The following is a 72,089-nucleotide window of genomic DNA, read 5'->3' as shown; positions in this document are numbered from 1 at the left end:
GGTTGATATGAGTACCTAGGGGAACTTAGATACACAAACCCTAGGACCACAACCATATATGTAAGCTAGACAATAGGTTGTTCCAACGAATGTGCATCTGTTTAGCTGCTTGTAAGGAAGGGTTAAGAGATGGGTACAAGCCAATTACCAGCCTTGATGGCTGTTTCTTAAAGGGTTACTATGGAGGCCATCTGTTGTCTGCAGGTGGGATTGATGCAAATGATTGCATTTATCCCACCCCATTGCATATGCAGCAGTAGAGAGTGAAAACCAGTCATCATGGTTCTTGTTCCTTGAACTATTTGCAAATAACTTGGACATTCAGAACAACCATTAGACATTTATGACTGACAGACAAAAGATATTTGTATTACTTTACTATTAACTATTTTTTATTTGTTTATTCCTAACTGATAGTGGAAATGACATGTCTAAACACGTCCTTGTGGAATCCATTGCTGGGCTATTCCCTAATGCAAATCACAAGACATGTGTTAGAAAATTGTACACTAACTTCAAGAATAGCCACAAGGGTAAGGCATTAAAAGATACCTTATAAAAAGCTACCAGATCAACATATGGAAGAGAGCTTGTTGAAGTAATGGTAGAAATGAAGAATTTGTTAAATGCAACATATCAATGGTTGGCTCAGAAACACCCAGCTTAGTGGTCAAACGCTCATTTCTCCACCAGATTCAAATCTAACATGTTGTCAAACAATCTATCAGAGTATTTTAGTAAGGTAAGTTGACTCCTAACCCCATTTTTTATGTCTTTTAAATTTATTTCTTCACTAATTTGCATACCACTAACAATTTTATTGTTTATGTCTACAAGTTTATTCTAGGTGCTAAGGATAAGCTCATCCTAACTTGCGTGGATACCATTATGACCAAAATTATACAAAGGATTGCTCAAAAGAAAGAAGAAGCTGAGAAAGTCATCCAAAGATTCAGAAGAAGTTGGACACCATGACTGAGCTGTGCAATAGGTGAATCGTTCCAACTCATTTTAAGTTCTTAAATAAATACTGTTTGGCTAGTATTTTATAAGTGTTGTTTTGGTTAAGTTTTGGTTTGCGATATGTTCTTACTTATATAATGATTTGCTACTGTTTTTCATATGTTCTTAAATATCTAATGTTTTACTACTATTTTTAAGTGTAGTTTTGGTTATATGTTGGTTTTCCATATGCCCTTACTTATATAATGATTTGCTACCATTTTAAATATGTTTTAAAGTGTAACATATGCCAAAATTTTCACATGTTCTTAAATATCTAATATTTTGCTATTGTTTTTAAGTCTTGTTTTGGTTAAGTGTTAGTTTTTCATATGTTCTTAAATATCTACTTTTTGGCTACTGTTTGTAAACTGTTGTTTTGGTTAAGTGTTGGTTTGCTATATGTTCTTACTTATATAATGATTTGCTACTGTTTTTAATATGTTTTAAAGTGTAACATATGTCAAAATTTTCTTATGTTCTCAAATATCTAATGTTTTGCTACTGTTTTTAAGTCTTGTTTTAGTTAAGTGTTGGTTTGCCATATGTTCTTAAATATCTAAGATTTTGCTACTGTTTTTAGGTGTAACATACTTTTGTTAATAGGTGTTGGCCAATGCATGTTGGTGGGCTTATGTACCATGTTGCATGTGGTCCATTCCACAACATTTGGTTAACTTGGATGACCGTACTTGTAAATAAATAAAATAGGATCTAACCTGTAATTTATGATGTTGAAACACGTGGATAAACAATAATTTCTAACTAATTTTTTTTTCCTTGAAAGGAATTCCATTAATGTATTAACTATCATGATGATGTTGCAAGAGAGGCTAGAAAGTTGTGCGAACCCTCGTTACCCCAAGACCACATACATTTCAATTTACTCACATTTGATCAAACCAATCAGAGGTGCAAATCAGTGGAGTCAAGTTCAAAGTATAGAGCGAATACAACCTCTAGTGCTTAGAAGGCCACCAGGCAAACCCCGTAAAGCAAGGAAAAAGGCAGTAGATGAAGCTCAACTACTGGTGAAAGATGGTCGAGGAGGGCATGCAAATGAACAGCATGAAATGTGGTGGTCAATCAGGCCACAATGTCAGAACATGTAAGGGAAGGTTTGAGGTAACAACATGAAGAAAAAAAACTACGCATCAATCTCAGAGAAAGAAAAAAGTCAATTGGATTTCAAGCTGCTGGTGCTACACCTCAACCAGCAACTTCAACACCGCCAACTTACACTAAAACCTACAACCCGAGGACCTGTAACTGCACGTAATACTACAAGGTTTAAGGAAAAACTTCTTGTGTCCATTTAAACTAAATTGTCTAATTTCAATAACTCCAACTATCCACCAAGCTTATTTAATAATTAAAAAAATCATTGTTACTCGTATAGTTTAAGAGAGCTCCTACAAGAACTCTACAACACCCTCCAATCAACCAAACTCCAATTGTCACCGTTGTGAGAAGGGTGCCAAGGATAACTAATTCAGGAATAATGTTAATTTAGCTAACGCAAGAAAATGAAGAAAGCATTGTGGTCGATTTTTGTACAAAGGAGAAAGAGCCAACAAAAGGGCGAAGACTTTTGGAATATTGTTTTTTAATCAATGTTTGAATGTTTGGTTAATGACTTTTTTGGCAGATTACTAGAAGGTTTTATTTGGAGCCTATTTGACTTTGTTAACATTGTCTAGTCTCACCTAATTTTGCTGTTCATTTGGGTACATGGGTGAGTCACGGCTCGCAAATTAAAGTTTGTGAACATTTTATGAACGTTAATTGATTAGATGATGCTTATTCGATTCACTTGAATTAACTTGATTTGTGGAATATATGTAAAAATTTATTTACTTGCAGTTTTGGTGGCCTAGTGAAGCAATTTAAGGTTGACAAATATCATATACGGATATACTAAAGTATTTCAAAAAAATTATCATATGTTATATTTTATTCTACAAACAACTTTAAAAAATTTCATGCATCTTTTTTTAAAATATTTATTACCCCATAAAATATTTGTCAACTTCTTCACTTTGCTTGTAGAGTTTAAAAACTCCCAGTATAATTAAAAAATAGGAGGAGTATTTACTATTTATTTTATTTATATTTTTGAAAAATAATTACCCACTAAAATAACATTGCCACTTAAAAACTTAGGGCTAAACAGGGTGTGTTTAGCTTCAGGAAATAAGAGTCTGTTTTCATTTTCATTTATTAGAAAATGAAAAATAATGAACTATTTGGTTAAAAATTTTGAAAATATTTTTTGAAAAATGAAATGAAAATTTTAAAAGCGGAGCATAACAAAAAAAATGTTTTCTTTTTAATAATAATTTTTTTGAAAAATGAAAAAGTTGAAAACAATGAATTTTTTAAAGTTTCATTTTATGCTTTAAATTTACTTTATATGAAGTCCTTTTAGAAGTTACTTTTTATTTTTATAACCTTTAAACTTTTTTTTAATTTAATTGCATTTTATTTCACTATTGGAATAAGGATATTATTAGTTAAGTAAAAAATACTCTGCAAGCGGGCATGGGTTGATATAATTTATTTTTAGGTATAAAATAATAATTAAACATTAGTTCAGAATTTGGTACATTTATAGTTTCCTTTTCTTTTTATTTATTTATTGAAAATTTGACAAGTGTCACTTATTATTATTTTATTGTATTTCATAGGACACTTGTCAATCCCCTAATTATATTTGTAGAGTCTAAAAACTCTATTAATAGTACACCAAATAATTTCCATTAGATAATTAAAAAAGATACTTGGCGTTATCTTAGACTCGTTTGTGAATTTCTTTTTATTTCACTGGCTATGGACAAAATAATTACCCTTTTAATAAGTTGTACTTTAATTTAAGAGAAATTATTTGGTACACTACCAGTAAAGTTTTTAGACTCCACAAAATTACCTCATAGGATATAGTGAAATATTAAAAAAAAAATTTTAAAAAAAGAGACGAATGTGTTGTGGAATAAAAAAAGTGAATCATCAATTTATTAGATACTCACTCTTAATCTAATTATTTACTTATTTTTTTCATTTGGAGTTTGAAAAATATATACCAAACACGTTTTTACTATTTTCATTATTGGAAATAAATTTCTATTTTTATTTACGAAACATATTTCAATTTTAGAAGAATAAAAAATAAAAACGAAGGATGTTCTCGGAAATCAAACGCACCCATACTTTCCTATTTTTAAATTTCAAAATATTTTTATTTGAAAACATAAATTTTTTGAAAATTAAATTAATCAAATTTAAAAAATTTGTCATCATCTATATTAATCCTTATTTGTATAAAATCTTTAAATTAACTCTAACACCATTAAAAATATATATATATATATAAATTGTGATTTAAATTTGTTACACACTTATAAGAATATTAATTCAACTAAATATTCAAAATAACTTCTCATCGTTTAAAAGAATTTCTGAATTACTTTTCAAAATCTAATATAAAGAAAATATTCTTATCACCCAAAATTTTTTTTCAAAACTTACAGTGTAAGCTTTTTTTTTGGTTAAAAATTAAAAATTAAGTTATCCTATTTTTTTTATTTAAAAATTTCAATCTAATTATTAAAATAGTCGATATTTTAGATCGAAATTTATCAATTTTAAATTTATAATTAACAAAAAAAACATAATTTTGAAAGAAATATTAAAATGAAAAAGTGAAGGATTGAAATATAAAATTGCAAGGAGAAGAAATCAGAATTAAATAGAGTGAAGGGAGTAAGAGCAAATTTTAAGGCATTTGATTATGAAATGTAATTTCAGGCGTCTTGAAAATCTAAGTATATATTTGTACATATTTACTTAGCATTCTCCATCTTTTACTGAGTCCTTTTTTTGGCAATCCAACAAATCCGCTGATATCAGACCTGTTCAGCTCAATTTGCTACCCTTTTCAGTTTCATCTTTCAACAATAATCTCTCTCTCTAATCCCCTTTTCTTCTTCTTCTTCTTCTTCTTCATTCTTTTTTTTCTGTTTTTGTTCTTCCTTTCATCATCAATTTATCTGACCATTTCATTGATTCCTCAACACACACACACACTTTAAATGCAACCATGACCCTCAAGGGTGGCGCCACCAGTGCCTGCGCCGCATGCAAGTACCAACGCCGTAAGTGCATCCCTGAATGTCTTCTTGCCCCTTATTTCCCCGCCGATCAAACCAAAGTCTTTCAAAACGCTCATAAATTGTTCGGCGTTAGCAATATTGTTAAGATACTAAGAAGCTTAGATCCTTCCCAACATGCCGAAGCAATGCGTTCCATCAAATATCAAGCCAATGTCCGTGATCGCTTCCCGGTTTACGGTTGTTTAGGTGTCATTCGTCAGCTTTATTATCAAATTCAGATGTTGGAAGAGGAAATGCATACCGTACTTACACAACTCGAGATGTATAGACAACACCATCATCACCAACAACAACAACATCAGCACCAGCACCAAATTTCATCAATGGCGGACGATGTCATTTCTCAGTTAGAACTCGGCATGGCACCGTCTAACAATGCTCTTCCTCTCTTTAATCAAGTTACTCATCAACCCTACACTATGCAAAACACTTACTCCTCCTCAGACATCGATTCTCCTCCTAAAGACAATGTAGAAAACAATTCTTTGTGGATCCAACATCTTTTTCTCGACACTAATAATCACGGTACTAGCAACAATGATAGTCCCATTGCCATTCAATCTCAGTTATTGGTCCCTAACTCCGAACCCTTAGCCGATACCCAACACCAAGTGGTTCAAGATTACGATGAAATTCATCCCTTTTTCGATTCCATCGACGACAGACAATCTTATATTGATACCAAAGATGCCGAAGACTCCAGCAGGTAACAACAACCACCACCTAATTTCCTTAAACATTCAAACAAAACCGATATTTTTTTATTCATAATTTATGATTGGAGAAATAAATATAGAGCAAAATGCAGTTCCGAAGAATCACTCAAAGAGACAACGCAATTAATGGTGGGGAATGTTGGAAGCAAAGATTTGAAAAATGCAGCTGCTTGTTTCAGTCTCACCAGTGTCAACTGATCAGCTGCTACCCAAAAAAACTAGTACTGCAACTCCCATTCCTTTCTTCTGTTTCTTTTTTTCTTAATCAGATCTTATATAGTGCACATCCCACAATTTTGAGTTTTTTTTTTATTGTAAAGTTTTAATATATATTATTTACATATATATATATATTTGGTAATTTTGGTAAATGATTTTACATTCAGTATTCACACTGCTGAAATAAGTGTTAATTCTTTTTTCACTAGATAATAATAAACTTCCTTTTTCCCAAGTTTAGATGATTATAGCCATTTACATCATCCTTTTTTTTAAGTATTTGTGTTGCATATTGGATAGGGATACTTTGATATTGGGTTAAATTTAATTCATTAATTTTATTTTATCCATTACTTTTTAATTTATGAATCATCACTATTCATAGCTTGGTTCATGAATATAATTCTCCAAAAACTCTCTAAATAAATAATTATAATAATTTTTTATTAAGTTCTTGCAAATTCATATATATTATTATTTTTGGATATTTTGTCACTTGAATCTAATTTAATTTGGTGTGAATAGTATTGCATATTTGAATTCAGATATCTGAATATGATATTTCTTTTCTGGAATTCTTGCTTAATTTTAGTTTTATCTTTAAATAAATTTGATTTAACAAGTTTCATTCTTTAAAAGATTTGAATCTTCACTAAAATATTATGCATATTTATTGAAAAAAACTATAAAATCAATTTGACATGTTATTTAAATTTTAAATACTAAATATAATTAATTTGTTTGAAAAATATAAATTTTAAATTATAAAAATTTATATTTTATATTTCTCATTTTCAAAGTTTCAAATATGTTTGGATATAAATTTGCTTTTGAATAATCATTGAGTACTGTCTAATGTCTAATTGTGTTCACCATATGTGTGCAATGTCAAAATTTGTGTGATGAGATTTAAGATAAAATTAAAAATTTTGTACTAAAATTATTTTTTAATTTTTTAGAAGAAAAAAATTTATCAAGCTAAAAAGAATTAAATTGAATTAATAAGATTTCAAAGGACCAAGTAGGAATTATATAATTTAATGGAGTGAGCCTAAATATAAATATATAATATTGAAACAAACCTTAATTGTTGAAAAACATAAATTCAAAATTCAAATATTAAACTAGAAATAAAAAATTATAACTTGTAATTGATAGTTTACTTTTGGGAGAAAATTTATTGAATAAAAATTGATTAAATAGATATGTAATTAGATTTGATTATGGATTGGATTAATCGTCCAAGCTAGAGATAATTGATATTGTTCTTATCTTCATTTTCTTCAGTATTTTTTCTTGTATAGCTTTGTGAAGAGTGAGAACTCCATTTCAGTTTCATCTAATTTTCATGCTATTTCAGTATCTGGTGATAGTTTTGGCGCTAGTTCAGTAATTGCTGATATGTTGGTATTTCCTTATGTGAACAATATGGAAAGTCATTTAGCATTTGAAGCTTTTAAGAGACCTGGTGACTATGGCTTTAAGTTATCAGCTGTATCTTGTAATCCTCTATTGAGAGCTTTGGTAAAGGAGGATAAGATTGTAGATGTGGAGTATGTGTATACAGAGATTATTAGAAGGAGAATTAAAGTTAATGCAATAACTTTTAATACTGTGAACAGTAGACTGTGTAAAGTTGGGAAATTGAATAAGGCTAGTGATGTTTATTCAGGACATGAAAGCATGGGGGGTCTTGCCAGATGTAATTACCTATAATGCTCTTTATCTCTGGTTATTGCAAGAAAGGTAGGATTGGGAAAATGTATAAAGCTGATGCGATTTTGAAGCGGCTAAAGCCTTTCTTTGTAAAGGAATTTTCTTTTTGTTTACTCTTTTTGTTGTTGAGGATGAAGACAGTGTTGAGATCCTATACTTTAATGGCGTATAATCTAAGCAAAAACTTGATATTTGTTAGCAATCTGAAAATATATTTTCATTAATAATTAATTCATGAACACCAACTTCTTTTTCCCTCAATTCTAGCATTGCTATTATAAACTTACCATTTTCCGAGACTTCATTATTTCATAGTTGTTTTGTTGCAATTTTACCGTTATTTGACTATTATAACGTTACTTGGAATATTTACAATCTCTATTTATAGGCATAAGAACTATAAATGAAGTAGAAATTTACTTCTAATGACTATTAGAATTTAAAATATATCAAAACTTATCTAGATCTTGATGGATATCCACTTAATAAGATATTCATAACACTCTCCATTAGATGTCCATTGGTAGATAATGTGTCTCGTTAAGATACAAACCTTGTGGGAAAAAAAACTCCTAATAAAAGGAAAAAAAAGTACACATATCTATAATATGTATAATATGCTGTCTCATTAAAAATCTTACCAAGAAAACCCATTAGGGCAAAACCCATCATGAAAATATCACATACTTTCTCATATTCTACGTATTCAATCTTGAATACTAGTTTTTCAAATGATTATTTGAATGTATTTGCTAAGCATTTATATCACCATTATTTTGAAAGCCATGAGTGAGGGAAACTTTCAGGGAAATATATTTTGATCTCATCAGAAGTTTCAACAATAATCATAACAATATTTAATCATGATTTTTCTATAAAAACACAAATAATTATTTTTTATCATTTTATAATCCTCTTTCAACTACTATTCACTATGTCAAATTTACCACATATGTTCAAATTATTTCAATTCATATAAATGAACATTTTCCTAAGAACTTCAATATGCTTCTGGCATTCTAAATCTTTTAAGGATTTTAATATAAACTTTACTATATAGTGATTCATAAAAGGTTGTAACAACAACCATTAGACGCAAGTTAAATCTTTTATGAATTGTCAATTTAATAATATATCTAAAACTTATTGCATCTACCATAAAAGAATATTATATCTTTCATAATCAATGCTAGGACTTAGCAAAAAAATTCATATTTTTATGCCGTTTTTGTAAAAATACTTCATTTGGACCCTCACTGGCTTTATACCTTTAGATATTTGGACTGCTAGTCCAAAAACTCCACGAATTTGAGTTGCATCTTTCTATTTTGACCAATCTATTCCATATCTACATTTCTCAATAAATTTATTCAAGATCCTCCTTTTATTTCATTATTTCAACGACAATATTGCATGCAAAACAATTATCGACCACTTTTATTATTCGGTTCCACATTTTCTTGAATTGGCATAATTTGTCGAGATCTCTTATTTTCACTACTTTAATCTTCAGTTTCAAGTACCTGAATCTCTATTGGAGTTTTAGTTATGTCTTAGGTTTCTTCTGGAGTACCCGCCTCCACTATATAACCATCTAGAAGAAATATTTCTCAAACCATTATGCGCATAAATAATAAACTTTTACAAAAGTTTTTCAAACTCAATCAATAAAAAACTAAGATATAAACTTATTAGTATTAGCAAAATGAATTGTCTTAATTGCATGATCTGAAATTAATTATTTAAACAAGTAATCTTGCAAACGACAGGTTGTAAGTCGGTAACACATATGTGATTAGTTTATAGATGCATCTACCAAAATCATATAATATCAAAACCATCCACATGGTGTATGAATGGGCCCATATTCATTTCAGAAAGGCAAGACATTAAATCTCAACTTTAGCTTGTGAGTTTCTAACAATCAATTTTCATGGAAAACAAACAACAAATGAGAATTCTTTAAATTAAAGAATCTTCTTGTTCTTTAATGAATGTCTATATGAATTCTCAATTAATTTTCACATCATATATGATCCAGGATGGTCTAACTGGTTACATCAAGTAGTAAATGTATTTGTATCGGTAAAACTTCTGGTTTACTTTAACATGCATTTCAATTGTCCTAATAATGTCAATATAAGTTGTGACAAATTGATAATTTTACTATCATTCCTTTTACTTTGTTTCTGCATATAAGTATTATGTGACATTTACTTTTGGAAATGTCTAAATTAATGTGAAGTCTAAATCACTATTTTCCAGGTGTACAACTGGTACATAACTAATGACTTTTCATGCATAAGTTTTCTCTTTTACAAGTTCTCAACATTAATATTTTTCCATGTAATTTTAATAGAGAACTTATTCTGAATACTGTAGAGTTATACTCATTGGTTTTTTTTTTAAAAAAAAAACTTACAACTTCAGGTACATCCAACCATAATGAGCTTTAGATAGAATTACCATATTCTATTGCTCATAAGTAGATCTTTCACAATAAAATATTTTGCTTTTAATCCCTTTATGGGGATAATGACAAAATAAGATCACAAAGATAGTCACAGTCAATTCAATTTAATAACAAGAGTAATCAATAACTCAATCCTTCTTCTTCTTCTTCTTTTTTCATCATTTTAGAATAAATATTTATAGCAATAGTGATTCATATGAAACATAATCTTTTCTTCATTCACAATCTCAATATGAGATCCATTAAAAATATATTTTAAAACCAATGGATTAACCATCACAAGATATTGATATAATAGCTCTTCTGGAGCTTTCGACTAGTTTTGTACTACCAAATATTGGAGTAATATTGGTTTATATTTTCTTTTGTATTCACATCAGGGAATGCAATAGTTTTACTAGGATGAACTTAAAAACGTCCCAAACAAATTCTTTATTTTATAATCGCCATCGTAAACATGCTTGAATTTCAAATAAAAATCTATCTATTCATGTTGTCATGATTAGTCTCCAATTATAATAAACATTATATAATAAATAAATCATAGTAAAATATACATGAGATTCTTTAATATCATTGTTATCACCCTAGTTAAGTGGTTAAAGGCTCTAATGATTACCCATAATGCGCATGCCTCAATTGAAATAGCAGCAACTCTAGGAAGCAATCGACACTAACAAAATTTGAAATATTTTTTTTGACTTATGGAGAAAAATAATTTCATTACAACCTGACCTAGCCCAATCTATAATTAAGTTTATATGTAATAAATGTAAAATTTAAGATAATATAATCTTAAAAAGCAAAAATTCGTTTAATGATGTAACTCATCGTTTACTTATTATATTTATTTAAAAAAATTATCCCATAATTTTCATTACATATTATCAATCATATTTAAAAAAAATTAAATTAATTAAAATTTTAAGTTTCACTTGTTGAATTTGTTCAAATGTCCATGGATCTATATATTGGATGCAAATTCAATTAGTAACATATTTAATATCATATAAATTATGTTTAATTGTAAATTTTATCTTTTTATTTTACAAAGCTAAAAAGTTAATCCATTTCATTTGCTAGAATTTAACCATTGTACCTACTAAAACAAGGAAATTAATCCAATTAAATAATTTTGTTAAACTTTATCATTAAATCATTAACATAAAGTTAAATAATTCCATAATTTATGTGCAAGAAATTGCAAAACTTAGAACAAGTCATCAAAAACTAAGGTTTAAGTTAATGTGTTTACTAAACATTGGATGAAATTTTTTATTTTTCATAAACTACAAACACCAAATTATAATAAATTCAATCATGATATTTTAAGAATTATGAATATTCTACATGTTTCCATCTTTATATACAGGCCACATCTCAACATTTTTTGGACCTTCCTTTTTTCACATGCAATGATGCTCTCTTTCTCTTTTTTACATTTTAGAAAAACGATTAATTTTAGTTTTGATATTTTTATTATAGATATTTAAGTTTTATATTTTAATTTTTAATATAATTTTATCTCTATAATTTATAATTCTATTAATTAATCTAAATAGTTAATATTATTAACTTTTCAATTAAAATATTGTATTATATATAATTTGAATGCTTAAGAGTTTTAGAAACTGACACACAACTTTCCATTTCTTTTAGGTTTACATTACTTTTATTTACATTATAAGACAATTGTCAAATTTCAATTTTGAGCCCTATACTGGGACTTAAGATTTAATTTATATACTTTAATTTTTTTTACATAATTTAGTCCCTCTACTTTTATAATGTCATTTGTTAGTTTAAATAGTTAATATTGTTAATATTTCAATAAAAACACTGACATCAATTTTTTTAAAAAACACTACTCCAACAAAAAAATTTACTTTATCATGATCAATTTGAATGAGTGTTTTTAAGAAATATTATAATCAGTATTTTCAATATTATTTTTATTATTAAAGACTTCCAAGTAAATATTTTTTAATTTCAAAATGTCAAACTAGATAATTTAATGGAAGAATTTTAATGGTGGTAACAACTAGATCTAAAGTTTTAAAGCTAAAAAAGTAAAAGGACTAATTTCTAAAAATAAAACTAGAGGGATTAAATTTCAAATGTATGAAGTGTATATGAACTTCAAGCATATTTTAACTTTCAAATTTTTACTCTATAATTTGACATAAACAAATTATAATTAACTCTTGGTTTAAGATGACAACTATAGTAAAAACTCTTAAAATGAGAACCATGATAACCAAATTAGTTTTAGCCCTTAGATCAAAATGAATAAATCTAACTCTTCTATTTAAGATTTAATCTATCTCACTAAAATAAAGAGCACAACACCTACACCATGTCTGGTTGGGGGGTATTACTGTCCAATTCAACGAGTCTACCACCAAACCATTGTTTGGTTGGGGGGGAATACGCTATTACGACCCGTGTTGAATATGAGCTTATTCTAGGTAAACGGCGACACATCATTCGGTGCTCTCCCAACTGAATCCCTTTTCTCACCATTCCCCTTTTTCTCACATCTAAAATCCTTGATTGGATCTTTCCCTTTTTTCCATGCTTCTTGCCTCCATTGTAATCATCAACAAATCCCCAACTTCATCTATTCTTCATTTAACCCTGAAATAAAATACCTGAGCCTATTTGTGGTATCGATTTGACCTCTTTATTCAATCAGACGGCCCTCAGTCCCTTGGCTTGCTTGGTCCACCCACAGTTGAGCCACTGATGTCGATTTAACTACAGGTTCTTCTTCTTCTCTCTCTCTCTCTCTCTCTTGTTTTGGTTTTTTTTTTCATTTTTCAAAAAATTTTTGAGTTGGTTTTCTGCCATTTCTAGGTTTTGAATCAGTTTTCTGCCAAATATATATATATTACAATTTTTTTATTATTTGTAATGTGCTAAACTACTAATTAAATTTATTAACTTCAGGGTTCATTTGGAGTACTATGCTGTATCTGATTTTGGTCATCATAACTACTGTTGAAACTTTTTTTGAAATCAACTTATATTTTGAAAATGAAAATGAGAGTCGCCATCAATCTTTTTTATGAGGTGTGATCAGATCACCTCGTAATTTGATTGTTTTAATAAAAGGCTTGATTTACTAAAACAATGATTTTTGGTCTTCAAAATCCAGAAAATGGGTTCGGGAGTCGGTTACGCACGAGGAAGGATTAGCACCCTCGTCACACCCAAAATTTGTACCTAATTGATTACTCGATATCTTAGAATCAAAAATTAAAAATTTGAAGAGAATTTAAAATGCGATCCCACTTTGCATAATGTTATTTTAAATTAAAATCACTTGAATAAATCAAAATGTATGTAAAAGGCTCCCTTATCTCGAGGTAACAAAAGGCCATATCTCGTAAGTTAGGACACGACATCTCAAATCCTCGAGAATAAGATTACTCTTTATTTTAATTACTATTTAAATCTTATGTGTTTTAATTTTAAAAGGAATGTTCGGTTATCTAGGTTCAAAAAGAAAGTCAACCTTGTAAGTTAGGGCACGACTTTTCGAATCTCCAAATACGAAACATTGCCTTAATTTTAAAAATTTTCTTTTTATGCATGGAGTAAAAAAATTTATGTAACACTTAAAATGGTATATATATTTAGTTTATTCGGGCATCATATGAAAAACGGACAAATGTGTTTAAACATAGCTTATAATACAATGATAATGAAATAATGCGAAGTGACTATGTGGGTAGAATACTAAAATAATAAATAATAAATAAAGGAATAATATAATAATAAAATTATAATAATAGTAAAATACCAAATAATAACAATGGCAATAAGCCTATTAATTACTATTCTAATACTAATTAAATAATAAAAGAAAGATAAACAATAGTAATAATAATAATAATATGTGCAGATAAAGGAATAAATGACAATACAAATTTTAAATACAAATTTTAAATACAAAAAAAAGTAAAGAAATAAATAAATGAATAAATATATAAATAAATAAATAAAACAATACATAACAATACATATAAAAAACTATAAAAGGTTGAAATTAAATGAATAAAGGACTAAATTGAAATATAAAATGAAATTTAGAGCCTAAATTGTAATAAAATAAATGAATAAATGGAATTTAGAGCCTAAATTGGAATTTATATGGAATTTAGGGGGCCTAAATTGTAAAAAAAACTAATAAAACATAATAAATGACCAAAATGAAATGTGCAAAACGAAATAAGGACTAAATGGGAAAATGTCCCAAAAACTATTAAACGCATCGTTTTTTTGGCAAATCAGGGGACTAAATTGAAAACAAAATAAAATTAAATGGTGCAATCTAAAAGAAAAAAAATTAAAGGAATTAGGACCAAATTGAAAAATAAGAAAAAAGCAGAAGGGCCAAAGTGGCAATTAGACCCCCTTTTAAAAAACACCCAGATCCTGCTAGGTTATTGGGTCAGATCGGGTTTGGGTCCCAAACGACATCGTTTTGGTGTCTGAAGCATAAGCCCAAAACGACGCCGTTTTGGGGCTTATATAAGTGAAAAAAAAGTTTTCAAAAAATCATTTTAAACTTTTTTTTTAAAAAAAAAGAACTTTCTTTTCTCTCTTCTTTCTCTGAAAAGCAGTCCTAGAATCCAGCCAAGGGAGCCACCGTGCTTCGCCGACAACCACCGATCGCCTACCAGAAATCGCTAAAATTTTTTAAGGAGTCCCTTTTTTCGCGTAAAACTCCGATCTGGAGTCGGAATCACCGAAAGTCTTGCCGAAAATCTCCAAAAGGGAGAAGAATCTTTCAACTTCTACCCCTTCAACGACAGCGCAACAGGTAAAAAAACTTCTTTTTTTTATTTTCTATTTATTTCAAAAAGTAAACAAACAAACAAATAAATAAATAAAATCACCACTTATATTTGATTTTTTTGTATTTCTGATTGCTCTTTTTGTGTTTTTTTTTATTTTCAAAAAAAATCAATCCCCTTTACAACCTGTTCTTTTAGGCTTTTTATAGCCGAATGTTACACTGTCCTTTTGCTATTCATTTCTACTATTTCTTACTATTGTTTCTTTGCTGTTGTGTGTTCATATTTACTGTCTTTTTTCTTTGTCCTTTCTTGCTAGCATTGGCGCGTGGTCAATGGTGGTGGTAGAGGGGTGTTAGACGGCACGGGCGGCACACATGAGATTAGGGTTTCAATTTTTACTAAAATTGAGTTTAGTTTTTGGGCCAATGGGCCGCCTAAGGTTTTTAGTTTTTGGGTTTGTAAATTGGGCTTTTTGGGTTTAATGCATATTGGGCTACATTTGTCGTAAATGGACTGTGAATTATTATTTTTATATTTTTATTTTGTTTGTTTTGGTTTTTTTGGTTGGGCTCGGGCAAAATTGGGCTTCTACAACTACATTTAGGTTAGTTGACTATCATGAAGTCTGTTAAGTTAGCTCCCCATACATTTTTATGTGTTGTAATTCTTTTCTTTGTTTCAAGGAATTATATTCAGCTAAGCTATAGATATTTATTTTTTGACTTTTCTAATTAGCAATAAATATAAATTTTCTTGATTTTAAATTGAGTTGAAACAAATTATGCATATTTACTATTGAACTATGTTGTGTTACTTGATTTTGCACTTATATTGCAGCATACTGGCATGGTCTCTTTCTTATTTTTGTTTATAATACAAGGATTACAAGTTTGCCTCTTCATGCATGGATGTTAATTTCGTGGTTTGAGTTAGTGTTTCAACTCCAACATATATTGTAGTTCAAAATGAGATTAACTTGTCATGATGTTAATATATATATTTCAAATGCCTTTTCCTACCTGGATTTTTATTTGCATATACGATTATGCTTACCTATCAGTGTTTTTAACTTTTCAGTCACTGCTCAGAGGTAGACTCTTACGAAATGAAAAACCTATTAAATGTACCGTCCAATTCCTACCTAGGAGAAAATGTAATGAACGTAGCTCAGCCATCGAACTGTTAATAGTCCACCTGTCAACAGAGATTCCACTAGAAGAGCATTGTCTCATTCCAACTTAACCTTTTTAATGTTTTTTCTCATGCTAAGTGAAAACCCTCTAAAACAGCTCTAAGGTGTCTCCTTATCCACTGCCATAAAAAAACCACATACCTAATTAACATTAGCATCTTGTGTCTCGTGTCACTTATCCTATCGACATAGACATACCATTCCTCAACAAAACTGCATTGGTGTTAAGTTTCATCCATCCTCTCTCCAGTAACGACAAATGGGACTTCATAACTGATGGATTCAGAGCAACCAATTTTGAACCAATTTGATTATAACTTCTTTCCCAAGTAAACCTTGTATCCACTAGTGTCATGGGCCAGAGTTCAAAGCCCGTGACCATCGAACCAAATGCATCCGATGGAGGTTTATTACTTAGATGGGGATCATTTGGCCCACGAAAGTTGGCTCGATTCAAGGATCTATTGGAGAAGCCTATCAGATTGAAGCCTGGTTAGCCCGATAGCGAAGATATGGCAACTTAGGCAACAATGGTAACTAATCTTAAAGATAGAGGGAATCATATCTTGTAAGATTAGATAGGATTTGATATGGCAATATCTTGTAAATCCCTTAAATCATGGGATATGGTTAATCTCGTCCGTCGATGTAAATGTATCTTGACCGTCGGTTTTAGGGGAGCTCAAATATAAATAGAGAGCCTCCCCCTTATTTGTATTCATTCTATTCATTGTTTCATTATTCTTTGTGTATAAGAGAATAGAGAGCATTTACTCAAACACTTTGCGAGCGTCCCTTTCTGTTGTTCTTTATAAGCTTATTTTGGCATAAGTTTGCTTCCGCTGTACGAGTTGGTGCCTTGGAGGAGTTCTTAAGGAATCCTCATTCGAGTAAAGGCTAACTTGGGCGGGTTTGGACGAGTGAATCGCCGAAGTTCACATGGATTACGAGATAAAAGGTCTAGCCCCGTGATAAGTGGTATCCGAGCTATTGGTTCGAAGGCACTGTTGGGATGTCGAAAGAAGAGTTCGAACAAAGGTGGGCAAGAAAAGGTTTGAGGGAGATGCTGTCGGCAGTAGACGAACGTGTGGGTAAACTCAAAGGATCCATAGAGGATGTAAATAAGGCACTCGATGGGTTCGATGGTCACATAGACAACTGGAATGAACAGTCCAGAGATTATGTAAAGATGTCTCTTAATTCGAACATAGATAAGGTAAACGAGTTGTTTGATTCACATAAAGATAAACTGTCGACAAGAACGATGCTCTTAAGGCCATGTTGATGGCTTTGAAGGAGGAAACAATAGCCACGACACTGGCTTTAAGCACAAGAATAGAGGAACTCGAGGGAGAGCTAGCCTTGTGTCGAGTAGCGGTGGGGGAAGGAGTGTCAAGTGTAGCACTCAGTAACGAGTATGTCCCGAAGCTGAAAGAGTTTTTGGGGACAAGGTTTGCATGTGATGTGGATAATTTCTTGTGGAGGATGGAAAACTACTTCTGTGCCAAAGGCATCATAGATTATGTGGATAAGGTAAACACTGCTTCATTATTTCTTACTGATATTGTGCTTTTATGGTGACGAGGTAGGACCATGGATAAAAGGCAAGGTAAGATTGGAATGTGGCAAGAGTTCCAATGTGAGTTGAAGGGACAGTTTTACTCAGAGTTTGCCGAGGAAGAAGTTCGGGCAAAGTTGCAAGGGATAACGCAACGGGGCACAGTGGGTGAGTATGTTCGTGACTTCAAGGAACTCATGCTCCAAGTTTCAGATGTGACCGAGAGATAAGTAATGCTTGGTTTTCAAGAGGGATTGAAGTCGTGGGTTAGATAGGAGGTGGAACAAAGAGGTGTCCAAAATCTGTTGGAAGCCATGACGGTGGCAGAATCCGTGGTTAAGCTTCGTCTAGGGAAAGACAAGCTTGGATCTTCTAAGTCCGAGGAAAGGGGCATATGTGAAAGGAATCACAAGGAAGATACAGATGAGTATGGCAATGGCAATGGCAATAATAGTGGTAATGGAAAACCACGAGTTGGGAAGAAGAAACCCAAGAGGAAAAGGGACAAGCTGAAATGCTTTCTCTGCGACGGTCCACATATGTTAAAGAAATGTCTGACGAAATCCGTGCTTAAGAAGAAGCCGGTGGATAAGGCCTTGGGACTTGGTTCGAGCACAAGGGGTGTCGAAGCCAAGGAGGCCGAAAGCGAGAAGAAGCCAGTGGAGTGCTTCTTGTATCATGGTCCAAATCGGTTGCGGAAGTGTCCGAGGAAGTCTGTTATCGATGGAAACGATGGAGCAGACACGGAGCCCAAGAAGCTTGGTTAGAGCAAGGGAAAAGCCGAAGCCAAGAGGGTAAAGAGGAGAAAGTTTATCATCGAAGGGAACGATGGAGCAGACAAGGAGCCCAAGAAGCTTGGTTCGAGCAAGAGAAAAGCCGAAGCCAAGAGGGCTAAGAGGAGCAAAAAGAAGTGAGTAAAGTACTTCTTGTGCTGTGGTCTGCATGAGTTGCGGAACTATCCAAAGCAAGCGTAGTCAAAGGAAAGGCAACGTCCGAGTATGGTGAGTCGTCGGAGGGGCTTCCACCCAAGGAAGATGTGAGTTTGTCATCAAACTTAGAGGAAGAAGTTGCGATGAAAACAGTGAAGCTGGGACCAATGAGGCCCAAATCGAGTGAAGCGTCAGAGTTGGCTGAGTCATCGACAAGGCTTCCACCTATAGGAGAGGTGGGTAGTGCATCGGACTTCAAGAAAAAAGAAGTGATGCATGTGGGACAGTTGACTCGAGTAAATGCAAAGGTACATTCGGAACACTCTGATAGTGTGTTGCATTCTAACTTTTGTACTTGGCGAGAACGTAGGGGCCCTTTCGAAATTCTTGAGCAAGGAGGCCGAAAGACTGCGGGTAAAGTGAAGTCAAGTGTTGTGAATCGAGAAGATTCTATTCAAGGGAAGTTAGAATGTGGGTAAGGGAGTGACATAACTCCTTGTCGTCGAGATGTACAAATAAGTAGGACGGCTCGAGTTAAGAAGCGACGGAAGCCGAAGTAGAAGTCCCGAAAGAAGGGAAGGGCCAAGGCAACGAGTAGGATCCGAGGTGAATCAAGTCAGTGCCATTTGGGAGTCACAACGAGGACGTTGCGAGAATGGGTGGAGGAGAATGTCACGGGCCAGAGTTTAAAACCCGTGCCCATCGAACCAAATGCATCCGATGGAGGTCTATTACTTAGATGGGGATCATTTGGCCCATGAGAGCTGGCCTGATTCAAAGAACTATTGGAGAAGCCTATTGGATTGAAGCCTGGTTGGCCCGATAGCGAAGATATGACAACTTAGGCAACAATGGTAACTAATCTTAAAGATAGTGGGAATCATATCTTATCTTGTAAGATTAGATAGGATTTGATATAGCAATATCTTGTAAATCCCTTAAATCATGGGATATTGTTAATCTCGTCCGTCGATGTAAATGTATTTTGACCGTCGATTTTGGGGGAGCTCAAGTATAAATAGAGAGCCTCCCCCTCATTTGTACTCACTCCATTCATTGTTTCATTATTCTTTGTGAATAAGAGAATAGAGAGCATTTACTCAAACACTTTGCGAGCGTCCTTTTCTGTTGTTCTTTATAAGCTTATTTTGGCATAAGTTTGCTTCCGCTGTATGAGTTGGTGCCTTGGAGGAGTTTTTAAGGAATCCTCATTCGAGTAAAGGCTGACTTAGGCGGGTTTGGACAAGCGAATCACCTAAAGCCGCACGGATTACTAGACGAAAGGTCTAGCCCCATGACACTAGGTCTTGCATATAGTTATTACTATTACAAAATACAAAAAGGTTACAATTTTTCCATAGTAACTAATAAAAAATGGAGAACAAAGTTTGCCGAGTAAGATCATTTCTACCACATTTCCCCTCATCTTGCATATTCCAAACCAACCATTCTTGAAGTGACATAGAGAAAAACAAACCACGCGCATAGTATAGGAGTACTTTTTGCCAAATAAATTTGGACAAAGAACAATCCTGAATGGCATGCAAACTCGATTCCAAAACATTGTGCACCTCATGCAATGTCTCTCGTTAGTATTCTTCATTTCCCTCTTCTTATTTGCCATTAATCTGTTCTGTTATAGAAGCCATATAAGGACCTGCACCTTTTGAGAAGCTTTAGACTTCCAAATCAAGCTCTAGATTTTAGAATATTCATTTCCCTCAAAATGATGAAGATTCTTGTAAGTCTCAAAACTAGAAAAATTATCTTTTGTTGTCCATTTCCAAGCTAATTGATCTGATCTGGCTTCAACAGATAATGGTAAGATAGATGCAATATGTGCGAGGTACCATTGAAACACCACTTATCTGTCCCAATTTTTAGCCCCATAATCCTATTTTGTTTCCTTCTTGCCATCGTACAACTGTAGAATATTTAATATTCCAATCCCTATTACAAAACCACTAAGACTTAAATTTCTGGAACCATAATAGTTTCTCATGCTTAAGAACCTCATTTATATCTTGACGTAATTCCAACCCCCACTTACGCAGTTTCAAAAAGGGCCTTAAGTCTAATTTTTTTTTGCACAAGAGCTAACTCAAAGATTAAATGTCATTTGTGCACAAAAATGTTTCTATATACCCTTTTGTTCCAGTTAATAACTATCTCTTCAAATTTCTCCAATTCATTCTCACCTCCACCTCATTATTCCAATTCTCACCAACAAGAGCTTTGAATTCAGCATAAAATAACCACCTTAAAATAAAATGAAAAGGTCTTATGCCTCTTTGATTCTCTGGATTAAGGGGTACCAATAATGGTCTATTATCTGACTTAAGCAGGTGAAGATTAAGAACCGAACAATGAGGCACAAATGAATCTTAAGCTGAATTGCTAATTGCCCTATCTAATCTTTGAGATAAATTGCCTCTACTCCATGTAAATTTTGGGCTGCAAGCACCCAAATCATGTAACCCACCATTAAAAAAAAGGATTGAGATGATTTGAAACCATGACATATAGAAATCGTCCTCCCCAATCCTCGCAAGAGAATTCAAAACATGCCAAAGTTCCTGTCACACTGCTACTTGTGGGCTAGCATAAACAAACGAGCACAAGAAACTGGCCAAGCCTTGCCCATTATTGGCTTTGAAATGCACCAACTGCAAATGACACTTCAAAATATCAACCAAAATCGAGTCACTCCAGAGCACCCAGGGACTCCTAGAAAAACCATTAGCCTCTATCGGGAAAGAGTTAGGGAACCCGAGCTTCGAAATGATTCCATCTACTCTAGAGCCACTTACACGAGTTTCACAAAAATAAAAAATATCACGTCTGAATTCTTTCCAATACTCAGCTACGATTTTATGAAACCGAGGATGTTCGGTTCCTTGACAATTCCACAGAAATAATTTTATGTCTATAAGTAAATGAGAAAAAACCAACAGTCCTCGCATGATACACTAATCTAACAACTTATCGTAGTATTATCATCAATTATGGCACTCATCGCCTCCTCTTAAACTAGGACATCATCCTCCATGAGGGCTATATCCAGATGTCCCCAATCCAACTCCCTGACAATACTTTGAACCGCCTTCACCAATTCCATTGATTGAGATAATTCTTCCATTAAGCCATCTAGAGGCTTTTTCTTCCGAATAATTCCCTTTGAAATTTCTTGAAGCCCTTGCTCGACAATATTTTCGCTCCTTTCCCACCAAAAGAAAAATATTTTTCTCCTTACCCAAAACTAACCTATTCTAACAACCCGTATTGCAACATGTTTTTCTTTATTTATTTCGGTTGAGACCATAACGGGCTGCGCACCTACCTTATTTCCTTCTACTACACCAAATTTACCACCCATTTTAGACACATCTTCAAATCCATCATGCCTTATATTAGCTGATGGCCCAACACTTGAATTAATAGGCCTTAAAATTTTCACATTATTTCTCAGCCCAGCTACAAACATTTTCTTCTTCCCTTTACTTTTTTTATGCCGATTACTTGCTACCTTTATCATCATTTGTAGCCACCTTCCCCTAATTTGCTACCTTTATCATCATTTGCTTTCTTAATTGTTGTCAATCATGACCCGTCTCTGAACCATATCCATCGCCCCATTAATCACAGTAAGAACGGCATCCTGACACCTGTTAAGAGCCACAAATCGTGAGCCCCCTAATTTCACGTCATGATTTTTGCCCTTGCCAATCCCTCACTCCTACCTCGCCCTCACTGCTGCCGCTCCACCAGTATGCAAAGGCTGAAATCCTCCTCTTCTGTAGGCTTTGAAATCACCAATTTATCCACCACGTTTCTGTCAACCACCAGTTTACCCTCCAACAATGGAGCTTTTTTCCCCAAACAGAAGTCCGTGTTATGTCCATACATGCCACACTGAAAAACAAACGATAGGCAAAGATTTATATTTTATCCTTTGTATCCTCCCATTTATTTTGATTTTTGACACCAGAGGTGTAATGCCCCGTACCCGAGACCGTCGCCGGAGTCGAACACGAGGTGTTAACAGACTTAATTCATTACTTAAACAGCTCAAACAATTTATTTTTAAAATTTCCAGTCAAGCTAGCAATCTGTGTCACAGTCGCTTAAAAATTCATATCTCGAGTTTCGAAACTCGAAATCCAATTCTGTAAATTTTCCCTGAAACTAGACTCATATATATATTTAATAATTTTTTTCTAGAATTTTTTGTCAATTCAATTAATACAGTTTATTAGTTAAAGTCTCCCCTGTTTCAGGGTTCAACTGCTCTGACCTCTGTATATTACGAATAAGATATCTCTCTGTACAGAATTTTAATGACTATGAAGTTTGTTTCTCTTAAACCTAGACTCAATAAGGAATCTTTACATATAAAGCATCACTTATAATTATTTTTTTACAATTTATGATGAATTTTTAAAGTCTTAACAGGGGATCTAGAAATCACTCTGGCCCTGTTTCAAAAAAATTCAAATATCTCATAAAATATAATTTATATACATGTTTTGTTCAATCCATATAAAAATAGACTAATTAAGCTTCAATTTCATAACTTACTCATCATTTAATTCCATTTCTAATATTTTTAGTGATTTTTAAAATTAACATCACTGCTCCTGTCAGATTTTGTTTTATGGCAAATTTCACTTTACTAAGGATTTTCATGGACTACATAGCATTTTAAACATACATAACATCAAATATGACTTAGATTGGCCATTCCAATGGCTAATAATTTACAAACCCTTTTCTTACCAAACCATAGCCATATCATAAGATCAATTACACAAAGTGAGTGTTTTGCCATACATGCCATATTCAAAATACACAAGCCATTTTACCAATTTAAGCCTTCGGATAGTGTGAACGAGTCTTCGACCTATCCCGATTCTCAAGCCGGCTTGTCAAAACTACAATGAAAGAAAAGGAGGGAGTAAGCACAAATGCTTAGTAAGTTCACATGCAAATAGCAAGTAACATAATCACACAATCTCACATAAAACATCATTTGCATAAACAACACCAAGACATTCATGTTTCATTTACATTTAATATCTTTCTACGATTTCATCATACCAAGTTTTCAACCCGAAGGTTTAAGCACATACCTGTTAAATTTTCTCATTTACCACACCTACCAACATGTCACCTTCGTTTTAGGCCTTCTTCTTATTCACTTAATATTCACCCGTTGAACACATCGGAATATAATTCGAATACACGGATTTCATGAACATAAGAGCCATACCCGCAACTAGACAAACTTAATAGCCTGCGGAACTTATGTAGCCAAGCTACCATGTAACCCGCCCATAAGTGAACTCGGACTCAACTCAACAAGCTCGGGCGTTCGCATCCATAAGTGAACTCGGACTTAACTCAACGAGCTCGGATGCCTAGTTACATCTCAAGAACTCGGACTCAACTCAACGAGTTCGGAACTCAACCATCCTAGTGACATGTCACTTGTATTCTAATCTATTCCCAAGGTTCAAACGGGAGTTTTCCTCGATCACACATCTTTGCCGTCTTCCACGGAATATCGAGATCGATACTTCGGTGATAGTTCATACTCATCAAATAATTCACATAATTACATATTATTCAACAATAACCACAAAGCATAATATTTCATGATAATAATCAGCATCATATCATATAAAAAACATTAAATTGCTTAAAATGACAATTATGTTACTACATTTACACATGAACTTACCTCAGTACAAAATTATTAGCAATCGAGCCTATTCTTCGTAAACTTTGTTTTTCCCTCGATCGCGACTTGAATCTCGTTTCTCTTTATCTATAATGCCAAATTAATCTTATTTAATACATACATTCATCAAAACAGCATTTAATACGAACTTTGGCAAAATTACATTTTTGCCCCTAAACTTTTACATAATTACACTTTTGCCCTTAGGCTCGGGAATTAAACTTCATCCCTTATTCTTATGTTTTATGACATCTGATCATTTTTCCCTTCTATGGCAACATCAAATTCACACTCTAACATGTACCTATGACTATTAGGTATTTTTACCGATTAAGCCATTTTACTCGTTTTCGCTTAAAACCGAGTAGTACAAGTTGTCTAACATAATTTAAAACCTCATATTCTATCATAAAACACCAAAATACACAAATTTCACCTATGGGTATTTTTCCAAATATGAACCCTAGGTTGAATTATTGATAACATAAGCTTAATCGAGCTACCGGGATTCCAAAAACGTAAAAAACATTAAAAACGAGGCTTGGAATCACTTACTATAGAGCTTGGAAGCTTGAAACAAACCTAACTATGGAGAACCCTTGAAATTTTGGCCTAATGAAGAAGATGGACAAAAATTGACTTTTAATTTTGTTTTTAATTCATTTTAATAACTAAATGACCAAAATGCCCTTACTACTAAACTTTCCAAAAATTCCATCCATGTCCAATTTTTGTCCATAGACTTAGAAATTGGTCAAATTGCTATTTAAGACCTTCTCATTAATATTCCAAAACAATTTCATACTAAAAACTCCTAGAATGCAAGTTTTACAAATTATTCGATTTAGTCCCTAATTTCAATTTAAGCACTTTAGGCATAGGATTTCATCACGAAATTTTCACACAATCATGCAATCATATCATAAACATCAAAATAATTATAAAATAATTATTTCTATCTCGAATTTGTGGTCACGAAACCACTATTCCGATTAGGCCCTAATTCGGTATATTACAAGAGGTTTTTTCAAATCTATAAGCACTACTAGCCTCGAAAATCTCCCTCTTCGCGCATTATTGGTGTAAGCATCTAGTTTCACCACCGGTCCAAGCAGTTGGCCAATGGCCCGGATAAGGAAATTAGAATAAAAGCCCTCAGGTAATCCAAGTAATCTCATCCAAACTAATTGAGTATCAACTTATGATTGATTGGTTGAAAAATCTGTTGACCACAGAGAGACAGTCAAATATTGTCCAAAAATTACCCATGGACCACCGAATACAACTTTATTGTAGTCATTTTCACTATCGAACCTGATTAAGTAGTAGTCATTCTCAAGATCCATGAGTTGAATAGGGCTTCTAGGACACCACAGAGAAGTAATCTTCTTGAGCAAAACATTAAACCATATACTTCTCCCCAACAGTTTCATAATAATCGTTTTCGCCATCCTGCGTTCAATATACTTATGCACTTGATAAAAAAATATAGTTGTTGGAATACCATGAACCACTTCCGTAACCACATCACTGTCCTTCAGTTCAAATTCCTCCTCCATGTTCACATATTGCATAGGACTCATAGACAACCCAATAAATTAGACTTATAAGAAGCCTTCGTCATGCCTGGATTTGGAACTAGCTAACCATATCTATCTACCGTTGGACCCTCCGACTATGGTATAATGTTAGGCCACTTTCGTACTTTCTTTATCGCACGACTCACACCGTTGTTGGGTCCGAACAAATTTGGCCCAACCACGAACTCCATCGTAGGAAGAGAGTCGCTCATATTAAAAGTCACTGATACACTTTTATCTAATTATCATATATATACCTCCATGCAAATCCTTAATATTTGATTAATTCAAAATAGTAATTTTAAAATCAATATATCTCTAATGATATAATTATAATAGATGCCTTCCTTGTGTGACCATTTCTTTCACACGGATAATGACGTATTAGTTGTTCGCATCCGATTTTATTTTATTCAAGCTATGACAGTTAGGTATAGATTTAATCTTTGATTTTTAAATTTTAAATGTATATTATTTTGATATTATTTTTTAATTTTTAAATAAAATCGAGAATAAATTCATCAAAAGCTTTGTAGTGGTATACACATCCAGGTATAAAATTTCTGATTGAATTTGATCTCATTCAATCAATTAATATTTGAGATTTTAACAAATCCCGTTCTTTCATAAATAAATAATGTAAATTTTTTTCTAATATGTAAAGAATCACCTTGTTAAAAAAGCCATTTTTAAAGGAAAAAAGTACTATTCCTCTTCAAGGAACTAAATCCATTTAAATTACATACTATGATTTTACATGTCTTTTTTTCCGATTTTGGTGCGTTGTAATATATTTCCCTACTACAACAAACAGTCAAGCACAAGAACATTTCTCTTACAAAAACACAACTTACCATATACATAAATTATCTATGCCCCCCACACGATCAAATCTCTCATCTCCCTCAAATTTGGTAGTCATGGAGAGTTTACTGAACACCAAATGGGTATCCACAGCGGCGAGTATATGGATCCAGTGCACCAGCGGTGCGTCGTACACGTTCGGCATCTACTCTTCCGTTCTCAAATCATCCCAATCCTACGACCAATCAACTCTCGACACCGTTTCCGTCTTCAAAGACATTGGCGCCAACGTCGGCGTCCTCTCTGGCCTCCTCTACTCCACCGTCACCACCAGTAACCGCCGTAGCGGTGTCAATAGTAGACCCTGGGTGGTTCATGTGGCTGGGGCCGTACAGTGCTTTTTTGGGTATTTCCTCATGTGGGCGTCGGTGGTGGGGTTGATCAGCCGGCCGCCGGTGCCTTTGATGTGCTTGTTCATGCTAGTGGCAGCTCACGCGCAAACGTTTTTCAATACGGCCAACGTGGTAAGCGGTGTCGAAAATTTTCTGGACTTCGGTGGGACCATCGTTGGGATAATGAAGGTAACGCTAGCAATTTTGGTTTAGACCTAGAGTGACAGTGAACTTGTTTCTCTTTACGTGTAGATTAAGCCGGATTTGGAGAATTTTGCTGTCTTTGCTCTATTGGCAAAAAAAAAGTTCCAAATTCGACTGTGTCAACTCGACTCCATCCATTAAGGTTCAAGTTTTTTTTAACAATGGATTTGAAGTGGATCGGGCGAAATTAAAAAAAAAATTCATGACAGGTGGATATCGAGTTTGAGGTAAATTTATTTTGAGATATTTATAAAAATGTCTCTAATATATATTAAGTATCGAAAAAAGTTATTTGCTTTAAAATAAAAAAAATTAAAAAAAATGTAATTTTATTTATTTCAAAATAAAACCATTAAATAAATTCGAGACGGGAAGATGCAGGGCGACATTGAGCTTTCTATTAAATTTTGAGTTAAAGTTGGGGACGAAGTCGAGCCTTCTATTAATTTCAAGTTCGTGTTTAAGGCAATTTTTTTTTCTTAAGAGTCAGGATTGAAAATAGAAACTTTGTTACAATACATAGAATAAAAATATCCATTATAGTTTTACATTGATATTTATGTTTTTATAGTTGAATATTAATATATTTTAAATAATAATTCAGGCTCACACTGCCAAGACAATAATTTTTTGTTTTGTATAATTAAGAAAAATACAATTGACAAAAAAAACCCCGTAGATGAGGTTTTTCCTTTTTTCTTTTTTAATTACAAGTATGTCTTTTGTTAAATTATTACATCTAAGTGGTTAAACAGTTGATTTCCACAAATTTCTTACATATAAAAATTTAATTACTGATTTTGAAGTGAACAATTTAAGTGGAAGGTTTAACCATGTTTACCTAATGCATTATTCTTTACATTAAAACTAATGCGTTATTTATATCTTGATGTTGCTGTTTACCTAAACTAAACTGCGTTGCTGGACAGGGTTTTCTTGGTTTGAGTGGAGCAATACTAATTCAAGTGTATAACGCCTTATGTCAGGGTGATCCAACCACTTTCATTTTGATCCTTGCCATCGTACCCACTCTTGTCTCCCTTACCCTTATGCCTTGTGTCAAAATATATAAAACCACCACATTTGACGACAAGAATCACTTGAATGCCTTCTCTGCCATCGCATTGATTGTTGCTGCTTATCTTATGCTCGCTATAATATTGGAAAACATCTTCTCATTTCCAGTATGGGGTCGAACCATTACTTTCGTCATTCTACTGGTTTTACTTGCTTCACCTGTTGGAATTGCAGCCAAAGCTTTAAAGGAAGAAAAAGACCCTTTGGAGCGCTACCACCAGATACCTGGTGAACCAGACCAAACCACGGTCGGTTCTTCATCTGGCGTCGATTTATTTCGAGACGATGAAGACGACGAAAAAGACATGAACCTATTCCAAGCAATGGTTACAGTAAACTTTTGGTTGTTGTTCATTACTATGATATGTGGGATGGGTTCAGGTTTAGCCACAATAAACAACATTAGTCAAATAGGCGAATCTTTAGGCTACTCAACAATGGAGAGAAGTTCATTGGTTGCTTTATGGAGCATATGGAACTTCCTCGGTCGGTTCGGGGGAGGGTTTATATCAGACATATTCCTACACAAAGGTTGGGCGAGGCCATTGTTCATTGTCATTACACTTGCAACATTGACATTCGGTCACTTGATTGTGGCTTCAGGTTTCCCTGGGAATTTATACATTGGGTCAATCGTGGTGGGTATATGTTATGGTTCACAGTGGTCATTGATGCCAGTCATTACTTCTGAGATATTTGGGGTTCGACATATGGGTACCATTTTCAACGCCGTTGCCATTGCTAGCCCTGTTGGATCTTACGTTTTCTCTGTGAGAATCATTGGGTATCTATATGATAAGGTGGCGGAGGGTGAAGGCAATTCTTGCTATGGAACTAAGTGTTTCATGTTGTCGTTTATCATCATGGCATCGGTTGCTTTCTTTGGGTTCCTGGTTGCTTTGGCATTGTTCTTTCGGACAAGGTGTTTTTATCGTCAGCTCGTGGTTAGAAGATTAAGGCGTTTATCAATATCTTGAGAAGTAATCCATTTTTATTTTAAAAAAAAAAAGATTTGATATGAGAGTTTGTAAAAATTAGGACTTTAGTTTTCTCTGAAGATTTCATAGGACAAAAGTAGACTAGTTCACTTTCATTTGGCAGTGCTATGGTTGGATTTTGAAAAATCACAGTTTGTTCGAAAAATTCATTTGAGTTAAAGGTGAATTACATAATAGCTTATCTAATTATTATGGTTCTGTTTGTTTTTTTTATCACTTAAGTATGAATTTTTTTTAATTAGCCATCCAACTAATCAAAATTGTTTGTTTGATTTATTTTCATTAAGTATACCACAAGAAAATAATATAACAACTAAAAAATTAACATAATAATAATTTAAAACTCAAATTTCAAACTTAATTATAATTTTACAAATATTTTAAATTTAAATCTAATTCTAAAAATTTTAAAGAAATACATCACAGGAGATGAGGTGAGGCTGTGAAGAACGTTAAAATCACAGTTATACAAGTAAAGAGAAAAAAAAAAAAAAGGAGAAAGGGAGAGTAGGGGCAAAGTCGAAAAACTTTTATAAGGTTAAAATAATTTTATTATTTTAATAATTTATATTTTTATAACTTTTAAAAAATTAAATTAAAATAATTTTATTTTTATTAATTTAAATTTTTTAAAATTTTATTTTAGTAGGAGGGACATGCGAGCCCCTAGCAACGGCCTTGAGGGAGAGTCACATTTTCAATAGAATCTCTCATTTTCACTATTCAAGTCAAACCCCATTCTTACTTCTTCTGTCTCCCAACTCTTTCCCTTACTCTCTCTCCTTCCAGCTTTTATTTTTATTTTCTTTTCTCTATCAAACAACCCCTCTTTTATTTTTTATTTTATTTCTGGTTTTAGGTTATGTTGTTGGAGTTTTCCAACGTGAAACTCTCGTAGTTTCGACACACCTCGAAATAGAACAAAGGGATTGGCACTTTCGGCTTCATACAGCCGCAAATCCTGAGTAATTTTTTATTTAGGTATGTTTATAAAATTTTAAATTAAAAATAATAAAATTATATTTTGATCTAAATTTAAAATAATCTTTTAAAATAAAATTATTAAAATAATATAATTATATTTTTATTATTATAAAAATATATAATTTAATTCTAAATTCTAAAAACTTTTTCTTACTTCACTTGGCTTCACCTTCGTTTCCATTGGTTTTTTCAGCTTCCTAAATATCTTATCCAAGATTTCCGCTTTAGTTCTTGTTAGGGGTGAATATTCGATCGAGTCGAGTTAAAAAATTTCGAGTTAGTCGAGTTGAAGAATCATATTTTAGCAATCGAACTTCATTTGAAATTTTTCCGAATTGGATCGAATTGAGTCAAAAAATTTAGAGTCAAGTCGAGTCGAGTTAACGAATCCTATTATTTATACTCAATATTGCATTTACATGAACATATTATTTAACTAGTAAATGAAGTATAAAATTATTTAACTACATAAATAATAAAATAGTTTTGCATTTTTAACTTAATGAGTAAACATTTATCAAAATAACATAATTTTACCTTTTAACTTAATGGTTTTGACTTTTAACTTTAGAAAATGTAAACATTTATCAAAATAGCGTAGTTTTACCTTTTCTTATTCGGATTTTTAGATAACTCGAATTGTATAATTCATATTCGAGTTAAACCGAAAAACTTAATTTTTTATTTGAATTGATCCAAATAACTTGATTAACTCAAATAATTTGAACTATTTAATTTAAAATTTAAAAATTTTATCAAAATTTTCGAATTAAATAGAATTTTACTCATCCTATTTCTTGCACTGCCTAAAGCGTATGATTATTTTTAGGTCTCATTTGTACTAACTTAGTTTTTTAGTGTATTTCCAGTTGTGGGATCTATTTTTCTTTCTTGAATCTAAGGATATTTATTTGTCCGATTTTAACTATATTTGGGTTCTCAATATTGTTAGTTTGTGAAAATTGGTTCACTTTATCGTTAATTTTAGCTAAATTGGTTTTGATTTCTGCTTGTTCTTGGAAAACAAGTATTTATGTATTTATATATATATATATATTTAAATTAGGATAAATTTGAGATTATTTATAATTTTTTAGGGTTAATTTTGTAAAATAAATTATAATTACATTGATATAATATGTAAAATTTGAAAGCAAAATTTATTATTATACTGATTTTTTAAATGTATGATATATGCTTAAGGACAATTAATAAAAATGGACAAAAAAAAATTTAATGCACACTTTAGTCCTTGAAGTGTACCTCTTTTCCCACCTTGATCCTTAAAGTTGTTTTTGCCTACTAATCCCTAACGGTATAAGATATTTTCAATTTAGTCCCTAACATTATCAGACATTTTCAATTTAGTCCTTTGGACGTTAAGAAAATTGACCAACCAATCATATGTTTTCACGTGTCATACAATGACGCCATCATCCGAAAAAGCCTTTGCAGTTTTAAACACTACAAAGAAATTTTAAGAAATTATTTTAAAAAATATTAAAGTTACTAAAACATAGAAAAAAATATGAATTTATAAATTAATAAAAATTACAAAAAATTTAAAAAATATTAAAATGATAAATATAGAAAAATTATAAAATTAAAAAAAATCATTATAAAAATACTAAAGTTTACTATTCTAAAATTTTCAAGCTCTAGTAAATGTGTTTTATAAAATTTTAATAACATTTATTTCCTTTTAATTTTTTTAGTAAATTTTAGTTTTTTATATTTTTAAAATGTTTTTTTAATTTTTATAATTTTTTAAATAATTTCAATATTTTTAATTTTTAAATTTTTATATAATTTTATAATTTTATTTTAAAACAAATTTTTTAATTTTTAAAATATATTTTTAAAATTTATAAGTTTTTTCTAATTTTTTTGTAAAATTTAAAGATTATTAAGATTTTTTTTCTAATGATGTTATTGTGATGTCATTATATGATATGAGACATCATATGATTGGTTGGTCTTTTTTTTAACGTCCAAATAATTAAACTGAGAGCGTTTGATAATATTAGGGACTAAACTGAGAATGTTTGATAACATTAAAAATTAAAGTGGATTAAAAAAACTTTAAGGAGCAAAGTGGGAAAGGCGGTATACAATAGGGACTGAAGTGTGCATTAAGCCAAAAGAACCAATCTTGATTGGTTGAGTGACCAATTTAAAAAAATTCATAACTTGGTGACCAAAAAGAAAACAGGCACATAATTAGATGACCTGTTGTGTAGTTTACTCATTAGTAAAATATTAAAAAAAATAATTTTATAATTAAATTTAAATTTTAAAAAATATGTTATTCGGACCACTAAAGATCCCGCGATGGACAAATCTGGAGGCAAGTTAATGATGAGGAAGTCAATGTGCAAAATCTCAAAATTCTAGGTTAAGCAATTGGGCCAAACAAGACTCGATGTTGAAAATGTTTGAAAACGCACTTGGAGATGAAAGATATGCCTATGAAACTCCTTAATATCTTCTACCAAACCAAGTCTCTCTAAATAATTTATACTCCAACAACGTGGATGATAATAATAATAATAATTAATTACTAATGTGATTAAATTATTAGTAAATTTTACGTTTTAGTCATGATTATAGAATTATTCAAAAGTTTTATTTACGTTATTAAATTATTTATTTAATTCATTGGACTGTTAATATATATATATATTTCAATTCATCTAGTTCAAAAATAACAGAGAAGATCTTAGAGTCTACTCTCTAAGTATCCAAAAGTTCAAAAATAATAGAAAATATTATATAATTGAAAACTTAAAAGATTTGAACTCTAGTCGGACCATTCAACAAATCTGTTCCCTTCAATTTGTGTTTTCAACCTCTCTCATAAGCTCAAAAACACAACTATTATATTTGATTATATTTTTTTTCTATAGGTATCATGATAAAAGTCTTGTTTTATGAAAAATTAAATGCACATTTTAATTTTAAAATAAAATTAAATAATCGATAAATATAAACAAAAGTATGAAAAAAAAATTAAAGACAATTTAATCATGATTTAAAGAGAAATAAAAAATAACAAAGCTAATTGATATTATATTTAAAAACAGAAAAATATTCAATAATATAGATTTTAAAAACAAAACACCTTCATAAAATCCACCCAAGAGCATTTTATTTTGTGTTCCTCCTAGAGACGCAATTACTTTGAAACAGGGACGGTGATGAAATTTGTAATCTCTATAAATAAACATCTTAAATAAAATGTAGAAAGCTTCAGAATAAAAATTTCTAATAAAATAAAATGGAGAAATATAAGTGGTTATTTGTGTAACACAAAATTGTAATTAATAAATAAACGAAATAATAACGTTAAAATGAATTTAAAGCAATTAAGACCATTAAACTGTCTTAAATAAAATAAGTTAATTAGAGATTAAACTTTAATATAATCAATGTAAAATAAATAAATAAAAGTTATAGAGATAAAAAGTAAGGAAAAAAATAAAACTTATTAAATTCTAATTAAAATTAATGTAAAAGAAAAAGTGCAAACTAATTTATAAGCTCTTAAAAATTATTAAATTCCAATGAAAATTTCTTAGTAAAATAGCATAAAAATTGAAATTTCATTAAAAAAAACTTTTTTTTTGTTTTTTTAAAATATTTACACTAATCATATTTAATTAACAACTCAGTTTAATTTTAGAGGTTAACAGTACAGAAAAAAATATTTTTTAAGTTATAAAATATTGAAATGAAGCGTAATCCAATCCTTGGTATTGTGTTTATTTTATAATTTTTTATAAAGTTTTTTTTGTCATATAATTTAGTATTTAGTTAACTTATAATTCTTAAAAATAATAATGCAAACAACATAAAAATAATATATGAAAATATATGGAAATTTCTATTGCATTTCTCTTCTTTTTCATCATCACTACCAGTTCTCTCTCTATATATATATATATAGGGAGATTAGAGTCCTCATTTTCTAATACATAAATAGGAAAGGAGTTACAAGGAGATGAAAGGTGAAGAGTTAAGGAATATAATAGGTGAAAAGTTGACTATAATGAACATCCACTTAATAGCATCCACTTAATAGCATTCATAACACTTCCCCTTAGATGCTCATTGTATAAATGATATGCCTCATTAAAAATCTTACTAGGAAAAACCCTGTAGGACAAAAACCTACTGAAGGAAAAAACAGTACATAATCTTATGATACACAGTATGTCACAACCTTAAAAGAAAAATGTAGTGCTAATTTACTCCCCCTCATATAAGTATCACTTAAAATCTTTGAAATAATGCAATCTAATGCTGAAAATTAACTTCTTAAATGTAGCGGTAGGGAGTACCTAATTGAATTCTCTCGATTATTCTTCACATTAGGTGAAGGGTGTTATAGTAGTGCATGTTTTGCTCCCCTTTATTTGCACATCATTTTATAACTCAAAATTGAGACATTCAATATTATTTATCAATAGTAAATCATCAACATATACAACAATTGTATTGATGAATGTCAATATAACAATAAAATTCAATTGCATTATCATGCTTTAGATGTCCCCAACAACTTTATAAAGCATGATGTATTGTATCATTCACTATTACCTATACAATGAGTGTATTGGACACATAAAGAATTGATACTTCAAGACCATTGTTTTATAACATGATTGTATGACCATTTGTTCTTATTGAACGCTCGATCTTTAGGTTAATACAAAATTTAATTTTTAGATATACTTTCATTATCTACTGAATAATTATTGCTTTTGAAAATTCTTTAGGAATTCCAATGATATTTGATACATTAATATCCACAATGATGATAATAACCTATATGTATAAATACATTAATTAATAAAAACTCTCAAACAAAATCATATTCACATTTAATGATTTTCTTATGAAACTCGAGTTTTATATTTCAAGCATCAATATTATCAAATAATTTATGTCACTTGAATAAAAATTCACTAGACCTAAATAAATAATTTAATTTAGTGTCAGACTATTGCATCTACAACAAATTAATCATTTTTCATAACCAACGCCAAGTGTCTTGTGAAAGTTTGTGTTACAAGTCAATTCTATATATTATGACTTGTATTTTTTTCATTATTATGCTAACATGTACTCTACTTGGCTTTACACCTTCCGGATGTTTGGACTTTATGTCTGAGATACATTTCATAAGTTATAATAGAAGCGTTTATTTATTTTGATGACTTGTTCTCATCTCAATGCTTTCAAGTATATTTTCATTCAAAAGCCTCACTTTTCCATAATATTTCTTTTTGTCAGCTCCATCATCTTTGGTTATGACATAACTAATTGAGATATCTCATTATATTCATAATTTCAGGTACATGAACTTCTTTTGGGGTTTTATCAAAAGTTATGTCTTGGGTCTCTTCATGAGTACCAACCTCCTTTAGCATATGACTATCTTCATTTCTTTCTCCTTTCTTTCACGAAATTTTCATTTTATGGAATCAACTAGTTTGTCATGCTTCTAGCATGCTCAAGAGTTATTTTTATTCAACTTGGGTTCGGTCTGCTGTATTTCTAATCTATACAATAACATCTATGTCTCTATTTTTTAGAATCAAACTAGCTTTGATAGCTATGTAACACTCTATACCCAATTCGATCGCTCGATTCAAACTATAAAGTATTACAACTATAAAACTATAACATCGTTCACAATTTAAATAAAATAAAAAATAACCAAATAATTCATTTGCAATAAATTTTTCATGTTATTCAATCAAAATGGGACTTAATTCGAGCTTACCAAACATTTAAAACAAACCGTGAACAATTTTGGATTAAAATGAAACTTTTACAAAAATTTGAGTAAAAAAGTGCAAATAAGGGTTACACGACTGCGTGGCCTGTTCGTGAGATAGAGTTCAGCTTGTGCGGCTCAAGAACATGGTCGTGTGGCCAAACCGTATAACAACTTATGCTGGTGTAACTCAAGGTCACACGGCTGTGTCGCGAGGCCGTGTAACTTTCTAATGTTGTGTGAGCAAACCTGTACCCAAAATCAAAGAGACCATACGGCCATGTCCTACAACCGTGTGGGGCACATGACCGTGTAGCAGACCATGTCATAGGCCGTGTGTACCCAAAAATACCTTCAAACTCAATCCATTAATTACAACAAAACAGGTTTTTTGTGGCGTTTTTAGCGGCGTTTGAATGAAAAACTCCACTAACGATCTAGCATTAGCGGCGCTTTAAAAAAATGCCTCTAAAAATCGAGCATTAGCGGTGTTTTTTTTAAAACACCGCAAAAAATTAAAGCAGGACGTCGCCGTTTAATGTTGACCTTTAGTGTTATTAGCGGCGTTATTCCAAAAGCGTCGCTAATGCTCATATCTATAGCGGCGCTTATTTAAAAACGCCGCTAATGCTCAGATCTATAGCGGCACTTATTTAAAAAAGCCGCTAATGCTCAGATCTATAGCGACGCTTTTTGAAAAACGCCGCTAATGCTAAGATCTATAGCGGCGCTTTTTGAAAAAAGTCGCTAATGCTCAGATCTATAGCGGCGCTTTTTGGAAAACACCGCCAATGCTCAGATCTATAACTGCGCTTTTTGAAAAATGCCGCTAATGCTCGATTTATAGCGGTGTTTTTTCAAAAAGCTCCATAAAAACATTTTATTGGTTTTTTATATTAATTAAATTATTTTTAATTGAATATTTAACTTCTTCGGGAAAAATATAATGACACGTAGAAAAAATTTGAAAATAAAAACATATAAAAATATATGTTAAAAATGAAAAAATAAAAATACTATCATTTAAAATAATTTTAAAGTTTTTTTGTTATATGACTGATTGTTTGTCAATTTATATATTAAATAAATTCTTCTATAATCATAAAAGGGATAATATTGAATTACTTATCATTATAGTTCAAGGTTTATGGTTTAGGGTATATAGTTTAAGGTTTATGGTTTATGATGAGTTAATATTTTAAGGTTTATGAATTATGGGTTTAGGGTTTAGGGTTTAAGGTTTAGGGGTTTATGGTTTATGAGTTAATATCTCAAGGTTTATGGTTTATGGATTATGGATTATGGATTATGGACTTAGGGATTATGATTTATGGTTCAAGGGTTGAGGTTTAGAGATTTAGGGTTTATGATTTAGGGGTTAAAGGGTAAGGGTCTAGGGGTTAAGGGTTAAGGGTACATGGTTTAGGGTTTAAAGTTTAAAGGTTAAAGGTCTAAGGTTTATGAGTTGGGGGTTACGGGTTTAGGGATTTAGGGGTTAAGGCATTAAAGGGGCATGGGTTATGGGTTTAGGGTTTAGGATAATTAGTATTAAAAAATTAATTAAAATTTGAAATAATATTATTTAAAATAATTTTAAAGTTTTTTTGGGTATATGAGTGCTTTTTTAAATTTATATATATTAAATAATTTCAAATTTTAAAGATTTCAAATTTTCAATAATTTTCAAGATTTCAAATTTTATCTAATTCTTTTAACTTTTAGTTAAATTTTAAAAAATTATTTACTTAAATAAAAAAATTAAAATACTATTATTTAAAATAATTTTAAAGTTTTTTTTGGGTATATAAGTGATTTTTTTAATTTATATTGTTTTAAAATTATTTATTAAATAATTTTAATTTTTAAAGGAATTAGCGGCGTTTATAAAAAACGCAGCAAAAGGTATACTATAGCGGCGTTTTTATAAAAAACGCCACAAAAGAGCATCATCTTTTAAACAAAATGGCGTCGTTTTGTAGGATTTATTAGTGGCGTTTTTTGTGAAGCGCCGCAATAGGTTTGGATTTAGCGGCGCTAGTGTATAAATGCCGCTAATATTATTTTGTTTAGATCAAAGTGTCGTCGTTTTGTTAGTTTATTAGTGGCGTTTATTTGAAACGCCGCAATAGCTTACACTTTTAGCGGCGCTATTGCAAAAACGCCGCAAATGTTAAATTAAGTTTGTCAAAACATCGTTGTTTTGTTGTCTTCATTTTTACAGATGATAACACTTAGAAATTTTGTCAAAGTCTCCCCAGTTCATTTCCCCTCTCTGCCTTAGTCCCAAATCCCTAAAGAATCATCACATGTTTTTCCCCAATTCGACATCCAAAAATAGCCCCTTCTTCCCCAGTTTGAAATCCCTAAAATTTACCCTTCCCACTGGCCATTGATTTCCCATCTATAGAAAATTGGATTAAGAAAGGAAATGTTTCAGAAGTTGGCTTCGGGGTTGAAGAAAACAGTTCAAGGTAAGAAAATAGTTCAACGATTAATGATTTTCAAAGTTTGTTTCTTCTATATTAATGATCGGTATTCGAAGTGTCAGGTGTCCTGTAGGCGTTGGATTTAGGTTTCTAGCTATCCCTTTTGCCATTTTCGTTTACACCTGTAAGTTTTTCTCTGCTCATCTCCTCGATAATTTTTGGGTTCAACGGAAAAGCATATTTCTTTTCTGCTTCAGATTTCAATTTGACTGGTTCTTTTCGTTATTTGCTATGTTATATTCTAAGTTCATTCAAGTTTCTTATCTGGGTTTGTGTTGCTTCATTCAGTTTTGTACTAAGTGGAGTTGTATTTTCTTTTAATAGCTCCTGCTGGAAAACTGGAATTTGAAAATTTGAATCTTGTTCTTGGAAAGCTTAATAGGAGTTATATATATATATTTATCCGTGTGTGTGTTCTATAACTTAGTCAAGTTTAGATGTTGTCTTCGTGATTGAAATTATATGAATTGTTTTTGTGTTTATATAAATACATAATTCTAAATACATAATTCTGAAGTTTGTGAATTTTATGAATTATTTGTTTTACCCAAAAATTTTATACTAATAAACTAATATAGTAGGAACATTAGTTTTACTGAATTGAGTTGCTCGTGTTTCCTATTTCGGAACATGCGTACTAATTCAAAAATTGCTAGGGAGGTTTGTGCCTAATTTAAATGTGGAGTAGTTCCAGTTAGAATTTCTTAGCTTCAACAATGAATAAACATGTGGTATCCTTCTGTTGGAATATCACTATTGGTCCCCAACTTTGAGTGGAGCATCTAATTCCAAAACCCATGGTTACCTTTCAATTTCCATTGAAAACATAGTTGCTCTTTTTCTATTGGTTCAAATCCATACCTGTTAATAAAAATGATTGAGATTTAGTTGAGTGAACAATAAATATAGACATATGATATGCATGTTTAAGGTTTGTTTATTTTGAATCAGTAGGTGCTTTCTCCCTATCATATGTTTATTTGTTAGTTTTGTTGATTGACAAAGGCTTTACATTTTTTCAATAGGTGTGTTTAGTGTATGTTTAATTAGGTTTCGGAAAAAAAAAGAAAAAGGTCGAAATGTTTGCATATTTAAGATATTTTATGTGCCAAAGCTATTTTACTGGACAGTGTCCCTGTTATGTGCCAAAGTTTAAACCGCAATGTATTGATCTCAAGAGAAAAAAATAAAGCTCTGAGAATTTGATTTTTTTCTTCTTTAATAGTTAATCTACTCTCTCTCTTTTTAAACTGCAGATACAGAAATTTTGAACGGTTGCATTGACATCTAAAAGAAATTCCCAATTATTCATTACATTTGCCCCCAAAAGAGGATGCTTTTGTTCATCAGCGGTGCATTCATCTTGACAAATATCTGCAAGTAATTTATGTCCTAGTCTTTCATTTTTTTAGGATGGTTACTTTTGAACTTGTTTCTTCAACTAAGCCACCTCTTTACAGGATCTGTTGTCTATACCCAAAGTGGCTGAACAACATGAAGTGTGGGATTTTTTAAGTGTTTCCTCAAAGGTGTGTGTCTTCTTGGAATTGGGTGCTTCCTTATTTAAATAATAAATTGAATTATTGAATTTAGATAATTTAGTACAATTTTAATCAAATTATTGAATTATTGAATTATTGGGTGCTATGACACATCTTTTTTATGTATTTATTATTTGGAGTTGTGTATAAAATGGAAAACTTTAAAATTGGAATAGTGAAGGAATTAATCAAATTAGTCAATTAAACTACAATTAGAGTGAAATCCTAAATTCAAGATCAACCTGATGGAATTAAAATAAGCTTAAACCTTTTGACTTTCGCTTTGCTTTTGCCTTTGCCTTTGTGGTCTTTCTAAGTTTCATCCTTTGTTGGATCTTACAATTGTTGAAGGCATTTTCAATTATGTTAGCCTCAATGAATGTCCTTTGTTTGAGCAGTCTTTCAATTCCCACATTATGTTTCATAAGTGTTTTTTTTTTGTTATTATTTTAACATAGGAAACCAAAGTATACTTTATGTGTAGCTGACTTGCCTTTGCAAAGGATGTTGACTGTGAATTTAATATGTAATTGTTGCGTTTTTGAATGGGAAATTGGTTTTCAATTTGATTAATCTTTACCAACATTATGAAGACTTCATTAATAAATCCGTGCGTTTAACTGCTAGCTAACAATGAAATCAAGACTGAATTTTCAATAAAACATATATATAATTTTTTTTTCAAACCCAGATTTTGCTGGTAAAAAATTTAGGAAAAAGTTGAGTATGCATATGATAGTTACACTTGAGTCTAAATAGCATAGCTTCTTAATTGTCCATTCAGCATTGCTGTGTGCTTTTCTGCATTTATATTACTAGAAAGTTTGAACCGTTTGTTAGCATTTATGATAGGTATGTTGTTTCTGTTCTTGGTTATTATGCCATCCTTACTATTTATGCTCTGGTTTCTGGCTGTCAGTTGCACTTTGTGGTTTTACTACTTCAAAACACAAGATCTTCTAGAAATCTTCTTAAAAAAACCAATAAGCTAATGATACTCCAAGTGGGCATCAATAAGTTTAGGAACTCAATCATATGCTTCATCTTTCAGTCTGTCATTCAGTTGTCTGGTACATGATGTTTAGCTATATTATTGTGAATCTATGGATTCTTTGTGAGCCTTTAATTCTTAGAACTTATGAAAATATCCGAATACATAAAGCAATTTTTGTTTTTTTCTTACATCTGTTCTAGGTACTGTCGAGCACTTAAATTAATAGTTGTTGCAAATAAATACACCACAGCCATTGACATCTGTTCTAGGTACATGTTTCGTTGCTAAATTACTTAACTTATTTCTATGCATTTTTCCTTTAAATTACTTAACAAATACTATTTTATATGTACTACTATTGTTGTAATTTGTTACTAAAACTTTAACTATTTTATGTGTATTGCAGGAAAAATGCGTAGAAGAAGATTACGAGATTTAAGTATTGTCCAGAATACTCCAAATTCTGAAGAAGGAAATAGTGAACAGCAGACAGTTGTTGGATCTTCGAATGTGCCGGAGACACTTGATGAGCCTGAAGAATTTCAAAGTAATGTTATGTTCATTTTACATGTGTTGACTTTTATTATTGAATTATTTGTCAATTTTAATATAATAATAGTATATCATTTTTCAGCTGAAAGTGGTGGGACGTGCAGAGTTCGAGGACGTATGCTGCTTAGAGATTTATACGACTTAGATCCTGTCGAGCGTGTTAAAGTAAGTAGAAATACTCATGGTCAGCCTGTTGGATCTGAAGCTCGACTTTTAGCAGGGTATTTGGGCATTTTAGCACGAAATGCAAATATGTTGCCCATCAACTACGAATCATGGCATCACATGCCTGATAGTAACAAAAACAGGCTCTTGCTAATATTAAGGTAACAAAATGTGAATGCAATTTATAATACTTTGGTTTAAGTTTCATTCATATTTACATTCTAAACTTATATTTTTTAGGAGAGATTTGCTTTAGAAGTCTCCGATGATTATATCAAGAAGGCATTAGGTAAAAGATGGAGAGACAATAAAAGCACTTTAAAGAAACAATATTTTAAGAAAGACATAAGCCTCGAGGAAAAATTGAGAAATGTTCCGCCGGGAATGCTGAGGTATCAATGGGAAGATGCGGTTAGATTTTGGAATTCAAAGAAAAGAGAGGTATTGCGTATTTCCAAACTCTTATATATAGTGTTTACTATATACGTAATAATAATTTTATTATGTTGGACCGTGAACGAGTTGGAACAAGCAGCAGCCAAAAACAAAAATTCACGCACACGGCAGGGTCGAGAAGTTTTGCTTCTGTAGCTGAGGCCGAGGTATTATGAATTCATTAATTCTTTCAAATATTAATAACTTTCTATTATTAAATAATATTCTTACTACTATATTGTAGGAAGTCAAATCCGGACAAAAAGTTGGACGCCTTCAGCTTTTTGAGATTATGCATAGGAAGAAAGATGGATCTCCTATGACATCCGAAGCTGGAGAAATTATGGTATATTTCCTTAATAATATTTGATTTATTCTAAATATTTATAATCTTTAGTTATAATTGTTTAATTCAATTCATCATTAGTAGTTTTAAATAATGTTAAGTTCTGTTGCATTCCTTTTTATTATATATTTCGTTTCTAAATTTTTAATTGATTTTTTAGGAGAAACTAAAGGAGAAGAAGGCGGAATATGAAGCGATTGCTTTGAGTGATAGTTCTGTTAATCTTGAGAACATTGATAACAGAATTATCACTGAAGTTTTGGATCTTGAAAGGTACGGTCGGGTTCGATTTCAAGGATCTGGTGTTACTCCGACCCAATATTTTGGATCTGGCTCCTGGCAATACATGCCTTTCGGAAGTCAAGCTCAAGCTGAAGTTCAGAGGTTAAGAGACCAGATAGCTCAGATGCAAGCGAACACGGTTGAGCAAATTGCCGAGGTTCAACGAAAATATGAAGAACTCCAGCAACAACTTAGAGCGGAGGCAGCAGAGAGGGAGGCAGCGACTGCAGCAAAAGAGGCAGAGGCACGAGCGATGGTAGCAGAGCAGAGTAAAAAGTACGATGACCTCCCGCTACAGCTTCAGCAGATGATGCATATGTTTCAGCAATCGCAAAAGTCGCCATCTTAGACATTAGTTTTCTTATTGTAAGAATGTTTTTAAGTTTTGTCACGTTTAACATTATTGTAAAAATATTTTAAATTATACTTTATTTATTAATTATATCATATATCTTTAGTTAAAATTGAAGTATCATTTAGAATTAATGTTTTTGGTTGTATTTTTTATGCTAAATTTGCTGTTTTTGGCTGCATTTTATGATATATTTGTTGTATTTGGTTGGATTTTAATGCAGGAAGGGCTGGATATTGGTGAAAAAAAATATTGCAAATCTGCCAAAATTAGCGGCGTTTGTAGAAAAAGTGCCGCTAAAAGCCATGACTTTTAGTGGCACTTTACCCACAAATGCCGCTAAAAGTCGTGACTTTCAGCGGCGCTTTACCCACAAACGCCGCTTAAAGCCATGGCTTTCAGTGGCACTTTTACCACAAACGCCGCTAAAAGTTGTGGCTTTTAGCGGCGTTTTTTCCAATAAACACCATAAAATTTTGTGGCGTTACCTATAGCGGCGTTTTTTACGGCATTTTAGAAAGCGCCGCTAAAAGTCTATTTTCTTGTAGTGATTTCACCTACACTTCCTTAGATACCAAACCATATAATTATTATCACATAACCCTATTCAAAACGTACCAAAACATGCCAAAAATATACCAATTCGCATTCAACCTATGTGCAAAACTAATATGCCACAATTGGCACCACAATTCAAACATGAAACATCAACCATTCATGCCATTCAAATCAATCATTCCAACATTAGCAATTACCAACATTCATAGTGTAATAGTCCAATTTTGGGCCTAGTCAGAATAATGGTTTCAAAACCCCTATTCTGGGGCCAGAGAAATTATTTTTAATGATATTTTATGTGTTATAGCATGATCATATGAGTACATGAAAATTTTGGTTAAATAATTTTACCAATTTCATGCTTAATTGCGAAAAGGACTAAATCGCGTAAAGGGCAAAAGTATTGTTTTGCTAGCTAAATGTGTCAAATATCTATAGAACATTAAATTAGGGTCTTTATTGAGTAAATATACCATGTTCGAACCATGTCCGAGACATGGCATTGGCATTATACCCTATGTTTGAGGCTTAGTGAATATCCGATAGCTTTCCGAATGGTTCAACGACGAGAGTTACGATTTAAACTAAATGAGAAAGGTTATAACCATATTGTGAGTGGTACAGGTACTTACCTGAAATTGATGAGATGTGAATTCAATTCATGTTATATGATTAGTAAGAAATGAATATGAGTATGTTGAGTAACACAGGTAAGTATGCCAAGCTCATGAGAACTGATTTCAGTTTATGATGTACATTTAGTGAATATGTAAATAGGTAATTCATGCTTATGAGAATGATTTGGTGATGACTTTGTGATTATAGGTCTATACTTATGATGTATGAATATGTAACCTTACCAATGTGGTGAAAATGAATTAAGATGGTGTGATAAACGTAGTATCATTAACTTACACTAAAACAGTTTTGGACAGCAGCTATAGTCCGACTTTAAAAATCCACCAAAAATTGTGGAAATTGAGTTAAAGGCTGAATAAAATATGAAATTAATTCCTAATGAGTCTAGTTTCACATATAAGAAATGGTGTAAGCAAAAAAGTTTCATATTATGAAATATTTTAATTATTGTGAGATAGAGTTAGAATGACTTCAAAATACTCTATACTTAATTTAGAAAATCATTGAAAATTGTAAAAAAAATATTTATGAGTTATAATTTATATTCTTAGATGGAAACATCATCTAAATAAAAATAGATGGAAACATCATCTAAATCCCGTATTATGAGATAATTAATTTTTAGTGAAGAGGGGTCAGAACTATCAGACAACAAAAAATGGTAAATTTAAGGAATAAACTGTACTAATTGGCTAAACCAAAAATTCTAAAAATTTTATGTTAAAAAGATATGTGGGTCTAGTTTTAGAGAAAATTAGCAGAACTTAAATTTTAGTTTCGTAGCTCCAGATATAAATAATTTAGTGATTGTGACTCGAGAAAATAGCCTGACTGGAACATGAGTAAAAATGCAAATAAGGTTGTATTTCAATGAGAAGCAAGTTGATAAATTGCTTATTATTTTCATACGGTCTTACTAAGCTATAAAGTTTACTCCCTTCCTTTCCTTTCCTTTAGTGTTTTCAGGTTAGCTCGGGGTTGGAGATCGTCGGAGGTAGCATCCCACTATTAAGTCGCTACCTTTGGAAAAATGAAGCATATATTAGAAATTTCAAGTGAGTGGCATATATGGGGATCTAGTTGATTGGCATGTATTATTTTGCTTTGGCCAAATGTGTTGGCTTATGTTGAGTTATATGTATATGGGCATGAGATGTGGCTCATATTGATTTTAGCTTGTAAGCTTAGCTATTCATGTCATGTCTAATGTTTATAAGGTGATTATGGTTGTTTGCCATGCATGGTTAGTAATATGACATGTGTGTTGGATGTATGCTCTATGACCAATTGAGGTGGTCATAGCTATGTTGTAATCGCACGTTATAAACACAATGTGATAATGATTGAACTTGAGTGCCTGATGGATAAGTTGGTAACCATAGTATAATGGTAAAAGTGGTCATCAAAATGACAGGTCTTATGAATGTGAAATAAGGAATCTAGACTTGGTATTGCATGAGTAGATGCATTACTTGTAAGAGGACATTTTAATGTTAAGGATATGACTTAATAAAGGTGGTTAATCACTAAAATGATGCCATGATTTGTGATTTTGATGTGCATAAGGTTGTAAGAGATTATGGGTACCATGAAGGCTTCGAAAATAGCCTAAGTGTTGGCCACACAGGCTGAGACACGACCGTCTGTCTCAACCGTGTGAGGGACATGGCCTGGAGACACAGGCATGTGGCCCGGCTGTGTGGTTCGATGTGCATGCTGACATCATAAACAGAGAGTTACATCGCCTGAGGACACGGGTGTGCCAAAGGCACACAGGCGTGTCCCTATGTCCACACAGGCATACGACCCTGTTTCATGGGAAATTTTTAAAATTTTCCTGAAACTTCTCAAAGTTCTCGATTTAGTCCTGAATCAATTTCGATGAATGTTTTCAGCTTCGTAGACCCAAATAAGGGACGACATGCATGTGTTTGAAAGGTTTTGAATTAAAAGAAATTTTATGGCCCGATTTTTGCATGAACGTGATGTTTAAGTCTGGTAATACCTCGTACCCTACTTCGGCGTCAGACATGTGTAAGGGGTATTACATTTAGTGGTATCAGAGCATGGTTTAATCATTTTTCGGACTAACCTAGCACATCTAAGAGTCTAGCTATACATGCCACAAGTTTGTGATAGTGTGATATCTCCTAGCGCGAATAAGAACTATCTTATGTGGGCAAGGTACTTTCCAACTGAGCTACACCCGATCACGTAGATAATAATGCTAAAGTATTCAATAAAGTGCAGTTATGAAGAGTTGAAACTCGAAAAGGTACGAACAAGAATTCATGAAATGTATATGTACATATTTGTGATATGAGGAACATGAAATAGAATGTGTAAATGGTATAACGAGCTTATCTATGATTGATTGACAATCCCATAGTGTACATGATTGATTTGTTCGAGTGAATACATGTGTTTAGATAACTTACTAAAAATACAGGTAGAAAGAATATTCATGTATACTTATTTGAATGAATATGGTTGGCAAATTCACATAGTCTGAGTATAAGTGTTAAATTGCGTGGATTGATTTACATGTTTGTAATGATATGTATACGATGATGTGTGAAATGAAAGTACAGATTGGAATATACTTATCCATGTTTGTTGGCTCTCGTATGATGTTATGTACATGACTGGTTTGATTAAATGAATGAGATAAGTAAAGTCACTCAGAATTCATAGAATGCATGTATGAGTATACTTGTCTAAATGAGATAATTGAAAAGTTGGCGTAAAATGAATATGAATGTCGATCCGTCTGAAATGAATGATATGATTTTGATGATGTTGCTATGATGATAAAAGTTGTGTTACATATGTATGTATATGAGAGTCGAGTCAGAGGCCCTACGACCTCACCCCCTTACCAAAGTGGTGTATTGTAATGGAATTTCACGAGATTTGCACTGAATAAATTCATAAGTATGAAACCAAAGAGTTCAGTGGAGAAATATCTATAAACACGATTAGAGATTGAAAGGGAGGTGATAAGTAAAACAGAGCTAGAAAAGTATTAGGTTGACATAAAGATTATGTGAATTATGCACTGTCACAGTTAGAGAAGAAATGTACTTTTGTAAATCGAATTACTCATGTACGAGGTTGAGAAAGTTTAATGATATGGGATTTGTGATGATAGAAATTGTTAGAGGAATAATATTTGAAACATGAGATGTCTGAGTATGGAAATCATAGTGAGTAGATGATGACTGTCTCTCTTGATATATTTTAAGAGATCATTGTTCTCGGAAGTATTATAGTGGCTATCTATCTTTTGATGAAATTCTTGTTATATTAGAATGTTATCTGATCTTAATGTCAGACGAATATATTTTCGGTCTGACTGGTTTATAATCTACCTTGCTCTACTTATCTCTGGTCTTCTGTTATATTCAGTCTGATGGGAACTTATGAGAAAATGCACATGATGCTATGATTCTATTTCTCTAAATTATCTTATTTGATTCCAATGGGATTAAATGATACTTTCTTCTAGACTTTTTCCCTCTGAGGAATTATCGAAGTCTTTCATATTTTCTTAAGAGGTTGTTTTCAGTCTTCTGATATACTCCCGTATCTTGGGATTTCTCTATCCTGGATTTCTTTACTTGGTTTTCTTGTTATCTTTCTTCGATAATCTATCAATTATGACTCATGTTCAAGGTGTGTTCTTTAGCTTGCGATAATCATGTCAAGTGTGACTATGCTCCTGATGTGATCATGGCAATGCGGTGATTTTAGTATTTGGATTTCTCTAATTTACGTATAAGGATTTGACATCGGCAATGGCTTAAGTGGTGAAATTTCGAATTTCAATTGGTATGATAGATCTCTTTTCTCAAGCAAGTTAATTGAAATTAATGCCTTCAATTAAGATATTTATGTTATTTGGGATAATGCAATCATATGATCTTCGAGAAAGCAAATTGTGGCTATGGGTACTTGGACTGAAAAATCCAAAACTTATACAGAAATTTCGCAAGGAAACCCTCGGGAATAGTGTATTAGTGATCGAATTTGGAACTCGACATTGTTGATTTTTGTGCATGAATTCTAGAAATGTTGAAAAGTTTAAGGATGTATATTAAGTGTTATCAAAATTATTTCTACCTGTGTTAGCACTAGAATGTAGATGAGAAAAAGTTGATATGGATTTCATGTCTGGATTATTCCAGTCTCTGAAAGAGAAAAATGTTATGAGACTTATTGTTAAATGTTTGACGAGATATGTAAATCATACCGGTATATACTGAATTTTCGCTCATCAGATTCATGGAATTTTGTGTCTTTATGATTGTTGGATTTCTTGGAATTCTAGTCTCCACTAATCAGATTTAGATCCGGGTTTTATATAATGGTTTCTTGGGAAAGTTAAAGGAGGCTTTGAAATTTAGAAGCAACTGAGAGTTGAATTGGTAAACAATTGGACTGTGTGAAATTATAGAGAGCATAAGACCAAGATGAACTGACTAGTTTCACTTTTCAAATTTGAAAAGATTCAAGTAAGAGTGTATATGTAGCATGATGGTATGGATCAAACTTTTGAGTGCATGAACTCTCTGATAGAGGTTAAGGTTTGGTGAAAGCGTCGTATAACGAAGAATCGCTCACGATTCGAATATAAGAAATTAATAAGATAAGTATTAAAGGTACAGTAGAGTAAAATTTCTATAGCAATGATTGTGAGAAAGAGAAGTTTATGTGAGAAACCAAACCACTTTCCTGGTAAGACTTTCGGGGATGAAAGTCCCTAAAGGGAGAGAATTGTAACAGTCCGATTTTAGGCCTAGTGGAAACAGTGGTTTCAGAACCATTATTTCGGGGCCAGAGAAATTATTTTTAATGATATTTTATGTGTTATAGCATGATCATATGAGTGCATGAAAATTTTGGTGAAATAATTTTAGCGATTTCATGCTTAATTACGAAAAATGACTAAATTGTGTAAAGGGAAAAAGTTTTGCTTTGCTAGCTAAAGGTGTCAAATAGCTATAGAACATTAAATTAGGGTCTTTATTGAGTAAATAGACCATAAATATGTTTGTGGCTGATCAAGGAGAAAAAAAAGGTTGAAAAGTCAAAGTTGGTGTGCATTAGGTGACTTATTTGGTAATAAAATAAAACAAAAAGAAAAAATTATTGTCATCTTTTCATCTTCCTTCTTCCCCACAGAAAATACCAGCAAAGAGGGGGTTTTGAAAGCTCAAAAATTTCATCAACTTATATCTCTTACAAGTAAGTGATTTAGATGCCTATTTTTGATAATTTTTATACTTTTGGAACCCTTGTAACATGTATCCATGTTAAGGCGATATCGATCAGACCCCTCTCATGTAATTTCACCGAATGAGATTGAAATTAGACCGCACATGACTTATGGTGAGGAACCAGTCAAGATTTTGGCTCGTGAGGTTAAACGGCTGAGAAATAAAGGTGCAGCTTTGGTAAAAGTCTTATGGCACCAACATGGTGTGGAAGAGGCTACATGGGAGCCACAAGAAACCATGAGAAGCCAATATCCGAATCTGTTTACTCGTAAGACTTTCGAGGACGAAAGTCCTTGAGGGGGAGAAATGCAACATCCCGAAATAGGGCCTGTCAAAACAGTGATTTTGGGACCAGAAATCTGACATCAAAATATTTATTTTATGATTATTATGAGGTCTAGAATATGAGTATAGGTATGTGTTAAAGTTTCACGAAGAAATTTTATGAATAAGTGCCCAATTGAAAATTAGGGACTAAATTGAATAAATTGCAAAACTTGGATTCTAGAAGCAATTTGTATGAAATTGCTTTAGATTATAAATTAGAAGGTCTTGAGGAGAAATTTTCCCAATTTTTAAGTTTTTGGACAAAAATGGGTTTGTATGGATGAAATTTTAAAGAAACGGTTTATGGGCATTTTGGTCATTTGACATTTTAATGAAATAAAATGGGAAAAAGAAGGCAAAAATCAGTCATTTTCTTCTCCATGGCTACCAAAAATTGAAGGGACACCATAGCTAGGATTTTCAACATTTTCAAGCTCAATAGTAAGTGCTCCCAAGCCCTGTTTTTAATGTTTTTCGTATTTTTGAAATCTCGATGCTTGTTCTCTCTATTTTTACCCATATTTCTTGCTAGGGTTCATGTTTAAAAATTTAATCATGCATGAGTTACTTGTATTTTTATGGTTTATGGAGGAATATGAAAGTTGGATGAGTATTAAACATCTTTTTCTAGGTGGTTTTTATGAAAAACCCTTAAAAGGACCTTTTTGTAAAAGGTGTAAAATATGTGGTAGAAATGAGAAATAATGGAAAATGTGGGTTACCATAGGAGGGAAAAAATACGGATAGGCTTGGGTAAGGTAGAAATTGCATGCATTTCATTGTACGAGCCTAGGGACTAAATCGTAAAAATGTTAAAGGCTAGGGAGAAAACAGTCATTTGGACCGGGGGTGAAATTTAGACTTGAAAAGTATAATTTGAGGTGTTAATGATCTATTTTTATTGTTATAGACCCCGAAGAACATATTGCAAAGGTCGATCGAGGAAAATGAAAGGTTTTGGAATAACCGGAACACGGTACAGAACGAGTACCAGGTAAGTTCGAATAACTAAAAGTAAACTCATAATATACTTAATTGTATAATTTATGAATGTATGAATATCATATTTTATGGTGGAATGAAAAACCTATGAAATGTATTTTTGGTAATGACATGTGAAAAATGTCCCGGTTGATGTTGAAAAGGAAGTTCGATGGATGAACCATGTTTCATGTGATTTTGAGATCCTGCATGTGTTACAGAAAGGATTTAGCTTAGACGGGTAATCTGTTGATCTCGATGATAGAAAAGATCTAGCCCGGACGGGTGTTCCTTGAGTGATCGAGCCTCCCGAGGAATATATGTACATAAAGGATTTTGCCCGAACGGGTAATCTGATTAGGGTCTGAATTTAGCCTGGACTGGTAATTCAGATCCGAGCTCATTAAGGATTTTTTTTACTATAAGGGATTTAGCTTGGACTGGTAATCCCGACATCACCTTATGAGTTTACTATACGGGGGATTTAGCCTGGTCTGGTAATCTCGCCGTAGAATGTATGGTTCACAGGAGTGTATGTCTGAAACGATCATTCTTAAGAATTGACGGTAAAAGGATAGTCCATCGATATTTCCTAGAAACTCAACGGGATTAATATGGAATATAAAGATGAAATCGTGGATGATGAGCTCATCTAATGATAAATTACATGATGTATTATGATAGTGACTAACTTGTGGATTGAATGCAAGTGCTAGGGAAACCATTTCATTCTAGTCGATTTTATTGCTTATTATGGTTGTATGCTAATTATCGGTAAGTTTACTTTCTAGTTATTTGAGCTTACTAAGCTTGAAAATGCTTACCCCCCTCTTTTCCCTATCTTTCAGAGCTCGAGGACTCATAAAGGTTGAAAGACGGTTGGAGAGTCAACACACTATCAACTAGTCCAGCTTTGGTACATAGATACTTTATTTTGTTCAATGGCGTGTATAGGTATTTTTGGGTAATTTTGTCATATGTGTCATTTGGCTAGCAATGTAAAGGCTTGAATGTTATGTCTATTCATTTTGTGTATGGCCTTGATATATGGCTTGTATTGGTGTAGGTTGCTATCCTACTAATCATGTAATTTTACTTGTTGAAATGATTACATGGTATATTATGAATGGATACGATAAATGTGACCAATTCATTTGAAATTGGAAGGATCACAGTTGGCAATGAGTTAAAAGATGAGCCAAATCCGATATTGTGATTAATGAGACTATAATCCTTAATACAAAAAGGGTAACCTAGCATGTGCAAAACCAATGATATGAGGTTTACATGCAATTGACAATTATGATAGAACTTGAGTGTAATTAGGTCATGTTAGATATCAGTAGAAGCTATAGATGAGAGTGGGCAATTGAGGGTGACCAAAGGCTTGAAAAGTAGCCTAATAAGGTCCACACGGACGTGTGAATCTAACAGAAAGCTCAAGTTTTGGACACGGGGTGACCACACGGGCGTGTTTAGGCCGTGTGAAGGACACGGGCTTGTGCTTTTGCCGTGTGAAAACCCCTGTAGGTTCTAATTAGAAAATAAATTTAACCAATTTCACACGGGTTGGGGACACAGGTGTGTCCTAATGCACACGGGCGTGTGTATGATCTCAACATGGGCATGTGAGGTATTAACTTATAAGTTTTCCTTATATGTTTGTTTAGGGCCTCGTAGGCCCAAAATTGGGACATTACAATGTTAGTGGATTTGTTTTGAGTTGAAACGAAATTTTATAACCCGTATTTTTTGTTTATGCTTGCATATATGTCCAGTAACACCTCGTACTTGTCCCCGGTCTCGGGTACAGGTAAGGGTGTTACACGTCACCTTCTTCATGTCATGACACCACCAAACAGAATGTGTCATTGTGATGTCTAGCCTTCCAACATCAGGATGTCACATTCTGTCGGTAGACATTGTGACAAGGAGTGTTACTTATCTCGATGAGGACTCTATTTTTGGCACATTTTAGGCCATTTGGTACCTATTTCAAGCTACCAATGCCATTGATCTATTTGTTGCATAATTATACCCTTCCTCCTATACAAAACCAACCAAAATACTATCCAGAACAATCATTTAACCATTTTTTTAAGTTCAATCAATCAAATATTCCAAAATTTGGTAACATTCTTACCAATTTAGCCCATTCATACTTTATTTATGATATCATGCTTTTGTTCCTACTAGACCACAATTTGTTAAACCATTTCACATTCAAAATGGCCATTCAAAATGCCAAATATGTTATCAATCAAACACATACATATAGGCAATAATTTTGTCAAAGATCAACCATTAACCAATTCAAACCAAGTAATCATTTCCAAATAAACTCATGTTTAAACAAACTATGTGCATGCCACATAACCTGGATTTAAATGAATAAAAGTCTACCAAATTGCTGTTAGGATAGTGTGGGTTTCGTGGTGATCCAACTGACGTGCTTCGCAAAATTGATGATCTACAAGGAAAAAAGAGACAACAGGTAAGCATTTTAAATGCTTAGTAAGCCCATATGAAATTTACTTAACTTACCTTGACATGACAACAATTTAGCAATTGAAATCATTGGTACAAACCTAGCAATCCTTTGGCATCTTACACTTCATGTACATTCAACTAACATATTAAATAAGTTAGTTCAATCACATCTCATAAGCTTATAACACATTCATAAAATGATATAACATTCCATAACAAAACATGTACCACTAAATCAAATCCAACTTGTCACATATATATATTTATTATGAACACTACATTTCCATTTAGAGCCCTTTTCCATTTTTGTCGTTCGCCCGAAGAACTAAAGTAAATAGATCTCAAATACACAAATTATTTTACTTCCACAAACTGTAAAGTTGGTTTGCTTATACAAGCTTTATTCAATGTTGCTTACTCAAGCTATCGAGAATCCGTAACGTGTGTTAGGTATCAATTATTGATAAAGAATAAATTGATTTTCTCACACAAGCTGTAATATTTGGGCTGCTAACTCAAGCCGCAGGTCAGGTTTACTTTTGCACTTTATTTAATGTTGCTCACTCAAGTTGCCGAGAATCCACAACACATGTTGGATCTCAGCCATCGATAAAGACTTCTCTGACCAACACCCAATTTCTTTTTTTGAACCCTAATGGCATGTCATTTGTATCTTAATCGTTTATTAAGTTTACACGAGCACCATTACCATTTCTATATCATTTCAAACCCTAAAACTGTATACTCACTCTTCACATTTCAAATAACAATCCATATACATTCTTAACCCTATAGTGTTGTCATATTCAAGTCATCCATCCATATATACATTTCAATTTCATTCAATACATCATATTTATTTGTGGTAATCATATAATTCATTCTTTACAGTTTAGTCTTTTAGATGCTAATTTCACCAAAATTACATAACAATTTAAACTAATAAGTAAACAATATAATACAAACATATCATGAATTAAATAAGTCTCATATGTACTTACCTAGAAAAAAAACAACAATTGATAAGGTGTAGGGACTAATTTGAAATTTTACCTTTTCCACTATTATTCTCCGATTTATTCAATTCTCGATCTATAATAATTTATTTCAATTTCTCAACTTAAAACCTCTTACAACAGTTATTATAAGCATATATCAATTCAATTTCATTTTTTGGATGTCCTCTAAAATTTTACATTTTATTTAATTTAGTCTTTAAAATCAAAATTGCAATATCTTTCAAATTTGAGCCTTGATTTTGAAACCGATCTCAATTTCATTCTTCTACAACCCTATATTATTTATAATTATAGAAATTTAACATCAATTCTGAAATTTATGCACATTAAGTTCCTATGTTCAAAAACTAGCAATTAAGCTTTCAAATTAGTCATTGTTCATTTCTAAGCTTAAAATCTAACAAATTAACATCAATTTCATCAAGTATTCATCAATGGAAACTTTTGAAAACTTTAACAGTTTACAAATGAGTATATATACTAGCTAAATCAAGCTCCCGAGACTTAAAAACATAAAAATTACAAAAGAAAAAGACTTAAATTACCTTGGAATTTAAAGGAGCAAAGCTTGGACGATGTCAAACCCTATGTTCTTCTAAGATTTCAGTGAGGAAGAAGGGAAAAAATAAAGATGATGACCACATGTTCCCTTTTATACTTATAATTAACATAATAAATTATAGTTAATTTAATATAAACCTATTTAATTAATAATTAACTTAACATTAACATTATTAAACCAATCTGGTGGATGGTAGATGTCATCCATTTCCGTACATTAAACTAAAAAGGACTCAATTGTTCAATTGGTCCTTTAATTAATTAAAATTCCATAGCGATCAACTTTTACCATTTTTACAATTTAGTCCTTATACCTTAATTAATCACCAATTCAATAAAATTATCAAAATTCAATTCACCTATACAATAACTCTATAAATATTTAATAAACATATTTACGGGCTTGATTTATAGAAACGAGGTCCCGATACCTCATTTTTTTAAAATCACTAACTTTAAGGTCAATACACTTGTACCTTAATTAACTATTCAATTAACAAATTCGCCAGACTAAAATTTAATATAATACCATAATTAACTCGTAAATATTAGTTAATAATATTTATGAACTCAATTATCGAAGAACAAAGTTCTGAAACCATTAATTTTTGGCACCATTAAAAGAAAGTATTTGTAGATGAAGGTTAGCTTGACGAGGCTCCCAATTATCAAACGCTCTATCTCAGGTACAAAAGGTAAAGTGGCATTGTTGTAGTCGACTTGAAGAGATTAGACGAGCATCATCAGGGTTATGGAGGTGATGGATTTACAGATGTTGATAGGGACTCTTCACCATATATTTTCTAAAGATCATATGGGCTTGTCTTTTATGATATGGTATTTTGGCGAGACTATTCTCCTGGCGAGGCTGAGCTTCATGTAGTTGTTGAGTGGTTGAACGTTTGGAGAAAGGCTTATGGAAATGGTATAAAATATAATTTTTATTTTCATGTAAGTTTATAGGTTAAGACATACATATAATGCGGGTGAAAAATATTATGTAAAAATATATTTATCAAAAGTTCACATAAAAACAAAATTAAGTTTTGGTTGAAATGGTAAGGTTGAATGTTTGAAAATTATGGTATTCTAAGTTTGAATCTTTCCAAGTGTAAGTTTTTTTTTATTATTAATTTTATAGTAATATATAAAAATTCCTCATAATAATATAACTTGCTTTGTAAAAGGTATGATTTTTTAGTTATTTTCTGATTGAGTAGGCTTCGAGTTGACTCATGACGCTAAATTTAGTTAAGGGCTTTATTATAGTATATATATAGATTCATCACTATTGCATAGCTTTTAAACACTAAAAATGTACCTATGAACAAAAGCATACGGGAAATATATCAAATATAAATACATTACCAAGCAAAAAAATAAAAAAATAAAAACACAACATTCAAATATGTTGTAAATTTCATTAAAATGACAAATAAAATTGTTGAGGGATTTTTGACTTCTTCGGGAGAAGTCACCAAAATATCGTTCATTTGTAATTGATAGACCCCTCAGCACGTTCAATATTATCCACAATGAGCTTTTATCTCTTGACTTTGCTGAGAGCCTAGATGTCTAAATATCCATTGGTGGCTAGATCATAAAACGGGGACACCTCACTCACAAAAGAAATCTCATATTTATGTTTGGTGGGATTTGAACCATGCATTATTGAGTAAATATGCTATTAGTCACCTCAAATGGTAGAATTCTCACCCAATAGTTCTCTATATGCTATAGGGTATTAGATTCAAGTCTAACCATGCAAAATGTGTGTGGTTTGCCTTCTCATGCACTTGACGAGGTACTCATTTTATAAATTTATTATTTCTTTAAACACTCAAACTTATAAGAAAGTTGAGAGATAAAATCCTACGTAACATGCCATAACAATCTAGTTAATGGATCCTCTAATGCATCACAGATTTCATTGGACAAATTTCGCCTCCTTTACCAAAAACAAGAAAAGAACTATAGAAAATATAAAAAGAGAGAATTGCCAACAATTCCACCTTATTTTTTTTAGAAGTTTTAGTAGGGATAAAATAAAATAAAAATAAAATCTAAAAATAAAAGAAGCAATTAATAAGGAATCTTAAAATGCTCCGATGGACTTTTCCTGATGTAGGAATTACATTAAATTAATTGAAGTATCTTTAGCTTTAACTACAACAAGCGACGAGAGATTATGTTTGAGAAGTAAACAAAAAAAAATGTTGCTAATTAAATTTGCTAAAATCGATATATATTGTTATAAATATATGTAAGATATTGTATATGGTAAAATTAGAATGTATTAATCACTGGAATTTGTTTAATCAAGAATAAATGAAGAATGATCGATTGAGTTTTAATTTGATTGGCATGGATATTAATATTACTGTAGGAGGACATGAGTTTGAGTGCGCTGAAGTGCATTATCTCTCTATTTATGGGTTGAGGAGGGACTATAGATAGTTTTAAGCATTATGTAAAAAATAAATAGATATAATCAAAATTTATAATAAGATTATTAAAAAATAAAGTAAAAAAGACTTTTTATGTTATTTCATATTTATTAATTTTGAATATTTTTAAATTTACATTATATCTACGTTATATTTAATTTATCACTATTTTAATTAAAAATAATTTAATTTTTTTATTTAAAAACAAATAAATGTTACCATAAGAATGATTTTATCTTTTTATATAAAGTCGAAAAACAATTTAACTTAAAATAAATTCATAAATAACAAGGATTCAACTTATTACATTAATTTTTTTTAATTTAATGTTTTAAAAAAATTGATTTAACTTTTACATATATATTTTTATATATAATATAAATATATACTTTTTTTTTGTTAAGCTAGGTGTACAATAATCTTAGTTGTGTTTAAATTTAAGGTAAATCACATTAGTGGTCATCTTTAGTATTTTTTTTTATCATTCAATTATGAAAAGTTATAAAATAGTCATTTAACTATTTGATTTTATCATTTTTTGGTCACTAGTCATTAAATGGCTAATGGAAAGATGATGTGGTGACTTAAATTTTGCATAATAACAACTTTAATACTCAACATTTATACATTATATAAATTCAGTCTTGATTCTAAAACATAAAATACTTTGTGTAATTTGAGTTTTTTTTTTGCAGTTTTTTCTTTTCTTTGGGGCCATTTCACTTAAAAAGCTAAAAAAAATTATCAGCCAAATTTGATAGAAAATATACCGAAAATAGAAACACCCAAAAATTCATGATAATGATCTTCATCATTTTTCATTCTTTTAAAATTAACCATCAATGTCACAAATAGAGCAAAATTACAAAAGAAAACAAATTATACAATGTGCAAATGTTTAGAGTTAATTTTTTTTAGAATCAAAACTAAATTAATACTATTTATAAATATTGAAGGTTAAAATTGCTATCGTTTCAATTTTAAAAACTGCCAACTTATTAATTTACCATTAGTAATTTAATTGCTGATGACTAAAAAGGAAAAAACCAAATAATTCAATAAAAAATTTATACTTTTTAATAATTAAGCGAAAAAAAACTATTAATTAGATTATTATTAGTATAATGGACCCGTAAATTTATGAATTAGCAGACCACAAATTCAGGTGGTTGAGTAATACGAATGACATAACCTTTGTGATGTCACAAAAGTGAAATTAAACTACCTTTAGCATCTTTATTTCAAACATCAAAACTTCTTGATCACCAACCACTATCCTTTTTGTCACACAAAATTCAAATGGATAAATCACTTACTTAAATATATACTAGTTTTATAGTACGTGGGGTAATTTTTATATTAAAATTTATCATATTTATTAAAAAATTTATATATAAAAAGATAATTTAATAATTTTTTAATTAAGTTAATGTGGGAGCAATTTATGATACAAAAATTATGATATCAAGTAAGGATGTAGGAAGAAGGTGGGCCAAAGTATCAAGCTCTTGGCCTTTGGTATATTTTAAAATTAGTAACCTTTGAAAAATTTATAATTTGATGTTATATAACCTATATATGTCGGTCCTTTTCCAAAATTCACTGTGCAGGAAAGGAAGTTTGGGGGACCATCCATTGCCACATTTATATTTATCCTTATCTTAAAAAATAGAGTGTTAAAAATTTTGAAATTTGATAACCCTGGATATAAAATTCATAACTTCGTGTCTTATATCAAGTTGATTAAGGCAATTGAGTAGGGTGAAAAAGAAGCATGGGGCCATCCATGGCTACATTTACATTTGATCCTTATCCAAGTAAACAGGCCCTTTTGCTTTTTAATGTTGCACGCAAGGTACAAATCTAATATTCCAGCTGTATCTTATTCCATTTTCCCATCACTATATAAACCTCGCAATGCTCATTTAACAAATCACACATCAACGAAAATTTTACTTCATACATATATTCAACAATGGCACAGGCTTCTAGATCGCAGCAACTTGTCCGTAGCGAGCGTCGGATGTTCGCCGCATCCGACGACAATGCCATGATGAAGCAAATTCTGTCTACTCATGCCCCCGATGGTCGTTTAGTTGATGTCAAACCCATTCTCCTAATCATTGACAATGTTTTGCGTCATATCACTCCTGAAATTGATCAAGCGTTGACTGTAAACCTCGATTAACTTTTGATTATTTCATGTTTATTGAATTTTAAAGATAATGTTGGTTTTCCTTGTCTTGTAGGCTGGATCGGGACGTATCGATTCCTTCGATGATCCGACTAACTTGTCTGCCATTGATGGCGTGCTGGATGCATTGGCTTATATCGTGCACAAAATCTCCTGCGAGGTTATAATTTGGGCTGTTTTTTCGAAACCCTAAATGGAAATAAAATTAATAACCATAACATTACATTGTGGCTGTAAATGCGTTTTTGCAGATATCGTGCAAGTGTGCTGGAGGAGGGGATGCTCATGCAACAGCAATGGTGATTCTCAACATGCTTTCAAGCTATTCATGGGATGCAAAAGTGGTGCTAACGTTAGCAGCTTTCGCCGTGAATTTCGGGGAGTTTTGGCTGATTGTTCAGCTCTGCACTACAAACACACTGGCTAAATCCGTGGCACTCCTCAAGCAATTGCCGGACGTTTTAGAGCATTCTCAAACACTGAAACCCCACTTCGATGCACTCAACAAACTCATCAAGGCAATGATCGATGTAACCAAGTGCATCGTTGAGTTCATTGAGCTACCTTGTGAGTATATTTCGAGCGAGATGCCACCGTTGTCGACAGCTATGGCTAGTATCCCCACGGCTGTCTACTGGACCATTCGGAGCGTTGTGGCTTGTGCTGCGCAGATTACAAGCCTCGTTGGTTTGAGACAGGAGTGAGTGAGCGAGCCATGACACAAATATGATGAAACAAATTAATTACTAATAATGCAATTCTTTTTTTCGCTGATTTCAGGTTTGTCACATCCACTTCGGAAGCATGGGAACTGTCAAGCTTGGCACATAAAGTTAGCAGCATACATGAACACCTTCGAAATCTCTTACGTCTTTGCTATCAGTGTATTGGTGAGTCATGGTGATAACTTGTTCATTGATCAGGATTACTTGTACATACATATATATATAATTTACTCAGTGAGCTGACAAAATGCAGAGGAAAAGAAGCAGGAAGAAACTTATAAAGAATTCATCCGTATTATTGAAACACCTCAAATGGAAATCTCCAAGATTTTCAGAGTAATCTTCCGCAAGGAAGATCCTCATCCTCTCTTCAGTCCTACTGAGAAGACCAGGGTCTGTTTGATATTTCCAAGTTCAAACCATGTTTCCATAAATTCATTGAATAATGTACTTTATTATTCTTATATAAAATCAACAGGTTGATATAGATGTGTTGAGAAGAAAGCATGTGTTACTTCTGATTTCGGATCTGGATATCTCCCTTGACGAGATTCAGGTTCTGGAGGTTCTTTACAAATATGAAAGGGCACCGTCGTCTGAGCTTAGCTACGAGATCGTATGGCTCCCGATTGTGGATAGGTCAACTTGGAACGACAGCTATCAGCAAAAGTTTTTGAACCTGCAGTCGATTATGCCATGGTATACAGTGAACCACCCTTCCGTTATTGAACCAGCAGTGATTAAATACACCAAGGAAAAATGGCGTTTCGTGAAGAAGCCGATTGTGGTCACACTGGATCCACTAGGAAAGGTTACATGTACTAATGCACTCAATATGATGTGGATATGGGGAAATGCAGCCTTCCCATTCAGCACTGACAAAGAAGAAAGTCTTTGGAAATCTGAGTCTTGGACAATTGAACTACTTGTTGATGGCCTTGAACCAAACTTACCTAATTGGGTACATCCCTCACCTACCTTTGTATATGTATATATATACACATAAATACCTTCATGATTTTGCCTTTGTTGTTATTATCAGATGAAAGAAGAGAAAGTGATATGTTTCTATGGCGGTGAAAAGATGGAATGGATCGAATCTTTCACTTCCGCAACAAAGAAGGCTGCACAAACTCTTGAAATTGGGTTGGAGATGGTTTATGTTGGAAAGAACAACGCCAAGGAACGGGTGAAAAAGATTAGTGGTTTAATTACCGAGAAGCAGCTTAGTCACTCTTGGCAAGACGCGAGTGTGTGGTTCTTTTGGAACCGGTTAGAGAGCATGTTGTACTCCAAAACCCAACATGTGAAGACCAGTGATCCAGATATTATAAAGCAAGAAGTGATGACGATACTAGGGTACGATGGCAGTGAACATGGATGGGCAATCTTCTTTTTAGGAACGACTGAAATGGTAAGAGCCAATGGAGAGAAAGTACTTAGCAGCATGCAGAGTTTTGAAGAATGGGAAGAAATGGCGAGACAAATGGGGTTTATCCCAGCACTACGCAAGCATCTGGAAGGGATTACCGACGATCATCACTGTACTCGATTGATCCTTCCAGGTATCAGTGGCGGGATAGCGGAGAGGGTGGTGTGTGCTGAGTGCGGACGCCCCATGGAGATGTATTTCATGTATCGCTGCTGTGTTGAGTGATATGCTAAAGAAATTGAAGAACAATCAGCATAGTTTGATGTTTGTTTGGGTATTAATATTATATTATGATCATCATATCTAGAGAGTCCACTATATAGTAGTGTTTGTGAGATTTCTACAAATATTTAGGACTCTTTATCATGCAACATCGGTTGTTGAGGGGGCCTGAGCTCGTTATCTTAATATTATATGTGTGGTTTGTTTGCATGATTGTTGTCAGGTTATTACTTTAAATAATGATATCTATCAGTTTGTGGTTTTAATTTTCTGTGTTCTCTTTTAAATAATCGATCCATGAAATTCAAAATAAAAAATGTCAAAAACTTGGAACTTTTTTTTTAAGCTAAAAAGCTTTTACTCCTGGATTCGCTTTATTGGTAATCCTTTTCTATCTCAACTTTTAAGCCATAAATATTAAAATTATATATTTGTTATAAATTAAATGGATGTCAATAATCCCTAAACATATTAAAGTAATGAGATAAAATTCTTTATCAGGAGATCATTAAATGGAGTAATTAAGAAAACTTAATTCATTAAATGTAATACATTTATTAATTGAATGTAAATGAGCTTATAAATAGCGCATTGTAAGTGAAAATACGACAATGAAAAATTCTCTTGTATTTTCATCCACTTTTATTTATTGTTTTATTAATTTTTCTACAATACGTTATCAGCACGATCTTCTACGAGTTTGTAGTGAAGTTCACGTCATTTCAAGTTTATATAATTTGCCCGTACTGCCATTAAACTATATACGGTATACATATTTTCATAATTCTTTTATTTTATTTTCTAGATGAAATATTTGTTTTGGGTAACATTTGCACATTTATTTTTACAACTAAAATTTAATAATGATAATTATATATACATATTTTTTTTATTAAAAGAAATTTCAATTAATTTAATTTGTATTAAGTTATTATTATAACTATTTCTCTTTATGCCAATATTTGACATATATATTATTTATCAAATTTGGTATATATAATTGAATTATTTTACGATTGAGAATACTTATCATTTTACTAATATTTTTTTTTATTTTGATTCAAGTGATTATAATATCAAATCTTGCCAAACTTGAATTTGCGGCCTTAGACATCTCAAGTAAGAATTATTTGTCATGAGTATTAGATGCTGAAATTCACCTAGATGCTAAAGGTCTAGGAAATACTATATTAGCAGATAAAGAAGCATCTAATCAAGATAAGGCAAAAGCAATAATTTTCATCCGTCATCATCTGCATGAAGGATTAAAAGTGAAATATCTCACTGTAAAAGACCCTATTGAGTTGTGGAATAATTTGAAAGAACGATTTGACCATCAAAAAACTATGATACTCCCTAAAGCTCGTTATGATTGGATGCATTTATGGTTGCAAGATTTTAAGACTGTAAGTGAATACAATTCAGAACTTTTCAAAATTAGTTCTCAACTAAAATTATGTGGAGAAAACATAACTGATGAGGACTTGTTAGAGAAAACATTTTCAACCTTTCATGCTACTAATGTGCTCCTGCAGCAGCAATACCGTGAAAAAGGATTTAAAATGTATTCTGAATTGATTTCATGCCTTTTGATGGCTGAACAAAATAATGAGCTATTGATGAAAAATCATGGAATTCGTCCCATGGTTCTGCATCATTCCTTGAAGTGAATGTAGCAATACACAATCATTATGAAAATAGAAAATATAGAAGTCGCGGCCATGGGCGCGGACGTAGTGGGGGAAGTGGTCAAGGACGTATTAGTAATCGTTATCATGGTGGTCATAACAATGATACTTCTAACCACCAAAAAAAGAATAACAATGAAAGACAAGAAATAAGTGGTCAAAATAATCCTTCAAAGATTGTTGACAATATATGCTACTGATGTGGTATGAAGGGGCATTGGTCACGTACCTGTCATACGTCTGAGCATTTAGTGAAACTTTATCAAGCATCTATTAAAAGGAAGGGAAAGCATATGGAGACAAATTTTATATCCCAAAATGATGAAATAGAGGCAAAAGATGAAGATATTCACTATAATACTAAAACTGACCATGCCTACGAGGATGATAAATTTAATGACCTTAATAATATAACTCACCTAGATGTGGCAGATTTCTTTGAGAATCATTAGAAAAATTGATGTTATTTTGACATTTTTATGTTGTTTTAAGTATATTTTATTTTCTTGCATAAAAAATAATTTATATATTTAATAAATATTTGCAATGTTTCTCATATTATATTTTGTTTGTTTTTATGAAGTATATGAATATCCAAAAAAATTTCGATGGACCCAAAATCAATGAAGACATGTGTCTTGCTAATAGTGCTACAACACATACGATACTCAAAGATAAAAAAAAATTTTCTCATTTGAAAATGAGTAATGCCCATGTTAATACAATATCGGGTAGTTCAAAACTTATTGAAGGCTCTGGAAGAGCTATTATATTATTACCTAAAGGTACAAAATTTATCATTGATGATGCTTTATATTCCACTAAGTCTCAAAGAAATTTATTGAATTTTAAAGATATTCGTCTTAATGGATATCATATTGAGACTATGAATGAGAAAATGTTGAATATCTATATATTAGAAATGTTGAATGTGGAAAGAAATATGTTTTGGAGAGGTTACCTACTTTTTCGCCAAGTTTATATTATACATATATTAGTGCAACTGAGTTACATGTTACTACAAACCAGAAGTTTGTAGAACCACATAATTTTACTATTTGGCATGACCGATTAGGCCATCTTGGATCTATTATGATGCGAAGAATCATCGAGAATTCAATTGGACACCCATTAAAGAACCAAAAGATTCTTGAATTTAAGGATTTATCTTGTGTCGTTTGTTCTCAAGGAAAATTGATTATTAGACCATCACCAGCTAAAGTTGGGATTGAATCTCCCGCATTTCTGGAACGTATTCAATGTGATATATGTGGGCCCATTCATCCACCATGTGGACCATTCAGATATTTTATGGTATTAATAGACGCATCTAGTAGGTGGTCACATGTGTGTTTATTATCGACTTGCAACCTGGCGTTTGCAAGACTACTTACTCAAATAATTCGATTAAGAGCACAATTTTCAGATTATACAATCAAAATTATTCGTCTTAATAATGCTGGTGAGTTTACATCCCAAGCTTTTAATGATTATTGTATGTCAATTGTGATAAAAGTTGAACATCCTGTAGCTCATGTTCATATACAAAACGGTTTAGCTGAATCGTTTATCAAACGCCTCCAACTAATAGCTCGACCATTACTCATGCGAACAAATTTGCATGCAGCAGCACTTCTGAGCTTAAGGCCAACAAGTTATAATAAGTACTTCCCACTACAATTGACTTTTGGTTAGGAGCCAAATATTTCCCATCTTATAATTTTTGGATGTGTAGTATATGTTCCAATTGCTCCACCACAACGCATAAAAATGGGTCCTCAAAGGAGGTTGGGAATATATATTGGTTATGAATCTCCTTCTATAATTAAATATGTTGAACCATTAATTGGAGATTTATTTACTGCACGATTTATTGATTATCATTTTGATGAAACAACATTCCTAACATTAGAGGAAGAGAAAATACAACTGGTAAAAGAAATTACATGGAATGGATCATCATTATCTCAATTAGATCCTCGTACAAGTCAATGTGAACAAGAAGTTCAAAGGATTATACATTTACAAAACATTTCCAATCAACTGCCAGATTCATTTACTGACCTAAAGAGAATTACAAAATCTCACATACCAACTGAAAATGCTCTAATATGAATTGATATCCCAATAAGGCAAATTGTTAGTGCAAAAAAAAAGTAATCCACACCTGAAGCGTGGAAGGCCAATCGATTCCAAAGATAAAAATCATTGTAAAAGGAAAGGAGTAATTATTCAATATGGTAATATTGTGGAGGCAAGTGCCCCAAAAGAGACTAAAGATATAACTAATGAAAAAACCCCAGAAGAGGTTCAGGTACCTGAAAATGGTGATAACGAAGAAATCTCAATAAGTTATATTACTTCAGGAAAAAGATGAAATCGAAAAAATATAGTTGCCGACAAAAAAATTGCTTATAATGTTGCTATGGAAATAGCAAAAGAAAATGAGGATCCTGAGCCTAAATCTATTGAGGAATGTAGAAATAGAAAAGATTGGCCAAAATGGAAAAACGTAATTCGAGCAGAATTAAATTCACTTTCTAAACATGAGGTTTTTGGACCTATAGTCCAAACCCTTAAATATGTAAAGCCAATAGGGTATAAATGGATATTTGTACGAAAATGAAATGAGAAAAATGAAGTCGTAACATATAAATCACGACTTGTAGTACAAGGATTTTCGTAAAGACTCAACATTGATTATGAAGAGGCATATTCTCCTGTGGTGGATGCAATCACGTTTAGATGCCTTATTAGTCTGACAATATGTGAAAAACTTGACATGCGTCTAATGGATGTTGTTACAGCCTATTTATATGGTACACTTGATAGTCAAATTTATATGAAAATTCCAGAAGGATTTAGAGTTTCCTGGGAAAATTGCTCAATCAGATTAAAGAAAAGTTTATGTCGATTGAAACAATCTGGACGTATATGGTACAATCGTCCTAGTGAATATTTGTTAAAAGAAGGTTATAAAAACGATCCAATTTGCCCATGTATTTTTATAAAAAGGTCTGAATCAAACTTTGTGATAATTGCTATTTATGTTGATGATCTAAATATTATTGGAACTCCTGAAGAGCTTTAAAATGCAGCAAATTATTTAAAGAAATAATTTGAGATGAAAGATCTCGGAAAAATAAAATTTTATCTTGGCTTGCAGATCGAGCATTTAAAAGATAGAATTCATGTCCATCAGTCAACTTATACGAAAAAGATCTTAAATAAATTTTATATGGATAAAACACATCCATTGAGTACCCCGACGGTTGTACGATCGTTAGATGTGAATAAAAATCAATTTTGTCCTTGTGAGAATGATGAAGAGTTTCTTGGTCTTGAAGTACTATATCTAAGTGCCATAGGAGCATTGATGTATCTTGCAAATAACACAAGACCTGATATAGCTTTTGTTGTAAACTTGTTAGCAAGATTTAGTTCTTCTCTAACACGTAGACATTGGAATGGAATTAAACATGTATTTAGATATCTTAAGGGGGCCATTGATATGGGGTTATTTTATTCAAATGATTCAAAATCCCTATTAGTTGGTTATGCTGATGCTGGATATTTATCGGATTCACATAAAGGTCGATCTCAAACAAGATATTTATTTACATGTGGAGGTACTTCCATATCATGGTGTTCGAAAAAGCAAACATTAGTTGCTGCCTCTTCAAACCATGCTGAAATAATTGCAATGCATGAGGCAAGCCGAGAGTGTGTTTGGCTAAGGTTATTAACCCAACATATATGTAATTTACCTTTACAGGAAAATATGCCAACTATCTTATACGAAGATAATGCAGCATGTATAGCTCAATTAAAGGGTGGTTATATCAAAGGTGACAGAACCAAACATATTTCACCAAAATTATTCTTAACTCATGATCTTGAGAAGAAAGATGACATAGAAGTTCAACAAATTCGTTCTAGTGATAATTTAGCAGATCTTTTTACCAAGGTATTGCCAACTTCAACATTTGAAAGACTACGAAACAAGATTGGAATGCGTTGACTCACAGATATAATGTGATGTCGTCATTAGGGGGAGTCTAAAACACGTTGTACTCTTTTCCTTTAACCAACGTTTTGTCCCATTAGGTTTTCCTGGTAAAAGGTTTTTAACGAGGCAACTTGTAATAGGAGATTATGTACTCTTTTTCCTTCATTAGGTTTTTATCTCACAGGGTTTTTCCTAATAAAAGTTTTAATGAGGCACGTTCTTATTTAAAAGACATCCAATGGGGAGTGTTGTAAATTAAATGAATGTCTATAACCTCCTAAGCATATTAAAGTAATGAGATAAAACTCTTTACTTCATTTATAATCAGGAAATCATTAAATGGGGTAATTAAGAAAACTTAGTTCATTAAATGTAATACATTTATTAATTGAATGTAAAGGAGCTTATAAATAGCACCTTGTAAGTGGAAATACGACAATGAAAAATTCTCTTATATTTTCATCCACTTTTATTTATTGTTTTATTAATTTTTCTATAACAATATTAAGTTTATACAATTTTATAATGTTATATATCAATTTTAATTTGATGTATTTGTATATATTAAATTTTAATTTTCATTCAATTTTCACATTTCATTAATTCCATTATTTATATGACACAATTTTCTATTAAATTATCTATAAATCATGGACATAACATTTTATAAGGTTAGACCAACAAACAAATTTAAATTCTTTCCATCTATATTAAAAAATAAGAAAACATTTTTCTTATTTTCCCAAAAAATCTATTTTTTTTAGTCTTGGGTCAAAATAATTTAAATTTATTGGTTTGTTTTTTAACCTAATGCTATATTAGCAATTTACACATGACTTAACTGAAATTTGTGCCACATAGATAAAAGTGTTAGTAAAATTTGAAAATTAAATCAAAATTAAATTTGATGTATACAAATGCACCAAATTAAAGGTAATGCATAACATTGCAAATTGTATCAAAGTTAATGTATAATTTTGATATTCAATCCCAACTTTTAAGTGATGGAAAGTTTACGTCGACTTTTTATTAGCCTAATAATAAATTTAGCTCTAAAATGTTGACACGTTCCGTCAATTTGATCTTAAATTTAAAAAATTCAACAGATTCTATTAAGAAACATCTGAACCTTTTCTTACTCTCAACAATGCACCTTTCCCCCGACTCTCTCATCAACCAGCACAACCCATCACTATTTGGATCTCATAGGTTTATGTAAAATTGTAACTTGAGAGCTCCATCTATTTTTTTTAATTGGGTAAAGTTAAGTTTTCGTTTTGATCACTTAAATACAATTGTGTTTTTGGTTACCAACCATAAGATGATTAATTGACATAATAATAAAATTAGCATTTAACATTTACACATTATGTCAATTTGGTCCAAATTCTAAATGATTTAGCCTTCAATATTTACAAATAGTGTCAATTTGATATCGATTCTAAAAAATTAAATATATATATATAAATACAAAAACTAGATTATGGAATAGCCTTGAATTTTTATAAAATAAATTTATATATATTTTTATGTAATAGGTGTATAAATTGGATTACACTAATGTTATTTTGTTCTAAAATGCAAATCCAATACAAAACATTTAGGGTAGCAAAACTCAAGCTTAAAAAAAGTAGTAATATATTTTCATCCATTGAGATATTTAGAACACTAGTATACAATCCATTATCTAAATTGACCCATAAATCTCAAACAGATTAACCCATAAATCCAAAGGCATCATTGGAAAGCAACGACCGACTCCCAAGAATCGAGTACTTATAAAAGCCTAAATGCTGCTTTTCCTTACATTGTACTTCATTGGCATATGCCTTGCATCCACCTCCCAATGCTCCACCAAAATTCTCTCCACAATTGATTGTGCACCATCACTCACTAAAATGATCTTCCTTTGCCAACCAACTTCTAATCCATCGCACTGTGACACTTCCAATGTTTCGCCCAAAGCCAACTACTTGGTTTCCTTGACTATTCAAATTATTATCACAAGCTCAGTCGGTATTATCCCCTTTGGCACCTTTTACTCGTCTCCATGAAGCAGCCAGAGAAATTCTAGTTATTTCTCCATAGAATTTGATTTCTTTTAGATTTAGGATTAAATTAATAATATGTATAATTATTATAAGATTAAATTTGTTATTAGGCCAATAAAAAAAGGTCTATTTCAATTTTTAGCTTTCCCTCATTCATCTAAGTCAACCAATTAGAGAGTAATTAAAATATTTAATTTTGAAAAACTTAAGTGACTAAATTTAAAAAAAAATAATTGTTGGGTAACCAAGATAGAACCAAATGTATAGTTGGGAACCCAACTTTAATGATAAAAATATAAATATTAATGTGAGTTAATTTTTTAATATTAATAAATATAAAAACATATAAAATATTAATTACTTTTTAGACATTTAATAAATACTAGAAATTATTTCAAAGCGTGTGTTCCACATGTATTTAGAACATAGACATCTATTTAAAAGTAACATAAAAAAAATTCATTAATACAGGTTCAATTCCTAAAAATGTTAAAAGTTATTTTTTTTTAGAATTATTATTAGTGTACTGGTTAAAAATTTGTTTATAAAATCCATTAAACTCAAGTTCAATTCTAGACATAATAATTTCATTGCTTTTATTTAAAAATTATTTAAAAGTATTTATTGCAAAAAAAATTATTTAAAAGTATAAAAAACAAAAATATAATAATAATAATAATAATAATAATAGGGTCTATTAGTTATTTTTTAATCAAGTCGATACTTGAGTAATCTGCGATATCAATTTAATAAAAAATTTTAATAACAATAATAATTCTTTATTTTAAATAAGTTGATATTCAATTACTTCATGACACAATTTAATTAAAAATTTTATTAATAGTATAAAAAAAGAATAATCCAGAAATTCAAATTGATGGGGAGGCAAATGGATGATATCTCTTGCTTTTCCTTAAAAACATATAAAAAAATTATTTTAAGAAAAGAAATGTCTTTTTTATATTTTAATTATTTGTTTTCAAGTCTCTTTTTCTACCCCCCACTATGGGAGGGACGGGTGTGTCAAGTACAGATATAAGCTTCAGCATCAGAGATCATAAAATGATCTAACGGCTTAAAACAAAAGAAAGACTTATAAAAACACTCTTGGGTTGACTTGACTGACCTCACCTGCTGGAATTGACTTGTAAGTTTCCCTTCTACTAGCCAAGTTTTTTCCACGTATTGTCGTGGGTGTCGGGTAATCGTTGGAGAAAATTTTACACTATACTTCTTTTGATGAAAATGACTTGATTGTTCCACGGAAATAACTAAATCCCTTATTTTTCCTTTCTCCATTGACTTTGATGTTATTTCCATTTTTTACTAATCAGGCCATAAATTAAATCGATATATAGAAATTAAAATAATCATGTTTTATTAATCTATACTATAAATTAAGATTTTTTTGTAGGGAATTAATTCATCTACACAATGAACAATAAAAATAACTAAGAGATTAAAAAAATCAACTATATATTTAACGTGGAAAAACTTCTTAAAAGAGGATAAAAAATCACGCTCAAAATGAGATTTCATTATAATAATAGAAGAGTACAAGAGAAGGGGAGAATCAAAACAAAAAACCAGAAACCCCAAGAGAAAACCGTTCAAAAAAAAGAACAAAATTCTCTCAATCTAAATATTTCTGTTGTGTAAAACCTAAATAACTAAGACCTATTTATAGGCTGAAATACGTAACATATATGACTAGAATATCCTTAGGTTAATCACAGTTTAAGTGGGAAACTAAATTAAAGTTTAATTGAGATAAGAAAATCGAGAAACTTGAGGAGCATGTCATCACATTATGACGTGGTGTTTGGCTATCGGGAAGAAGAAGGATCCCGTCATCGGGATGAGGGTTTTCTTCTCGTTAGGACGAGGGCTTTCTTCTCTTTGTGACGTCTGTTGCTCATCGGGACGAAGAGCTTCTTCTCGTTGTGACGTCACACACTGTTTTAGTCAAAATGT

General features: G+C 31.7%; 3 protein-coding genes across 5 annotated transcripts; all 3 read left to right on the top strand.

Moving 5' to 3' along the window:
- The first annotated feature begins 4,900 nt into the window (after positions 1-4,900).
- Positions 4,901-6,341, top strand: LOC107888012 (LOB domain-containing protein 27). 2 transcript variants are annotated; one of them, XM_041096556.1, is made up of 2 exons: positions 4,901-5,877; positions 5,968-6,341. In XM_041096556.1, exons 1-2 carry the CDS (start codon positions 5,099-5,101, stop codon positions 6,083-6,085), a joined length of 897 nt encoding a protein of 298 aa, XP_040952490.1. In that variant the 5' UTR covers positions 4,901-5,098; the 3' UTR covers positions 6,086-6,341. The 2 variants fall into 2 exon arrangements, with proteins under 2 accessions (XP_040952490.1, XP_016667688.1); XM_016812199.2 differs by having other exon boundaries at positions 4,905-5,877; positions 5,980-6,341.
- Positions 6,342-26,837: 20,496 nt separating this feature from the next.
- Positions 26,838-29,766, top strand: LOC107886051 (protein NUCLEAR FUSION DEFECTIVE 4). Of its 2 annotated transcripts, none has more exons than XM_016809853.2 (2): positions 26,838-27,427; positions 28,429-29,766. In XM_016809853.2, exons 1-2 carry the CDS (start codon positions 26,972-26,974, stop codon positions 29,551-29,553), a joined length of 1,581 nt encoding a protein of 526 aa, XP_016665342.1. In that variant the 5' UTR covers positions 26,838-26,971; the 3' UTR covers positions 29,554-29,766. The 2 variants fall into 2 exon arrangements, with proteins under 2 accessions (XP_016665342.1, XP_016665341.1); XM_016809852.2 differs by having other exon boundaries at positions 26,839-27,484.
- Positions 29,767-59,735: 29,969 nt separating this feature from the next.
- On the top strand, positions 59,736-62,633 carry LOC107886052 (protein SIEVE ELEMENT OCCLUSION B). The gene is made up of 7 exons (XM_016809855.1): positions 59,736-59,967; positions 60,044-60,148; positions 60,240-60,688; positions 60,769-60,878; positions 60,967-61,106; positions 61,192-61,674; positions 61,756-62,633. Exons 1-7 carry the CDS (start codon positions 59,770-59,772, stop codon positions 62,368-62,370), a joined length of 2,100 nt encoding a protein of 699 aa, XP_016665344.1. The 5' UTR covers positions 59,736-59,769; the 3' UTR covers positions 62,371-62,633.
- The last annotated feature ends 9,456 nt before the right edge of the window (positions 62,634-72,089 follow it).

This window comes from Gossypium hirsutum, chromosome A03 (genome assembly GCF_007990345.1).
Source record: "Gossypium hirsutum isolate 1008001.06 chromosome A03, Gossypium_hirsutum_v2.1, whole genome shotgun sequence".
In the NCBI taxonomy this organism is placed as follows: domain Eukaryota; kingdom Viridiplantae; phylum Streptophyta; class Magnoliopsida; order Malvales; family Malvaceae; genus Gossypium; species Gossypium hirsutum.
The sequence above is the reverse complement of the archived record's forward strand: the minus strand, read 5'-3'. Positions and strand labels throughout refer to the sequence as shown.

Bases quoted from the DNA above. Each gene is read 5' to 3' on its own strand.
- LOC107888012 (XM_041096556.1), top strand. From the start codon at position 5,099: ATGACCCTCAAGGGTGGCGCCACCAGTGCCTGCGCCGCATGCAAGTAC. The intron at 5,878-5,967 runs GTAACAACAACC...AAATAAATATAG, and splicing joins GATGCCGAAGACTCCAGCAG to AGCAAAATGCAGTTCCGAAG.
- LOC107886051 (XM_016809852.2), top strand. From the start codon at position 26,972: ATGCCCCCCACACGATCAAATCTCTCATCTCCCTCAAATTTGGTAGTC. The intron at 27,485-28,428 runs GTAACGCTAGCA...GTTGCTGGACAG, and splicing joins CCATCGTTGGGATAATGAAG to GGTTTTCTTGGTTTGAGTGG.
- LOC107886052 (XM_016809855.1), top strand. From the start codon at position 59,770: ATGGCACAGGCTTCTAGATCGCAGCAACTTGTCCGTAGCGAGCGTCGG. The intron at 59,968-60,043 runs GTAAACCTCGAT...CTTGTCTTGTAG, and splicing joins AAATTGATCAAGCGTTGACT to GCTGGATCGGGACGTATCGA. The intron at 60,689-60,768 runs GTGAGTGAGCGA...CGCTGATTTCAG, and splicing joins CTCGTTGGTTTGAGACAGGA to GTTTGTCACATCCACTTCGG.